The sequence below is a fragment of the Quercus lobata genome, chromosome 8 (assembly GCF_001633185.2).
Source record: "Quercus lobata isolate SW786 chromosome 8, ValleyOak3.0 Primary Assembly, whole genome shotgun sequence".
In the NCBI taxonomy this organism is placed as follows: Eukaryota; Viridiplantae; Streptophyta; class Magnoliopsida; order Fagales; family Fagaceae; genus Quercus; species Quercus lobata.
Genome location: NC_044911.1, coordinates 28,169,401 through 28,241,489, shown reverse-complemented (window position 1 = coordinate 28,241,489; position 72,089 = coordinate 28,169,401). Strand labels below are relative to the sequence as shown.

The 72,089-nt window shown below is 37.7% G+C and overlaps 4 protein-coding genes and 1 pseudogene across 4 annotated transcripts; 3 read left to right on the top strand and 2 right to left on the bottom strand.

Moving 5' to 3' along the window:
- Positions 1-22,352: 22,352 nt before the first annotated feature.
- LOC115957867 lies at positions 22,353-22,584 on the bottom strand (annotated as a pseudogene).
- Positions 22,585-32,994: 10,410 nt separating this feature from the next.
- LOC115956692 lies at positions 32,995-33,591 on the top strand. The gene has a single exon (XM_031075001.1). It carries the CDS (start codon positions 32,995-32,997, stop codon positions 33,589-33,591), a length of 597 nt encoding a protein of 198 aa, XP_030930861.1.
- A 2,439-nt stretch (positions 33,592-36,030) lies between these two features.
- Positions 36,031-37,644, top strand: LOC115956691. Its single transcript, XM_031075000.1, has 2 exons — positions 36,031-36,406; positions 37,046-37,644. Exons 1-2 carry the CDS (start codon positions 36,031-36,033, stop codon positions 37,642-37,644), a joined length of 975 nt encoding a protein of 324 aa, XP_030930860.1.
- Positions 37,645-43,796: 6,152 nt separating this feature from the next.
- Positions 43,797-45,279, top strand: LOC115956690 (protein THYLAKOID ASSEMBLY 8, chloroplastic-like). The gene is made up of 2 exons (XM_031074999.1): positions 43,797-43,805; positions 44,839-45,279. Exons 1-2 carry the CDS (start codon positions 43,797-43,799, stop codon positions 45,277-45,279), a joined length of 450 nt encoding a protein of 149 aa, XP_030930859.1.
- Positions 45,280-47,911: 2,632 nt separating this feature from the next.
- Positions 47,912-53,911, bottom strand: LOC115955151 (transcriptional regulator STERILE APETALA). Its single transcript, XM_031073205.1, has 2 exons — positions 53,681-53,911; positions 47,912-49,138 (listed from the first exon to the last, which is right to left on the bottom strand). Exons 1-2 carry the CDS (start codon positions 53,909-53,911, stop codon positions 47,942-47,944), a joined length of 1,428 nt encoding a protein of 475 aa, XP_030929065.1. The 3' UTR covers positions 47,912-47,941.
- Between the last annotated feature and the right edge of the window lie 18,178 nt (positions 53,912-72,089).

Sequence of the window (72,089 nt, the reverse complement as noted above, 5' to 3'; positions counted from 1 at the left end):
CTAGTAGCGGAATCCGGGAAGCTAGAAAAGAAAAAGGTTCGGCGCAACCTCGTTGGAGCAAGAAGCTTGGAGAGCTTAGATGCACTGGGTAGATTAGGTTTGGAGGGTCTATTGCTGTCCATGTATCCCAACTGTATTTTCTAGTGGATTGTTTACCGCTTGGAGGGCGGCGGAGAGGTTTTACACCGAGGGCTTCGGTTTCCTCTTCGATAACACATCGCGTGTTGTCTTTGTGTTTGCATCTTCCTTCCTCTCTATCTTTGCCTTTTTATTATCTGCTGTGGATTGTGTTTAGTTTTGGCTTAGATAGTTTTTACCAATTTCATATTATAGCATATGTTAAGTTTCCGCACACTAGTTGTTTGACATATTGCTTGAATTGGTTAAGTTGTAATTTGGGGGTCTAAACGTTGAAAGGTGTTTATACACGTTTTTGAACTTTCAATTTGGTATCAGAGCGGGTACACTGTTATTGGTTTCATTACCATTGTGTGATCCTTGACTCCCTTTTGAGATGGATCGGTCTCAATCCCTAAATGCACCTTCATATTTTGATGGTAGTAATTATGCTTTTTGGAAGGTTCGCATGAGAGCTTTTCTGTGTTCTATTGATGAATCTGTTTGGGATACTGTTGAGATTGGTTGGACCAGACCTGAGGCAGCCAAATCCACATGGGATAAGGCAGCACTTGCTGCATCTAATGCTAACAGTAAAGCACTCAATGCTATTTTCTGTGGTGTGTCTCCAGATGAATTTCACAGGATTTCTCATATTACCGTTGCCAAAGAAGTATGGGAGATTTTGGAAACCACCTATGAAGGCACGAAGAAAGTGAAAGACACCAAGTTACAAATGCTGACCACTCGGTTTGAGGAGCTCAAAATGAGTGAGGATGAGTCTTTTGACTCTTTCTATGGGAAGCTAAATGAGGTGGTTGTCAGTAAGTTCAACTTGGGGGAGAAAACGGAGGATTCAAAAATTGTAAGGAAGATCCTTCGATCATTGCCGGAAAGTTTTCGTGCTAAAGTGACAGCAATTGAAGAGAGCAAGGACCTTGATGACATCAAAGTATAGGAGCTGGTTGGTTCTCTGCAGACTTATGAGATGTCGCTGCCCAATCAACGGAAGAGTAAATCTCTTGCTCTAAAGACCATTAATGAGAAGGTGGAAGATCAAGACTCATCGGGAGAAGATGTGGTTGACAAAGATGTTGCATACCTTGTCAAAAATTTCAGAAAGTTCTTGAAATTCAAAAATAATGGCAAATTTGATGATAAAAGAAAATTCCAAAGTTCTGGAAGGAAGAAAAGGGAATTCAAAAAGAAAGATGGAAAAGAATCCCAACCCACACAAGGTGTCACTTGTTTCAAATGTAACGGGCATGGACACTTTAAGAAGGAATGTCCGAATTATTTGAAATCGAAAGGTAAAGTGTATGCCACGACTTTGAGTGACTCAGATTCGTCTGACTCAGAATCTAAAGAGAGCTGTGATGGAGAGGGGAACTATTCGGCTTTTATGACTATTGCTCATGTTGAGTCTTCAGATGAGTTGAATCTGCTTGTACGAGACCTTGGAGAACATAGTGATGATGAATCACTAGGAATCGTTGAAGAATCAGATGCTGAAGAAGATGAAAGCACAACAAATCTTCAAGAAAATTATAACTCACTCTTGGAGAAGTCGGGGTAAGTACACAAGGGTGGCCAAGGCTGCTGTGAGAAAAATGAAGAAGGCTGAAGAGGACTACAAAAATCTCCTAATCCGATATAGGGAGGCCAAATGTGAGATAGAAACACTGAATGGTGAGTTGTCCGAATCTTACACAAAAGTGAGATTTCTTGAGAATGAGGTTGTGCAAACAAATGCTAAAATAGAGAGGGTCACCACCAAGAAGCTAGATGATGTTATCTCATCTCAAAAGAGCTTTTCAGACAAATCCGGATTGGGATATACCGGAGGAAGTAGTTCATCTGGAAATGTCACTAAAGAGGTGAAGTTTGTAAAGGCCAAAGATCCAGTTGTAACTAACCTTACTGGTGAGAAGCTCGAGATGGAGGAGAAGAAGAATGTGGTGAACCAACGGATGCTAAATCCCCGTAATCAATCTGTGGGTAGGTCTGAATCTCGTGCCAAGTCACGCCCACAACCACAAAAAGGTCCTAGAGCGACTTATGTGTGTCATTATTGCGGACTTCAAGGGCATACTCGACCAAATTGCCAAAAGCTGAGAGCAAAGAATAGTGCAACTCCTCAAAGGTCAGGAGGACCTAGAAATGATAGAAGAATTTGGGCAGGTGATCAATCTAGAGATCAGAATGGTGATCCCGGAATGATGAACGTGATGAAGATGATTGGTGCATTCACCAACTGCTTGGAAAGCTTCTCACGAAAGTTTGAAAACCCTAACTCCTGTACCCAATCCTATAAGGAAATCACCCAAACGCAAGTGACGTGTGGGTGAAAAAGGGTACTCATGCATAAGCATTACAACATGTCCATGCATTAATACTTCTTATGCTTTGTGACAATGTTTGTTTGTTTTGCTTGCTGTTTTTGCTGTTGGTTGTTTGCTTGTCTACTTGTGCATATTGTTAATTTTGTCTTATCAATCTTTTTGTTTCTTGTGTCAAAAATCCAAAAAATCACATAAAAAAATTAGAAAATCAAAAAGCTTATTTGACTTTGTTGAGTTTTTGTCTCAAAACTTGTTTTGGCTTGTACCTTTGTGCTGATGGCTTTGTGCATTTTCGAGCATTGTTTGTTTTCTTGCACTCATATCACTGTGGGAAAAATCTTGAAATCTATGTGATTGTTGTAAATAGATCTTCAAACTTGTCATGAATGATTAGTGAATGGTTATGTTGATCTTGAGACATGCATAGACTTGTGTCTATATATCTTCCCACTATTTATTTTTGTTTTGCTAAAAAGAGCTCACCAAATGTAAATCTCCAAATGAAAAGAGATATTGAGCTGCAAAAGCCTGTCGCACATTCTAGTATTCGACTAGGAAAAAGGGTAAGCGACTTTATATTAAAGAAAATGTTTATTCAAAAAGCCAAAGGCTTGTTCATTAAAGTGAAATGTCAAATATCACTCTCACAATGAGAGGTAATTGCCTCAAAAGATCAAAAAGATCAAATGTTATGATTAAAAGTGGAGTCAAATGTAAAGCTCCAAGTTAAGTTATCAAGTTTTGTGAGAGGTCATATATACATATTGCTATAATTGAGATGGGTTACATGATCTAGTGCTAATTGTGTGTCTTGGTTGAATTGATCATTGAAGTTTCACATTAGACTAAGGACTATCTCATTGTTGATATCCACACACAACACACAAGTTTATGTTCAATAAATGCCATATTCATTTGTGTGATTGTACTTGATGAAATGTGTTTTCACATGCTCAATCTTTGTTAAATCAAGCACAAAAAGATTTTTGAGTGTTTTAGGTGTTTTTGGAAAGTATTTTGTTTGAAAAATCTGAAAAATTCAAAAATCCAGTTTTGCCCTGTTTTGGCGGCTCAGTCGCGGGTATGTCAAGTCGCGTGCCTCAGTTGCGTCTTCGCGGGTAATTTTTGGCGACTTGTTCGCGAGTGGAAGGTCCAGTCGCGAGGGTTACTCAGAGATTTTCGCGGCTCAGCTCGCGACTCACTCGCGGGTAGACCTTCCAGTCGCGAAAAACACTTAGAAAAATTTTTCAAATTTTTGTCCTTGAGTGTTTTGGCGGCTTGAACTGGCGACTGTGTGGCGACTTAATCAAGTCGCGAAAAACGCGTGTTTGGCAGAAATAGGAGCAGTTTTTAAATCTTTTTCAGTTTTCCCTCGAACATTTGTGACTGTTCATCTTCTCTCTAAACTATCTCCCTCCCAAACACTCCGTGAATCCATTTTCAAATCTCATTGGTGCTTCATTTCCTGTCCAAATCATCAAGAAAAGGTATGGGTTTTGATTTCTCAATCTCATTTTACCTATTTCATGGATATTTCTTTTACCGTTTGGATTGATATTGTGTTCGTAACTTTTCTCTATTTGTGTGATGGGTATGGCCTGTTATGTTTGCTATTGTTCTCATCTATTTTCATGTTGAGTGGTCACAATGTGTTTTTCATTGTTCTGATATTTGCCTGTTGTTGAGTCTGAAAATCTTTTCTTATGTGGGTTTGGTGTTTATTTGACTTGCTCATTTCACTTGCTTGAGTATTGATGTTGGATTTCGGTATTGGTTACTGAGTTTTTATGATAACATAATGTGTGTCTCTCAACCATGTGCTCTAGTTTGGATGATTTGTTACTTCATGTTGAAATATTTTCCCATGTTCATATCTCTTGTGGAGTGTTTTATGATATCTGCTCTAAATGTTCGAATGCTGTATCTGTTTGCATATCATGGTCATGATAACCTGTCTCATTGACAGTTTTGTTAGTTGTTTTGTCTATCTATGCCTTTGTGCACTATCACCATTTTGCTGCACCTGTCTTTTTGTGCTCCTTTGTATTGTTGGAAGTTTGGTTGGGTCTGCACTATCTTCAGTTTGTATTTATGTATTGAATTTTTTTTTGCACTGAATCTTGTTGACATTTATCTTGTGTGGTACTGTTGTTTGGTTCTTTGCTGTGGGCTTGTTCTCTTGCAGATGTCTCGTCGATCTTCCAGGGGTAAAGACATTGTTGCTGACGAACCAGTAACACCAGTTGCTAAAAGGACTCGACTATCATCTCAAGCATCTCAAGACCCCAATGAGGATAGGTTCAGACTTGCGCTTAACTCACATGCCTACTCAAACATTTTTGACAAGTCAACTACTATAGTGGAACGGGTGGTAGAGTTTAATACCTTAGGGACCACTTTTATACCTCGAATCTTTGAGAAACAAGATTGGGCAAACTTGTTCGGGAACTTTGATGATCCAATGGATGAGCTGGTCAAAGAATGCTTCTCCAATGCAACTGATCTTGGAGTTCAACTCATTTTCTGGGTCAGAGGAATAGAGTTTAGCGTTTCCCCAGACTCCATAACAGATCTTCTCGGCATCACTAGACCTCAGAATGTGAATCTAACTCCTTACGATGAACGAACTCCAGAAGTTGGAGAAATTCTACAAATCCTAGGATCCGATTATGAAGTATCCAGTGCAGGAACATCCATCAGCACCGCAAAATTTGCACCAGAGCTGACCACACTGAAGTTGATCATGTTCACCAATCTCTACCCACTGTCCAACACTACATTCATCAATCTTGGGAGAGCTTTATTCCTTTGTGACCTTATTACAGGAGCCCCCATTGATATATGTGCTCACATCTACTACACCTTGAGGAAGACCGCGTGTCGAACTGCAGCTCGAGGAATTATTCCATTTTGCAGTCTCATCATGAAGCTCATTCTTCGTGAAGGCATTATTCCTCCTGCAGATGGAAAAATGTTGACTCGTCAACGTCCTATTTCCTTATTCACTCTTCAAGCTAGCAAAAGTCACTCCTCTAAATCACCAAGGAGTGCTCACATCTCTCCGGTTACTCCATCTGCCCCTGAATCAGAGACATCTACACATACCACATCTACTTCACATGCTGTTCCTCAAGCTTCACCGGCTAGTATTCCGCAAGCACAGACTGCTCCTCATACTGATAGGGTCGGCAGTGTACTTGAGCATATTCAGAAACGCATTGATGAGCTTGTGGTACTTCTCTACTCCACAAACAACCATGTCCAAATGCGTCTCGAGACTATGAAAAATTAGCTAGATGCTGTTCAACAAAAGCTGAACGAGAGCCTTTAGCTATTCGTGCCAAAAAGGGGGAGAGCATTCAGTAAGGGGGGGAAAGTTTCAAAGGGAAGTGTGCATAGTGATAGGGGGAGTACACACAAACTTTTGTCATACTTTTGTTTTTTAGTCTTATCCTCTAAACTTATAGGTTTAGGTTTATGTTTGTTGAACTATTTAATGTTTATATGGGTTTGATACACTGTGTTTTTGGTGTATAGTTGTTTCTAACTCTTAACCTATATTCTTGGTTTAAACTTTAATATATTTTGATGAGGTTATTCAGGATGTTTTGTGTTTGTACCCATGTGCTTTTGTAAGCTTTTAAGGTTAATGTTTTATGCATAGTTTGTAGGTTTTATGGTTTGTACCTTGCTTATTGCAGCCTTTATGCTATGTTGAAATCAGTACTTTAATCTAAATGTCTTGCATTTTGGTTTATGTACTGTCACTCTTGTGCCCTTGTAGGATTGTTCCTAGATGCATATACCTTGTGTATTATGCATTGGTTGAATGTTGAACATACAAGTATCTTGCTTTGTGCTTGTTAACTTGTATGTCCTTGTGTTCATTCCAAGTGTGAATGAGCACTGTGATCACTACCTTGTGGTGTTCACTTGGTTGATCAAGCCATGGTTTGTTTCTTTACTCCATCTTTGCTTGATCACATATTGCCTGTTTCATATGCATTTATAATTTTCTGCTTACAATGATCATGGTGTATTGTTGTGTTTCAGGAGTATTATGTCCATATGATTCAAGTGCTTCACAGCTTCTAGAGTTAGGTGTGAGTGAGTTTTGTTCAACTGTTCCCAACTCACATTTTTAGTCTAGAGTCTGTTTTAGGGTTTTGTCACAGAATAGCCAAAGGGGGAGATTGTAAGGTTGAATTTAGTCAACCATCTAATTGGCTTTATTCCGTGCCAAATTTGCTTGTAATTCAGCATTTAGTAACCCTGTATTTAGGTGGGTTTGATGTAAGGGTAGTGAGTGAGAGAGAGTGAAGATTGCTTAAGAGTGTGCAAGAAAATAGAGACTCGCGGTTGGGACTCGCAGGTGACTCGCGGCTGCAAGCCGCCAGAAGCAGCACACGTGCCAAGCATGCTGGAAGGTGAACAGTCATGCAAGCTGGACCACTACAGGACAAAACAGAACAACTGGCCATACGGTTATCTCGCGACTGGATCTCGCGACTTAGTCAAGCCGTGAGGTCAAGCCACGAGCCACCCCTGTTTTGTTAAACCTGACGTTTCACATTCCTCTCCCACTCTAGTATAAATACCCCTTTTACCCACGATTGTGAGAGAGCTTCCAGAGAGAATTTTGAGAGAGAAACCCTAAAGAAAAACAAGATTGATTCACCCACAATCTATACCTTAGAGTCTCTTCAAATTCCTCAACTCTCTTCCTCTCCACTGTCAAATCCTTAAGAGGCATTATACTAAACCTGGTTCTCACCATCATCATCACTGTGAGACAGCTGTTTGGATTTCTGGGAAGCAGTTAGGAAGGAACCAATCTTCATTGGTTGATGCTACGGTCTGGTAGCGGAATTCGGGAAGTTAGAAAAGAAAAAGGTTCGGCGCAACCTCGTTGGAGCAAGAAGCTTGGAGGGCTTAGGTGCACTGGGTAGATTAGGCTTGGAGGGTCTATTGCTGTCCATGTATCCCAACTGTATTTTCTAGTGGATTGTTTACCGCTTGGAGGGCGGCAGAGAGGTTTTACGCCGAGGGCTTCGGTTTTCCTCTTCGATAACACATCGCGTGTTGTCTTTGTGTTTGCATCTTCCTTCCTCTCTATCTTTGCCTTTTTATTATCTGCTGTGGATTATGTTTTGTTTTGGTTTAGATAGTTTTTAACCAATTTCATATTATAGCATATGTTAAGTTTCCGCACACTAGTTGTTTGACATATTGCTTGAATTGGTTAAGTTGTAATTTGGGGGTCTAAACGTTCAAAGGTGTTTATACACGTTTTAGAACTTTCACTTACATATTTAGTGAGTAGAAACGTATAATAATTAGTATAGGTTTCTAGATATTAAGTTGAGAACTTGACACTAAATGACTTGTAGCTGTAGGGATCTTAGTGGTCCATTATAAACGGGCAATTGCATAGGACATAAAATGGGGATCTGTCAAGGATGACCTTGTAGAAAGTGTTACTTTGTTGAAAAGACCAAGGTTGATTAAATAGTTCTGAGAACAGAATACCTAAACATTGAGTTGCTGCAATTTATATTTACTATGTCACTGCATTGGTCATAAGCCATAGAGTTGAATTTAAATGTCCTTGAGGGAAGATCACATATTGTGTGTTGCATGGTTAAAATTAATTGGAAACCTAATATGCAAGTCATAATAATTGTAATTGATATTTTCCCTGTTAAAATCACTCTTAAAAGACATCATAAACCAAAAAGAACTATCACATTTAAATATTGCTCAAATGTTGAACATCTAGGTGTCAATCAAGTTTCTAGCACATTAATTAGTCATTTGTTTGTTTTTTTTTACTTCAATTACAGATAATAGAAAAAGAAAAAGTGTTTTTATGTAAGATTATGGCAAGTTCTTATTTTATTTATTTAAGCTTTAATTTGATTGCTTTTGGGTTGCATGTTAAGTGAGGGCAAGAAGTGATGTTGACAATCTTGTTGGGATCAAAATATGTCTTACTGTGTCCATGCTTTTATTTTATATTAATTGTGGTTTACTTGTCAAATGATTACTAACAATCTATTTGCTGCCATGTCAGATATGCAGGCACTAAATAGAGTGCAGCCTAGACCCAACGATTAGACCCAGTTAACCTGACAGCCAGATCATTGGTCAACTCCGCTTTGGAGGCGCACTACTGACAAAGTATTTAGTTGTATTATTAATACATGTCCGTTTTATAATTACCTTATGTGCACTACCTAACACAATGCTCATCCGTGTGCAGGAGGTGCCTGGTATCATAAAGGTTCAACGTCATAAATGTGTATTGCCGCAAGGTAGGCTAGACCCACGTATCATGCAATACATAGATGCAGCAGGTTTGATCGGGTTATTCAAGGTTCCTAATATGGAGGTTGACCATGCCTTGATCACGGCCTTGGTCGAGCAATGGTGTTCGGAGATGCACACGTTCCACTTACCCCATGGAGAAATGGGTATCACCTTGCAAGATATAGAGGTGATGCTGGAGATTCTGGTGGATGGGTTGCCTGTCACTAGGAGGACAGACCTGAAATGGAATGAGGTGTGTCGAGACTTGTTGGGCCATGAACCTCCGCCCGTGATACCAAACTCGAACAAGTCTACCCTTGCTGGGGCGAGGATAAAATACAAGTGGCTTGATGCACAATTTGCCGCTCCCCCAGCTGCAGACGCTGGTGACGAAGTAGTGTAGCAACATGCCTGCTACCATCTACTTGTACGGATGGGGGCCCTGTTGTTCATGGACAAGTCGGTGGACCGAGTCTTACTGTTTACTCTGCCGTTCTTCAACCCAATCAGCAATGTGAGACAGTACAGCTGGGGTAGTGAAGCATTGGCCTGGCTCTACAGGCAACTTTGTAATGCATCGACGAAGGATGCGATGCAGATTGGAAGAGCACTCTTGTTGGTGCAACTATGGGCCTATTCAAGGTTCCCACGAATATGCCCTATTACGAGGCCGCCTTTACCGCCAGTGCACTCAGGGCCCCTTGCCATTAGGTACGTTCATTGAGTTCTAGTTATTCAAGCTAAGTGTCTCTTAGGAATAATTATTTATGTGTAATAGTATATTAGATTTTATTTGTCTCTTTGTTATAATTAAAAATATGTCAAACTTACAAACAAAAGAAACTTATCAATACTTAGTATATGGATGTAAAATATAAAGCAAAGTTTGTTAAATGTAAAGTTCAGTAACGAGCATTTGTTAAAACCCCATGTTTGCTAGGTGGAGCGGGCCAAAGATCACCGCAAAGCATGCCACACACGTCCTTGCTACGTACCAGACATCGCTGGCTACATTACGAGCAGAGTAGGTATTCGGTTAATTTATGTCCTCAATTTGAGTTTTTTATTTTCATTTCCCTCAATTGCATGACCATGTTTTTTTATTTTTATTTTTGTTTGAATTCTTGGATTGTTATAGGAATGAGTTGATTTAAGAATATTGGTTCTTTTCTAGGTTGGTTACGCTTTTATTGAAGCCTTCTGGTTTATTTAGGATCTATGTTTGGTAGTGATGCTTCGTTAGATTAATTTGAATCATGGTGCTGATTGTCATCAAGTTTTGTACTGGTGAATGCTGCCTTTAAATTCTACTCCTGCACCCTAAATTACCTATTAACAAAAGAACAAAAAAAAAAAAAAAAAAAAAACAGAGGTAAGGAATTGACTATGGTGATTCAAGGCTCTTATCCCCAATTAAGGAGTTGTATTAATGCAGAATACTGCTATAGTGTTATGTTAAGAAGCTTAATAGTTAAGGTTATTATTAACTAGTCGCTAACCCGAGCTATGCACGGAAAGCTATTAACGGTCCGTTTGGATACAACTGAAAACTGAAAACACTGTAGTAAATTTTTTTTACAATGTGTGAATAGTACTGTGGAACCCATTTTTTTTATGAAAAAGTTGCTGAATAGTGAAGTTTGTGGGTCCCGTTAATAGTGCACACATGCACTGTTCACGAGAGAAAAGTCAACAATCACGGCTTGAAAAAAAAAAAGAATAAAAGGAAAAGAAAAACACAATACATGGATGTGGGAAGCGCAAAACACGCTTCCCAAATGCACACTAAATATGACTTAGAAGATTATTCTAATCACACACACAATCTTCTCTTTTTATTCCCCAATTTTCATACACTGCCAACTCTGTCTTAGGCTTGAACTCAATAAAATTTCATTTAGTTTTGTGTTGCGTAGGATTAAATGTGTTTTGTTTCCTATGTTAGGGCTCCTTTGTTACTGTTAATGTGTATTTCTAAGTTCTAACAATTACATTGTTGTATTTCTTATATATCTCTCTAACTTTATCCATAACATGTACCACAAACTATATGATACATGAGAAAGAAATATAATTCATTGACTAAACATCCATTCAGCAAAAAAGAAAGACCAAACAAACACCTAATTAACCATGGCAGAAGCTGGTAAGGCATTTACGACAGAATGTGACTTGTGAATCATAAACTAAGACTTTACAAACATAGTCCTAGTACAATACAATGGGCATTCATATTTGCTACCAACTACTAATTAATTATTACAGTATGTCAATGAGTATTTCAACACTAACTACAGTAGCAACACTTGATTGATGCAGCCATAATGCTGCACTACCTCATCATTCTTTGCAATTTAGAACATGCAAATTATGAGGGGAACACACTATGAAGGTCAGAATTAAAAGCCTACAAGTATATTAAAAACAATTAGACCTATTAGTGGTAATTTGAACTCTAGCAGAATTACCTACTACTAATTTTAGGAAATTGAATCCTGGAAGACATTTTCTAAACCTACCTGTGTTGATTGATCATTGTACTTTGGTTTCTTGATGTTTTTGCCTTTTTTTGTACATTCCCTATGTACTAGGTGGAGTGTTAACGAAGTTTTTATGTTACTTATCAAAAAAAAAAAAAAACAAATAAGTTTATAAAAAAAATAAAATAAAGTAGGGAGCATAAAAAAAAAAAGAAAAGAAAAATAACAAAAACAAAAACAAAAACAAAAGCAATTTTGAAATTAGAAGGAAAAGTTTCATGTACCTAGCATATGTTCATGTTGTCTTTCCCACATTGTCTCCTGCGTTTTCACATCCTTGAACTCACTCTAAGTTGAAACCCCTAAGCATTCCTAACCAAAAATAATATATTTTTTTACAAAATATTCAGTAAAATTGTTAACAAACATGAAATACAACCACCAATCCAAAAGAAGGTTCAAGTTTTGTACTCTTCTTGGCAGTAAAATACATAATTACATGGTTAGATTCAGTATAAGAGATGTTGTCACAACAAATTTCATACCAAAAGCTCATTCTCGCATCATGTTTCAACTCATTCAAAGTTCAGTGCTAACTTAAACCAATTACAACAAAACTTAAATCTCACCATAAAACCATAACATAACCAACCAAAAAAAAAAACTGAAAACCCTAGTCTCTGATGGTGTCGCTTAGCTTTGAATGTTATGCATATGAAAATGGGGCTAAAATTGGAATGTGGATCTCGGTCAACCTAGATCTTTTACTGTACATTGTGCAATTTAATATCTGAACTGTACATTGTTTTTTGTACAGTGGCATTAACATGACCAACACCATGATGCACATGGGGCTGAATCCTAGTCATTGTCTTAATTTCTTGTTGACTTAATTTTGTTAATATTTTGAACACAATGTTGCTGTTATTTTACTTTCTGCTCAATAATCCTTGAAGATTTTGTGTACAAATAGAAGCAAGAAATTCCATGCTTTCCATATTACATATCACAAACATAATCTTAAATTAGTATGATGTCTCACTATCACAAACATAATCCACTTATGTAGATTGTATGGGAGCCGTACATGCATACGTTGGGCTCCTTGCCTGCGTATTGCACCCCTGGGCAGCATATTTGGAGGGCCAAGGTGCCATTGATCTACTTTTGGATAGTGGAGGGGCATCATCCCGAGCGGGTCTTCCGTCAATTTGGGATGAAGCAACCAGTTTCACTTGTCGTGGATACGTCGATTGACCTTCACAAAATATCCCTCCAAGGTAAATGGGAGAAGGACTGGGAGGCAGAACATGCTGTCCATATTCAGTAATGGGCCAATCGAGGGCATGAAGTTCGTGATGCCCCTTTCCTGGACGGTGATGATACGTACCTCTTTCAGTACATGAAGTGGTATGATCGCAGCACAAGGCGGTACATAACACCAGAGTCTGCGTACTGGGAACTCATGGTGAGGCAACAATTCCTTCCCCTTTGTTGAAACCGTTGTTCAATAAAATATCTTCTGCATGTTTATCATGCATGCAAAACTCCACAATTCTTGAAGTCATTACATGTATATGAGTTTATCTTTCATTATATTTTTAAGTCAAAACATATTGTGATTCAAGTTCTTCATAAATAAGTGAATTTGTCTTTATCAAATTTGTTTGCATGAGGAATGGTTAATTGGCAATGACAAGAAAGACCACACCTTTGTCCATATAATTACATTAAAATTTTAAAAAGGGTGGGTTGGGTTTTATTCTTTTATTTTTATTTTTTGTTTTTTTTGTTTTTGGTTGGCTTGTAATTTCAAATGGACAGTGCAACTCTTTTTAGTAGTGATAATTAGACATTTCATGATAGTTTATAGTCACACTAGATAGCCTTATCTCCAGGACTGAAAGCTAATTACATATTTTATGATAGATTTTACCTGCATAGTGCATTACTGTATTATGGTTGTTCTCAATTTAATGACTAAAATTTCTCAAGAAACACTGTAAAGTCCCAGTCAACTTGGAGGTTTTGGTTTTGGTATTTTCATAATTTTTTGGTGCTGTAGAATTTGTCGGAAATAAATATAGTTTTCAATGTTCTTTTTGATGTTGTTTTGGTATAAAAGCATAACAAACTTTTCACTACTAGGCCTAATTGTTTTGTTATGCACATTTGAGTGAAAGTTGTCATTTATACTCTTTTATTTGTAAACTAATGAAAAATCTTATTTTTCCCTCACCTTTACTTTGGAGCCAGACTCAAAGGTGCTACTTTTATGTTCTAAATTTAAGATCATATGCTTTTGTTAATATGGTTTACAAAGCATTACCTTAGGTGGATAGGTAGGTTGTTCTGTATGTTGATATACCTGGTCCTTGGACCTAGTACAATAGTTCAATTGTTTTTAGTCTGCCATGGATTAAACCTACTGCAATAGTATATTTTCCATGAATCTGTTAATTGCAAAAGGAGTAACTGAAAAATATTCTTTTTAAGACTTGATAATTTATGCAAATGCTTTGGAAAACATCAGAGAAAACTAGTTGAATGACCACTCTAGTGCACTATTACCTTATATATTTCTCCCTGACTTGCCAAGCATGGCCCAATATTTTTAATCAATTGCCACATGTGTAAGTTTCTTCATAGGGTACTCTTCACCTGCAGCATTGCCTCATGGCTTAAATTAACGACATAGTCTCGAAAATTACCATTTATGACGCCCTTGTTTTGCAGGTTTGGACGATGCTTAGGTCTCTACAGAGCTGCGACAAAGGTTCTAACATGCACAATGACCTTAAGCTGACACTAGAATATGTTGATGAGCTAGGCCAACTTAAATTGGCAAATGCGCTCGCAAAAGCAGTCGACATTGGTCCACAAGCCCCAAGTCATGGCGAGCAAAGTGGTGGGTCTCGAGGGGGTGGACGTCGTGGAGATGGTCGAGCTAGATCCTATTTACGAGGAAGGGGATGACTTGGGTGCAGAAGAGTCATGGCTTGGCATTGATTGGGTACTGTCTGAAGACGACGGCAGGACACTGCGATGCACGTCTGATGCTGGTATTGGGTCATCCCACACCGTTGGTCATGAGGACACTGTTCTAGCCTAGACTACGGCCCGTGGTGCTAGCATGGACTATGAAGACCCTCCCCATATGTCGCCCCCAGTTTTCAGTGGATCTGCCCATGATGGTGGATGCATATTTGTCCCTACACCAGGCATGCCCACCCCACCTCTAGTGCATGTGGAGCCCACCATGTCAACTTCATCTCCAACCCCCTACGAGGAGCTGTACAGATTGAGTAGATACCGGCTGAGGACATTGAGCCAGTGGTGGGTTTGCGGAGATCGCGACGCCCTCCTGCACATGCTCCTGATTGCGGGATCGGTGATGGTATGTACTTCGTCTACACTTTCCATCTACAGTTTGCTACTTATACGGTGCATTTGATTGAATATGTTAATTTAATTATGCTGTTGTGTCTGATGAAACAGGTAAGATTAGACCTGTGAGGGCATATGGGCGGAAACGAAAAGATCATTAAATGCCTTAGTGTGTACTTATACTTCCTGTCGATAGGTGACTGGATATTTCTGTTTCACTTTTCTTTTAAAGCAGTAGTGATTTTTTTAGTGCTCATATATGGTGGAAAAAATGGTATTACCCATAAAAAATATTTTCAATTTTTTCACAATTTATTAGAGTAAGCAATTATAATTGGTACAATATCAGTTTCTTTTGATTCCATACTTCGTATATCAGATGTTGAAGTTAGAGAGACCAAAATGATGGGAAATTATCCTACTATTATCTTCGCAATATGCATTATGTTTTTATTTGAACTCGATAGCAAGCATGTTTGACACATTTCTTGTGGAAACAAACTCTGATACTCATTATCTTCTTCTTGATGCAGGACAAAATTAAGGAATTTGCGTACATGTACCTTTTGATGTAGGTGATGATTTGAGGGCAAATCCTTTTCAAGAGGAGGGGAATGATGGAGATCAAGGCACCGCTTCGAAGGATCTCGTTCAAGTACCAATTGGGCCGGTTACGAGAGCACGAGCAAAGAAGTTCAAGGATGTACTCAACAGACTCATCCAAGAGTTATGGGCTCAAGCAAATTCGTGGAGGCCCATTGAGCATGATCCACATGGGCAAAAAAAATCATCACCTTGATTCAACTTTTAGAAGGATCCGGTCAAGGCTAAGAATTGGCATGAAATATTTTGGGTCTATGTAAAAAACGTTATTCTAGGTTTAGGTGATTTATTTCCTTGTTTTTAGGTGCATTTAATGCTTTTTAGGTCAAACTTTATTCCTAATATGGTTAGGTATCAATTAGGAGTTATTTTAGAATATATTTTCTTGTCTGTCAAGTTTTAAGGAGCCTTTAAATAGTCATCTAAGTCTGTAAACGTTTTTCATATATTATTGATAAAACTTGTGAGGTTTATTCTCTTTGGTTCTTTGAAGAACTACTCGAACTTATCGGGAATTCCCGTGGCGTTCATCTCGACTTATCAAACGGAGTTTCCACCACCGTTTGTGGCGTCTTCCTTATACCGAGGTTCTTGTTTGTCATAAACAATGGGTTGAGGTCTCCCATTTGAATCTGTCCATAGAACGATCTTGGGTTCCCTTTCGTTGTTGGGTCTCGTTATTCTTGACGGGGTTCACATCAAAGGGTTAGGAGAATTTGTAGGTTTTGATTTATCATTGTTGAGGAGAAGGTTGTGGGGTTATGTTAGGAATTAAAAGATAGTTTGATGAGTTTCTTGATGGCTATTTGGTAGAAGAAAGTTAGGGTTTTGATAGGTAATAGGAAAATACCACTATAGGGAGCAATGAGTGTAGCTACGGTGGATAGCTCAGCACTGTTGAACCCTGACCACAAGTACCCATCCATACTCACGTGAATACACAAAGCATCCCTGGAAAGTTTATGCATCAATTTTGGGAGTGAACTGTCCACCATTGCTACACTGATGTTTGCAGTGCTGCATGTGCTACTTAATAGCTTCGTACTGTTAAACCCTGTCCAGTCATATCACCTACACGCACGTCAATACATAGTATGCATCATTTTGCAATGCACCACTTTCAAGGATGCAGAGCATCCCTGAAAAGTTTATGATACATTTAACGGAGCTCGACATTGTCTCTTCAAGTCATGTCAGATGAAGCATAAGAATGCTGAATAGTCTTCACGTGAATAAATACACAACCTTTTTTGCAGTACACATCACCAACCCGCTGTTGTAGCACAAGCTATAGCCATATCAAACAGCTACCTCAACGAACCACGTGCACCAATAGGTGCCACTGTATACCCAAGTCATGTTCACAATTTTGCATGTGCTCCTTAACACCTCACTGAACAATACACTGTCGAGTCATATCATCTTTATTCACTGAATACTTACCCTTACATATAGTCACATCCACGTGAATACTTGCCCTTGCAAAACTCCAATATAAAGTCCTATTTACATCTACCTTTGCAAAACATCTACACATACCGATCAGAAGTCACATTTTCCAATGTCAATGTGCAATTGGATGCTACCTCATTTTCCAGATAACTATATGAGGGAGAGAGATTCCGACGAGAGGGAATACTATGTCAAATTGCGACGAGAGTGGGACTTTCGCATGAATGAGTCCAACGCTCTACACGATGATCTCGTGCGAATCGGAGCGCCTCTTGTCGATCGTGTCTCGCTCACACTATCACGGTGAAACATGCACCAATATGAGCGTGCAGTGACAACAATAAAAAAAGAGAACAATCTAATAATACTCCGTAGGTCTAGGTATCGCATGCTACAGTTGGCGGAAGAGCTAGCCGTCGCAATGAATAGGCAACTCACTCCGGCGGAACGTAACAATGTCCTCAACTACAAGGACTACCTGTCAAAGTGAATGCCTATATGGTATGTGTGTTATGTCTAGGGTTAAGTTAAAAATGTTAGTAGCGTTAGTGTTCAATATGCAATGCATGCATATTGGTGACATCGTGTAAGTTATTTTAAGTTTTCTATGTTATGTTGTAGGTCCTTATTGAAAAACATCATGTGTAGGAATATTTAACTTTTATGTGTTATGTAGGAATAAACTAGATTACGAATAACGTGCATGCTCATAAGGTTTACATAGTACAAATGCAATAACAGTGACACATATACATTTAAAACATAGTTAAGCAAAATAATTCAACAACAAAGTCTAATTACACCATGACATGATTACTCTTCATCTGACATCTCCATGTTTGACTAATAAATGGAGTTGGCAAAAAGTGATTGCATGAATTGTGTGTGCTCATACCACCCTCCCTCACTGACTCTCGAATCTCGACTTGGGTCTAATATCGATTAAGACGTATCTTCATTCGATTATTTTCTTCTCTTATGCTGTTCAATGTTTTACGAAGTTTGTCGATCGTGTCTCTAGGCATCTGTGATGCGAGTCACCGAGGAACTGGAAACTTAAAACCAACCAACTCATCATAAAAATTTGCTGTTCACAAAATAACCAAGCCCACTCCTGTCTTATGGTATTGTGAACGTAAGCACTATTTTGCAGATTCGGATTGATTGGATAGCTGAACTCATCTTCCAGTACCCAGCAATGACCTATAGCAGTGAACACATCATGAGGCCGCTAGAGTTGTGGGTTTCCAGAACCAGACATTGACGCTGAATACAATAACAGCAAATGATCAAGTTAACAGTGTGCATCAACTATTGGTAAATAATGTAATGTTGCATAAAATGGTACACGACAAAGACATTCATAAATTTGTGTACTATTACATACTAAAAATGAAATACTAACACTAACATTTGACCATATACATTAGACGTTGTTGTTAATGTCTACACGTTGTGTGCAATACAAAATGTTGTTGTTAATGTCTGACCAATGATGATTATGTACACTGCCTATATGATTATGACCAATGATGATTATGTGCAATACAAAATGTTGCTATAGTAAAGATTTCATTCTCTTGTGACCAATGTTTACTACAACAAACAACCAAAATCACACCAATGTACTTACTTCACACTCATTCAACCAAAAAAATAAAAATTCAGTACAATATCAAATGAAAATACCATTTCCATAAAATTCTGGTGTGAGTTTTTTACTTGAGGTGATACAAATTTTAGTTCAGTCCGGAAGCAGCTGTGGATCTATGGAGTAGAGTGGAATTCAGTTCAGATAGAAAGCAAGACTCTGTGAATGGGAGGAGAAGAAATATACGAGAATACCTCAATTTTACGAACTTTGAGTATGCTTTATAACTCGACATTCAATTAATCGAGTTATATTAAAAGACTCGAGCTCGTACGCCTGACACCAAGACAGTATGAAACAGCTTTAACAAGAGCATAACTCAAGATCTGTATAGTCAATTATATAACTCGTTTTCCTTATAATCGAGTTATGTAGGGATTAAAGAAAGCAAATGCCATGCTGGACAACCAGCGTGGCATAAAGCTGAAGCTAACTCGATAATAGTGAGATCGAGTTCTTCACATAACTTGATTTTACTATTATCGAGTTACAAAAAAGGGACATTTCCCTAATTAGTTTGAGAAAAAGGGCAAAACACTGCTTATTTTGCCCAAAAAGGGCATTATATTTAAGCATATAGTGTCCAATATCCCCTAAAAATTTTAAAAATTAGTTTCGTCAAATCACTTCTTGTGTGTACTTCCCTGCTATGAGAGACTTAAAAAAAAAAAAAAAAAAACCTGACTTAAAGCAATAAAATCTTACTTGACAATTGACAATTTCAAATAGCAAATCTGTTATTTCTAGGAACCACAATGAATCACACCAAACTAAAACTTGCAAGACAATTTAAATTTTACAATCAAAATGTTTAAAAGAAAATAATGGCTAACTAACTAATGATATTCTCTTTATTCTGCTTATTCTTGTAAGATTCAATTGTATAGAGTGAGCCTCTTTCCCTTTCCCTTGTGTGTGTGTGTGTTTGTTTCTCAAAAAAAAGAATGGGTAATTGTCCCACATTGCTTAAGATTGAGTGTTGTGTGTAGTATAACTTGCCCCACCCTCCCTTAAAAGTTACCATGGCTTTTGAGTGGAGTCGTGATGTGCCTTTGTGTTAGAATCTCTTTCCCTCTCCCTTGTGTGTGTGTGTGTGTGTGTGTTTGTTTCTCAAAAAAAAAAAAAAAAAAGAATGGGTAATTGTCCCACATTGCTTAAGGGAGTGTGTTGTGTGTAGTATAACTTACCCCACCTTCTCTTAAAAGTTACCATGGCTTTTGAGTGGAGTTGTGGTATGCTTTTGTGTTAGAACCCATTTCCCTCTCCCTTGTGTGTGTGTGTGTTTCTCAAAAAAAAAAAAAAAAATTGTAGAGTAGTATTGATGCCACAACTAGTTGATGACGTAGGGGGTAAGTTGAGAATGTTGTTGTTGGTATTGACTGAGAGAAAACTCATGGATTTACAACTAAGAATAAATTGTGGCAAGGCAAAATGTTCAATTCCAAGATTTCAGGTTGAATTCTTTGTATGCCTGAATTTACTGTATGGGACAACCATGTGTCAACTCTATTTGCCTTGTCTGCAAGGAGTAGTTCAAAACACCAATGGAGAATAAATGTGTGTAACTTAGCACTATGCCAATTGCGGTGAGACATGAACCCATTGTGAATCTGACTTTAAACAATTAAAACTTACATGACAATATCAAATAGCAAGTCAGGAAAATATTAGAAAAATAATAATGCATAATTAATAGTACACGGGAATTTCAAATTCTAAAGCCAAAACAATACATAACCCTTAAAAGGGACATTGAATCCAACTTTTTAATCGTAAAAGAAAAAAGAAAAGCATCCCAAATCCACAATTCCAAAAAAGCTAAAATGATACACATAAAATCTAAAAACAAAACAACAACCCTCAACCCACAATATATAATCAATACAAAATTTCACCTTCACATATAAAAAGCATTATTAATAGTAGATGGGAAGCTCAAATTCTAAAACTAAACCAATTCATAACCCTTCACTAAAATTCATGGCAATATGTACAAAGAAAATGACATACAATAACTTAATAATACATTTAGTTTATTCTTCTATAAAAAAAATAAATAAAAATAAAAAACTTAACAATACAATGAAATACATTAAAATTCATAGGGTAATCTATTACGTCCATGTGTTTATCTTGCTTGTAAAAGTATGTTAAACTAAAGAGAAAAATAACATTAAGCATCAATGGCCTACAATAGTGAATTTTGGTCCCTTTGAATAGGATCCCAAATTACATCAAATATGTAAATAAAGTAAATTCATAATGAGATTGCATCATATATGGAATATAATATAATCAAAGCGGAAAGCCCTCTAATAACAAAATGTTCCAATATCGGTAGGGGCTCCTTTGCTAAGGAAGTCGTCAACCATCTTAAAGTTGGTCTATCTTCTACAACCAAACAAATATTTTCTTTTGCTAGCTTGTAAATCTATTGCAACCTTAAGTATTGAGACCAACTGACAGCAGAACACAAAATAAAATAGCAGAACCCACTTCTCAATCTTTAAGATTGCAATCTGAAGATGGTTCTTCTCCCAAACCCAAACCATGGATTATGAGACATGAAGGCACCATACTTAACTCTAAGCACTAAGTTTTTGACTTGAGTATAAAAATATACACAATTGTGCTGAAGTCAGTATTTTGATGCAGGGATTGTGATGTGCTTCTGTTTAGGCTGGATCGAATTTGGGAATGCATATTAATCACATGCTATGTTTAATACAACACATAACTCCTAGCTCTAACAACTTCCTAAAATCTAGCTTGTGCATGTGCCAATGGCTGATAATGAAAGCAGTCATGTAATCACTCAATGTAAGGGGACAATGGTTAGTTCATAATTTTTTGACCTTTACTTCAAAAAAAAATATTGCATTTTGCTATGTTATTTAATTGATAATATATGCATCAGAATCTGGTCAATCCAGAAGCATTTGATAATGAAATAAGTGGGTCAAGATTTGGACAGAAAGTCATTCCAATGCTCTTTGGTCTTATATAAAAGTATTACTGGATTGTACCAAATTTAGAAATGACTAATTCTTTAGCTAGGCAAAAAATAGCTCACTTTCAATGGATTTTCCTTGTGAAAAACGTGTAAAATAATAAATGGAAAGCAAAGCAATACATAAATTTTGACATGATTTGGCAAACTCTATGTCTACATCTGGCAACAACAGACAAAAATATCCACTATCAATGACAATTACAACCAGTCATAAACTCTCATAACCCTCACAAATATAAATTAACCCAAATCCCTAATACACCTAAAGGTGCTTTCATAATAGCATATTAGACAAAGCATATTCTCTAACTCTCTTGCTAGATAAAACTTTGTCTTCTAATTAACTCTTACGCACACAACAACAGGCTACACCACAACTCTATTTATAAGGCCTATTGCTCCTCATTATTCTTTAAGCTCCTCCTTATTATTCTTCTAGCTAATATAGAATTCCAAAACCAACTTAAAAACCTCCAAACTTATTCTTTCATGGGCTGGACTTAACAACTTCCTAAAATCTAGCTTGTGCATGTGCCTCTAACTAATTTTCCCTCCAATAATCACATGGGACATATGAAATACAGCCCTGAAGCTTGGCTGGCCATGTGCCATGTCACTCCCTCGTGTCATGTCAACATCTTCCGTGTATTGCATTAGACTCTTCCATCTTCCATGTATTGCATTAGACTCTTGCATCAATCTTATACTCTACATGTAATGTATTAGTTTCACAGTGCATGACATGCTAGAATTTCACTTCCTAAAATACTACATAACAGCAGCTTGCATGGATCTAGTTTCACAGTCTTATTCCTATCTAGTCAAAAACAGTAAATAAAGATCTGGGAAGGGAAGGGCCTCTTATGAATTCCATACAAAGGAAATGGAAAACATGAAAGGCCGCCCTATAAAACGGTAAATAAACATGTTCGCAAACACATTGTTTTTGAAAGTATGCTAAAGAAGCAATGACAATAAAACAACAAAAAACACCACAGTTAGAATCCAATCTTGGTACAAGGCCAGTGCCTGCGCTTTGCATTGTACCTGAAACAAAAAACAAACATAACCAATAGGAACAGTAAGAGTTAAATAGAGAATCAGAGTCGAAGAAGCGGGAAATAAAGAGAACCTGATGGTATTGTCAATCCTCATGCGAATCTAGTGAGGGATAGGCCTATTCTGCCTCATCTTCCTAGCCAGCTTTTTCTTAATCATTAATGTCTTCTGGGACGGCTAAGCATACAATAACAATAATAATAATTACTACACAATAATCATTCAGACCCATATCATAAAAGTTACTCAAAATCAATTAGCATTTAACAGTTGCAATTTGGTATTTTTGAAACCTTTTTTTGTTCCTCTGCCCCAAATAAAGTATTTTGTTGTAGCATCTTCTTTTGTTTCCTAACTTCAGATTTGAACTTACATTGCAGGTTGCTACTAACACTTTAGAAAGTGTTGCACCACTTACACATGCTGTTGGAAATGGACCCCCTTAGCCCGTTTGGATGGAGGGGAAAAGGAGGGAAAGTGGAGTGGAATCCACTTCCCATGTTCTCCAAATATGGGTTGGATGCCTCAGCACCTCCTACTTCAACCTATACATGGTTTGGATGCCTCTTCCACTCAAATTCACACTATTGTCACCCACTCTACTAATTGAGTCTGCAAAAAGCTTAACTATAATGGGGACAATCTCAATGGCATTTATGAACTCTACATGATACTGACATCCATTGTGGAGGAACGAAACCTATCGTAAACAAAGATGACCCACAATCCAAACATGTGTGATCATAGCTAGAAAAAATAAGTACCAAAATAGTTCTCATCATAGTCAAACTTTCTTTAAAATGTTGATTTTCAACTAGAAATCTTATAAATTATATGTTAGCAATACTATTAACCACTCTTCAATTGGCATATCTGATCCACATATAAGGAAAAATGTACAATAGAGAAAACATTGAAATTAGAGACAATGTATTAAATTGGACAGACAATGTTAACATTGCTATAACAATTTGGTAGGGTTCAGTCAATGTTCTTGGTCTGCTTCATTTAAACATCTACAATAATAATAATCTCAAAGAAAATGCATCAATTAACCATTTTTTTAACCACAGTAAAACAAATATGTACAATATGCAAATCTCAACAATAATAGAGGATTTAAAAGTTCTCTTTGACCAAATAGAATAACATCCCAAAACAATAACTAAATATATCCTTTTGCGTCACTCTTGTAGACAACATCCATCCCATATAGCATCTTGCCAAAGACAACATGGCATTCCATCAAAAGGAAAAAAAGAAAAAAAGACAACATGGCATTCCATCCAAGCTTTTAAAGGAAACAAAAAGCAAGCATGTAAGAAAAGAAAAAAAATCCGGGTTAAAAGAAATGTGCACTAAACAGATGGTGCAAATTACCATTGTTCAAATACATTTTAAAAATAATATAAAAAAATCCTCCACATGTTGAGTTCAGCACATGGACACTCAAATTCATGTAATGAGTCTACCCACACCTAAATATGAAAAAAAGATCTTGATCTACCTTAATCAATAAAATCTTCAAATTAGCACTTGAATCAAACCATTCACTTACAAATCAACAACTTTGAGTACAACACTACTTATTTAATAGGAAAAACAACCTGAGCCTATATGCAAAAATTAGTGAAATTAAGATGGATGCACAGAGTTCCAAAATAACTCTACAAAACAAAGTATTCAATAGTATGAAAGATAGAGACTAACAATTAAATAGATACAACAAAGAGAGAATTTTGAGTTCCTAGGCCTCTTAAGATTTTACTGTTCTCTCTTTATACCATAAAATTGAACCCCAATACACGCATACATAAGAAGGTCAGCCAAAATTCCAAGGTTCGGTAAATTTTCCTATATGAATTTTAAAATATGAGAACAGCATTAATAATATGAACAAAAATGGAAGTCAAGTTTTTTTTTTTTTTTTTTTTCTTATAAATTTAAGTTAAGTCATTTACTTGGAAATTCTTCACAGCCACTCATTTTTGATTCATGGATTCATTGAGGAGCATCACAACAATTGGACCCATCTTCTACCAAAGTATCATTTGTACTTACATTCAACCTAGTTTCTCCAAAGGAATGGCCCATGTCAACATTGATATCTGATAATCAAATGTGAATTGAAAGTTTTATTTTCAATTTTTTTTGAAAAGAACGTTTAAAGAACTAAGAAGTACAGAGTGGCAGAAAGAGAAGCAAACCTCTTGATGCATAAAAGTTCATACTTGTAACAGGTGAATGCAACAAAGAGCTGTCATGAGTTAATGCAGTTCTATCCCTCCTCTTTTTTTTTTCTTTTTTTTTTTTCAGCAATGACCATTCCCCTGTATTTTCTAGCCTGGGTAAGTTTATTTTGTAAACTATTTTTTCTTTCATGCCATTTTCAAACATTAGCGTTCGTCTTTTTAGGTGTACTTCTCTTGCCTTTTTTTTTTTTTTTTTTTTCATATCATTGTAAAGGAAAGAAATAAGTTTTAGCATTTATTTTTAGAATCAAAGAGTCCATATTTGATAATCTTTAAAACTATTTTAGTTCTACTTTTTTTTTTTTTTTTAATTAGGCATCAACAAAGGACAGAGTTATAAACTAAACAATAGCTACAAAGGAAAATTAAGCTTTCCTCACCTTTCAATTTAATTCAGTAGTTCTTCTTGAATTGTAGCCAAAAGTATTATATGTCAGGGATGACTAATCTGAATTAACATGTGGGGAAAAATATGTCATTATAAATACAGAATTCCTGATAAGAGTCAATATAAATAAGGTGCTAGAAATTGAGATCCTATAAAACATGTGATTGTGTGCCATTTAATTAATTATAATTATCTAAAATTCAGAAAACATGGCAGGTTTATATAAATGAAACATTACAAATTTTGAATCAATACCAAACTCAAATTTAACAACATAAAGTAATATTTTATGCTCTATTTTGGGTATAATGATTTTGCTCTTGGTTTTTGGTCAATTTTTGCATTATCTAAAGCAATATAGTACCTTAGTTTACAGTAATAAAATATACTGTTAGGATTCTCTCTTTTTGTTCCTTTTTTTTTTTTTACTATGCTTTCTAATCAGTTTGCCTAATCTGTTGCAATAAGCACATTCTTTGATGCTCCAACTCATTCAGAAAGCAATTAGCTTCTACATCTATAGATGCTCCAAAAGGCTACATTGTAGTTTATATTGGAGAGAGCGAAATGAGGCGCTTTGTAATTCCTATATCTTTCTTGAACCATCCTTCATTTCTAGAATTGCTAAGTAAGGCTGAGGAAGAATTCAGGTATGATCATCCAATAGGTGGTCTCACAATTCCTTCCAGTGAAGACATCTTCATTGATCTCACTTCTCACTTACATGACTTGTGATATGGTGCCTCTAAGATGAAATAGTAGTGACAATTTTGTATATCTATGTAAATTCTTTCTTTCTTTAGGCAGAAGAAGAGATGGGGATTGTCCATCCGCTAAAGATGTTACAATTAGAAATACTGTAGCCCTTCTCACATTCTTCAAAGAAATGTAAAATTGAGTCATCTTTTTGTTGGAAGGGGTTCTTTTTCGTTTTATGATATTTCTTGTCCTTTTAATTTGATTTAACATGCCAAGGATTTCTATGGGTAATAGTGATTTGTGCAATTATTCTCTTTAGACTCTATGATATATCTACTCCCTGTAATTAAATTTAACTTGGCATATGTTTCTATGGATAATAGTGATCTATGCAACTTTTCTCATCTCAAAATCATCCTCAATGATTTATTGGAACATTTGTTTTTTTTACGTACTTAAGAATGTCCTTCCATTGTTCAAAGATGTGCTAGTTTATGGTTTGCGCAGCATGTGAATCCAAAAAATGACATCTCTTAACCATTAGAGCAGAGATTGCAAACTATTTTTCTTGTTGCATCAAATGATGCACCCTTACTTCCTACTTTTAAAGTCCTACAATAGAATGTAAGATCCAATTCATGTCTAGTGGAATTTCAAGTGCATTGTATCATGCGTGTGATGTGTAACAGGTGTGCTCTATCTTTTACTGCTCTATAGGTGCATGATCTATGCAAAACATCTTCTTTAGCTCCACTATTCGTAAGATTTTAGTTTCAAGTATAACACTTTTACTACTACTTTGGTATCAGTTTATGGATTTTTGGTTTTCTTTCTTGGCTATGGTGAGCACTTTTGTATACCTAACTATTCTTAGTGAAACTGCAAAGAGGACAATCCATATAATCGCAACCATTCTTTTTGATTGCTCAAAAAAAAAAAAAAAAAAAAAAACATAGCAATTTTAAATTGTAGCAAGAAAGATGAAAGAAATACTACAAATGAAGCCTAAGAAAACATTGAAAATATGGGTTGAATTGTAAAAAGTAATGTAACAGTTCAGTGAAAATTTAAATCTGAAAAATGAAGGTTTGGACCACGACGAATCAAACCTTGATTCTGCATTTGTTAGTGGTTCACGTACAGCCCAAAATTCAGATAGCTACAAAATCTATCGTTGTAACTATAACAATAAATAAATAAATAAAAGTTATTGTGTTAATACAGATTAGGACTAAAATATCATACTTGAGTTGGACTAAATAAACTAATTAACTTAAAATTTAAGGAAGCATATAACACAAATAAACCAAATTCCGTTCTAGATTAGGATTTAGGAGAATTAGGACTTCTCTTAAATCTGTACTCAATAGTCATTCAAAAATTTAAAAAAAAAAAAATCACCTTTATTATATAATATATATATATATATATATAAATAATGTATCCAATTGCACCAATTCAGTCTAGCCTCTAGGCCCTCATCTGCAATACGTATCTCTTTGACTCTCTTTCTCTTTGTTTGTGACCGTGTGTATTATTTATTTAATTCAAATTCAAATAATAATAAGCACAAGCTAGAAGTTCCAAGAAAATCATGTGTACTTTCCGAATACACTGTTGAAGAGGGTAGAGAACGAACAAAGTAGAGAAACATAACCCTAAACCAAAATCACCATTGAGGCTGTGATTGAATGGAGTTGGAGATGGGTGGTGCTAGACCAAAAACGTAACCCTAAACCAAAATCAAGTCTTTCAAAAGCCTAAATCATATTTAAAATCGAGAGGAAAAACACACACACACACACACACACACTTTGATAGAGAATCCAAAAGCCCAAAACAAAAACGAATCAAATCTAAACCTATCCAACAAAAAAACTCAATCAAAAGTAACATTTCATACTCAAATCTAAAAAATGAAAAAAAAAAAAAACAATGTACTGGTGCCAGTACTTCCGGCAGTCTAAGTTTGGCGAAGGACCTTAAACTGTAGTAAGCATAAATCATAATTATCACAAGATTTTGGTTTTTTTTCTTTTAAAAATTTATAAAAAAAATAAATCAAAAATCAAAGAAAGCACTCGTCCTGTAACAGAGTACCGCCAATTAAGGGAAGCAAGATTTTTGGTGGTCAGAGTCCGACAGTGGTGCTAGCCTAAAATGTTTCTCTATCTTGCTAAAATCTACCTCCTTCTCTATTCTCTATTTCATCTCCATGTCCCAAGCCTCATCGCCTCTTTCTCTATTTCTCTCCGTGTCCCAGGCTTCTTTGTATTTTAACTGGTTATTTTTTTTTTCGAGATAATTACAGATTACCCACCTGTGATTTAGCCCAAATTTAACTTATCCACTCGTGGTTTCATTTTTGACACTTTACCCACCTGAGATTACTTTTGTTTAGTCTCTGCTACCCACCTCTGTTAAAAAAGAGGGGTAAATAAGTCTTTTTACACCCATTTTATGTCTCTCTCCTCCCAAAACAAGGAAAAAAAATACTAAACAAAAGAAAAACAAGATTAAAATATGGTATTGGTTTCTCACAATTCACAAACATGAAAAACATATACAAACATGAAGAACATACACCCAAAAAACTAATACAAATCAAATCAAGCAAATGGAACCCAACTGGTTACATGTGAGCAATATTGTGATTCTTGAACCACAACAATAACCCAGAAATCACTCCTCCCAATATAACTTTAATCCAGATTGCTTAGTAAAGTCCCTACTCGCTACTGAGTAGAAACTCAAGAACATTGAGCCATGTTGCAATTACTCCAACCTTAATTTCATTATTTATTGACCAAAGAACAAAACATGTTATAACTTTCCAATTTCCAACAACAACAATGTCATCAACAAACAAAATAACAACAAAATTTGAAAAGAAAGAGAGGGAAAGATCTACATTACTTTAATTCATAAAGACAGAAAACACGAAATCTTAAACACGTGTGGGTTGTGTATTTTTAAAATAAATTAATGATTCTTACTTCGTATTAGCTTCAAATAACACTTCCTTCTCTGACCAGTCAAGGTTGTGCTTTCAAAAACCCATTTGGGTGCGCGTGTTAAGTTCTAAAAAAAACCCATTTAGTAAGCATGTGGAACTTCTCAAAACAAAAGCAAAAAACAAAAAAAAAAAAAAAAGTAGTAACAAAACACACATTTGTATACTCACAAAACATGAAAATAAGCAAAGTGAAAATTTCAAAGCTAAACAACAACCCAGAACCCACGGAATCACAAGATCCACCACAATGCAACCCACCAAAAGCAAGATCTCAAACCTCCAGTAACCAAACTCCAGATCACATGTTGACCTGTTTCCCAAACTTCGATGGAGTCTTGCATGGCCAACAATTTGATCATGGAGCTAATCGGTCACGGCACTTTCGGAGCCGCCAGTCTCGTCCACCGATCTCCATGGCCAATGATTTCACTCTTAAACCCTCTTTGCTTTCTCTAATCTACATCGAGCCCATGACCTCAAGCTTTGCCCCCTTTCCCCCTCACTCTTCATTCTAAACCAAATCCATACCCATGGTGGAACATTTGTTTTGTGTTTATTGTGAACTGTGAGCTCTCTCTCTCCAAACTTAAAATGCTGAAAATTTGTACGCGTGGATGTGAATGTGTTTTGGGAGAGAGAGGAGTCTTTGATCTGTTTTGAATTTTGTTTTTTGATAAAAAATGTGTTAGAGTAAAGTCTGAAAGGGAGGTGGGTTACAGAGTAGTAATGGAGGGAAGCACATGTGGGAAAAGTGTCAAAAATGTAAGTTGAATTCGGGCTAAACTACATGTGGGTAATCTGTAATTATCCCTTTTCTTTTTTATATCAAGAGGCTATCAAACGGTGCGTTAAGACATTGAAGTAGTATAATTTATCGCTTTTTAACTGTGGATGTGGTAGATTTTTAGATGAGCTTTTTTTCTTACGTATTGTTATTTTTTTTTAGTTGCAAAACTTTTTTTATTTTATTTTAACTGGGTTTTTTTTTTTAATATACACAAAGACTATCAAACTGTGTTAAGCTTGTAAAACAATATAGTTTATCGTTTTTTAACTTTAATTTATATGTGGCTAAATTTTAGACTATCAGTTTTCCTACATGGTAGCACCTCCATAATTGCAAGAAAAGGCTTCCGCAATTATATATAGTATATGATAGTCTTGCAAGCTCTACTAACTTGATTTCTCCTTTCCTTCTAGACAATAATTCAAGTTTATTTTGATCTACTAACTTTTGTGGGCTAAAAACTTCATTTTTCAAATCCTTGAATTGCTTTCCTTTTTCTTTTTTTTGTGTCTCTTTTCTGCTAGTGGAACAAGAGCTAAGGATAATGCAATTTAGAGAGCAAGATGGTTGAGCACACTTGCCAAGAGGTGATATTTTAGCAATAGTGGAAGCAAGAAGAACAAGGGAAAGGCTAAGGTCTAACGGTTGCAAGAAGAAAATTAAGCTTTTGGTTTAATTTTTTGTTTAGTGACACCCATCATTTTAAGGATAGTGATAGGGCAATGTACCTTTTTCTGTATATTGCTAGAAAAGTGTAATTGTTGTTTCATAAGGTGTTATTTTTTATGAAACAATTTACTATTGGTAAACACTTGATATTTCAACTCATGGTAGTTGAAGAGAACAATTTACTATTTGTAAACCTTTTGGTTTAATATTTCATTGCTTAATGCATGTCCAAGCATCCAAGTGATCAAATAAAGTGATTTTGTCAGTGTTAACTAAGGAGAATGATTTGATCCCCAATTTATATTTTTTATTGTGACTTAATGCAAGCCACATATTGGCCTCTTCTTGGTAGGAGAGATTTTTACTATTTTCTCAATAATTTTCTTTAGCTTTCTCTGGAAATTTTCTTTAAATTTTCACATTAGCACTTCAAGCTAGAAGTTTTCATAGCAACTCATACATTGGTAGAATGCCATTAATTTCATTTAAGTTGAACATTACATAGTTGTGAACATTTTTATATTATATTACATCTCATCTAAATAGGTAGGTACATTACATCATAATCCCCCCTTTTTTTTATCACTCCTACATAAATAGTCACTACAAGTAAATATGACTTCCATTATTAACACTTGGACCCAAACAAAAGGCTATCACAATCCCACTTAGGGATTGTCTTATGCATTGCAGCTTCATTCTTTAGCCTTCGGTTAGAGTCCAATAGTCCATTAATAACACTTTTGCTCTTTGTTTTGAATTCAATATAATGCCACTCAAAGTAGTTACATACATTACGATCCTACACAACAAAAAAGAAAAAAAAAACAATAAACAAACTTATTAGACTATGCACTTAGAAACCAAAAACATGTAAGTGAAGCCAAAATCAAACAAATGAACACCCCAAACTTAGTACTTGCACCACAACAATCAAAAAAGAAAAACTTTGTGTCACATGTCATGAAAATTATTTGCACTATTCTTAGCTTGTCAGGTCAACACGTAAACCGCATAATTTTCCTTTACAAAACTAAGAAGTTGCTATGAACAGGACCCCATTAATGTAAATTGGAGTCCTACCAAGAAGATTTTTATTCGTCTTTTTGCCATTCATTCCTTAAACATTAATTGGGTTTATAATATAATTTATCATATATGCTCTGTAACATCCTAGTTATTCATTATTTACTAACATTTTGATCTCAACCTCTTTCCATTAAGATCCATGCTATCCTGTCAAAATATGACTTCCTATGGCTAATACATCTTTAACTATGATTTATAAATATGAACTTAAAAGTAAAAACTACATGGACATTTAACAGATATGACATTGGAATATATTACCTTGCAAAACCATATTTCATAATGATGATTGGAAAAAGCCTTACTTAAAAGTAATGTTGCATGACAACAACATAAGTTTACATGTTTTATTAAAAGGAAATGAATCAAGATTCATTAGATCAGTTTGCACAGCATATGTAACTGATATGGATAAAAAATAGTGCTCATTCATATAAGGCATAAGCTAATGGTTTCAGATAAAACCGTCAGGCATAAGCTAACGGTTATATATAAAACCGTCAACTTCTGTTGGTAGAAGTCAATGAACGGAGTTTTGATAGGGGCACTGTAGGGAGTTCGCAAGACGCACCTGAAGGCTGACACCATCAATAAGCTGATGCCAATAAGACTGAAGGAAATGGGATAAGCCGACTGCCCTGATACAGGTTTGCTTGCTGCCCACGATTGCATATGTAAGGAAATGTCTTGCTCTCCACGTTTGGTGCCACATAAAAGGATTCCTATAAGGAAAGGATTCCGCCAAATACGCCTAAAGAGACTCCTATAAGGAAAAGACTTCTGCAGCAAGAAAGAGATGTCAACCATCTACTACTATAAAAGCCCCAATACCCTCACTAGCCAAGGTACGCATAATTGACCCGTTCTAGCACTCTAGAGTTGTGAGAAATTCTAACTTGACCTTTGGAGGGTATTTGGCCGGTACCATACCGGTGCTCTCTACAAGGTCTTCTCTTTTTGTGTTGTGCAGGTGTTGTTTCGAGTACATAAGAACCGTGTAGCTTACTGGAGGTTTTTTTGGCATCATCAATGGGCGCCGTTTGTGGGAATCGGCTTTGTAGTAGATTTGTAAGTCATAGCAAACGCTTCCCGGACAAAGAGTTGCATGGTACTTACTCGATCAATGGCAACCACCAACAACGTTCAAGAAGACGAGCTGTGATCGACTGCTCTCGATAGACAAGTGCAAACTTTAACCGTGGCCGTGGAACGCCTCACTAAGCAAAACCAGATTTTGGAAGAACAACTATGCCAGAAGGTAGGACACGATGCTCAGAAAGAGGACTAAGAAGGTACTAGTGCCGAGCGACGAGACCGAGAGGGACCGGAGGGTAGTAACGCCCCAAGCAAACCGGAGCGACAAAATGTAAACCTCCCATCCCTCACGGATATGACTCCACCACCTGTTGCCGCAGAGATACAGGCGATAAAAAAACAAATGGAAGTTATGATGAACGCCCTTAAGTGATGAGTGTCCAGCGATCTTAACGATCTTGTTAATCGAAATGACTCACCGTTCACCACCTCTGTCAATTCCTTCCCCCTATCGCATAAGTTTCGCATGCCACAGATAAATAGTTACGACAGAGTCAAGGACCCTCTAGATCACCTAGAGACCTTCAAGACCTTGATGCACCTTCAAGGAGTAGCAAATGAGATCATGTGTAGGGTCTTCCCAACGATGTTGAAGAGTGCAACAAGAATTTGGTTCAACTGGTTGATGCCCAACTCCATCAGCACTTTCAAGGAGCTAAGCACTCAGTTTACTGCACACTTCATTGGGGGACATAGGTATAAGAAGTCTATGACTTGCTTGATGAGCATCAGACAGCGAGTGGATGAGACACTGAGATCCTACATATCCCGCTTCAATAAGGAAGCACTCTCAATTGATGAAGTCGATGACAAGATACTTGTAGCGGCATTCACGAATGGGCTACGAAAGGGAAAGTTTTTGTTCTCCCTATACAAGAATGACCTGAAGACTATGTCAGAAGTACTTTACAGGGCCACCAAGTACATGAATGCTGAAAATGCGTTGTTGGCTCGAGAGGAAAAGCCCAAGAAAAGGGAAAGACAGGAAGATACGCGACAAGACCAAGGGTGGAAGAAGGCAAGAATAGGAGATCGAAGGGATGAAAGGCGCTCTAGGCCCCCAGGAGTAAGGTTCACAAGCTTCACCCCATTAACCACCCCAATAGACCAAGTTCTGCTGCAAATCAAGGACGAGGAGGCCCTGATCTACCTCGGAAAGCTGAAAGAAAATCCTAACAAGTGATCGAGGGACAAATATTGCCGCTTCCACCATGAGCACGGTCATGACACGGCCGATTGCTATGACTTAAAGTAACAGATCGAGGCCCTTATCAAGCAAGGGAAATTGCAGAAGTTCATTAGAAAGGAGAGAACGGATCCACCTCCTCAAGAGCAGCCCTGCCAATGGGACAATGAGTGCCCTAGACCCCTCATAGGAGACATAAGGATGATCATAGGGGGAACAGCGACTACTGAGTCGTCAAAAAAGGCCTGCAAGACTTAGCTCAAGATGGTCCAGAACGTCCAGCTGATGGGCTCCGTGCCAAAGATAGTGCGAATAGAAGACCCCGTCATCGAATTCTCGGAAGAAAATGCGCGATGACTTCACCACCCACATGACGACGCGCTTGTTGTCAGCATTCGAGTAGAGGACTACAACATGCACTGGGTGCTGGTCGACAATGGCAGCTCGACAGATATCCTATACTACCCGGCGTTCCAGCAAATGGGGATTGACAGAGAACGATTGATTCCAACAAATGCCCTGCTTGTTGGTTTTGGAGGAACAAGGGTGTTCCCCCTGGGCGCAGTCACATTATCTGTAATGGTAGGCGACTACCCTCAACAGATCACCAAGGACGTAACATTCATAGTGGTCAAATGCTCGTCCGCCTACAATGCTATCATCGGACGACCCACCCTCAACTCGTGGAAGGCTGTAACCTCAACCTACCACCTAATGATTAAGTTTCCTACCGACTATGGAGTGGGAGAGCTATGCAGAAATCAGGTGGCTGCACGCGAATGCTATGTAGCCATGATGGAAATGGATGACTACCTCCAAGCTATAAACATAGAAGAACACTGGATGGCGACGAAGCCCATAGAGAAGCTTGAAGAGATACTTCTTAATGACTCCAAGCTCGACCGAACAATCAAAATTGGAACCCTCGCTAATCCTGCGCTCCGTCAAGCGCTCATAACCTTTCTTAGAAGTAATCGGGATGTATTCGCTTGGAGCCACGAAGACATGCCAGGGATAGACCCTTCAGTCATGGTACATAGGTTGAATGTGTAGCCCTTCTTCCCACCCATTCGACAAAAGAAGAGGTTGTTCAGCCTGGAGCGAGATCGGGCCATAGCGGAAGAGGTCCGCAAACTACAGGAGGCAAGTTTCATTAGGGAGGTTTACTACACCAATTGGCTGGTGAATGTGGTGATGGTTAAGAAAGCTAGCGGGAAGTGGTGGATGTGTGTGGACTTCACCAACCTTAAGAAAGCATGCCCCAAAGATAACTATCCCCTCCCATAGGTTGACGTTCTAGTAGACTCTACAGCTCAGCACCAGCTGTTAAGCTTTATGGACGCTTTCTTGAGTTACAACCGAATCCAAATGCACGAAGCTAATCGAGAGAAAACTTCGTTCGTGACTAGCCAATGCCTTTTCTATTATAAAGTGATGCCATTTGACCTGAAAAATGCGGGCACAACGTACCAAAGGCTTATGAACAAAATGTTCGCACAACAAATTGGGAGGAATGTCCAAGTCTACGTGGACGACATGCTGGTGAAAAGCTGAAGGGAGGAAGATCACTTGGAAGACCTCAGGGAAACATTCGACACCCTTTGTTCTTACAACATAAAGCTCAATCCAAGAAAGTGCGTCTTCGAAGTGATGGCAGGAAAATTCCTAGGATTCATGGTGTCTCAAAGGGGCATCAAGGCCAACCTGGACAAGATTCAGGCCATAATGGAGATGACACCCCCAAGAAATGTAAAAGAAGTACAAAGCCTCAACGGAAAAATAACAGCACTGAATAAGTTCGTGTCAAGGGCAATGGACAAGTGTTTGCCCTTCTTCCGCATGCTGAAGAAATCATTCGAGTGGACTGCTGAGTGTCAGCAGGCATTTGAGGAGTTAAAAGCTTATCTCTCTTCCCCGCTGCTGCTAAGTCCATCGTAGCCAGGAGAAGAGCTTTTCCTCTATCTGGCCGTCTCCCCTGCTGCCGTAAGAGCTGCCTTGGTCAGAAAAGAAGAAAGAGTGCAAAAGCCCTTGTATTATGCTAGCCGAGCGCTTCGCAAGGCCGAAGAAAGATACCTACCCATGGAGAAACTCGCATTTGCATTAGTTAAGGCAGCTCGCAAACTCAAGCCATACTTTCAAGCCCATACGGTGATCGTCCTAACTGACAAGCCCCTACGGTGGGCGATGAGCAACCTTGAAGTTGCAGGTCGATTGGTGTTATGGGCCATAGAATTGAGCGAGTTTGACATCCAGTACCGCCCGTGGACCACCATCAAAGGACAAATCGTAGCGGACTACATAGCAGAATTCACCTATGACGAAGACAAGAGGGAGGAGTTTCCTTAGTGGAGCATACATACAGACGAATCGTCCAACGGGTAGGCTAAGGGGGCTGGCATCGTACTACTGTCACCCGAAGGAAACACGGTTGAATGTATGGTCCATCTCAACTTCCCCACCACCGGCAATGAAGTGGAATATGAAGCATTAGTAGTAGGCCTCGACCTCGCCAAAGCAGCGGGAGCCGCAAGTGTGGTCATTTACTACGACTTTCAGGTCGTTACTAACCAAGTGAATGGAGACTATGAGTGCAAGGGTGAAAGGATGAAGAGGTATCTAGATCAAGTAAGGAGAAGAGTAGACGACCTAAAGGCCAAAATCATCCAAATCCCCAGAGGAGAAAATGAGCAAGCCAACCGTCTTGCCAAAGCCGCTTCAGCAGAACATATGATCACCCTCAGTAATGTACTCTCTTTTGTTCAACTTTCTGCACTAATAGTTTCCGACGACGAACAGGAGATAGGCTCTGAAAGTAACTAGACCACATCATTAGTTTCATACTTAAAGAATGGCGTCTTGCCAAGCAGGAAGGAGGTCGCGAGAAAGCCGAAGGTCTAGGCAGTGAGATTTGTCTTCATAAAAGATGTCCTGTATAAAAGAGGCTTCTCCCGTCCGTATCTGAGATGCTTAGGTACGGAAGAGGCAGACTACGACATGAGGGAGGTACACGAGGAGATTTGCGAAAACCATTTAGGGTCAAGATCATTAGTGCACAAGCTTGTGCGAGCAGGGTATTATTGGCCCACCATGTAGAAGGACGCCGAGGCTTATGTCAAGACCTACGACAAATGCCAAAGGTTCAGCAATATTATTAGACAACCAATTGAAGAGTTGACCTCGATGACAGCCCCATGGCTGTTTGCTCAATGGGGATTAAATATTATGGGACCATTCCCTACAGCAGAACGACAGCTAAAGTTCCTGGTAGTGGGCATTGACTACTTTACAAAGTGAGTGGAAGCTGAAGCCTTGGCCACCATTATGGAGAAGAACATGCGGAGTTTCGTTTGGAGATGCATCGTATGCAAGTTTGGCATCCCTAGAGTCTTAGTCTCGGATAACGGGAAGCAATTCAACAATGACTCCTTCCGGGACTTTTGCTCGTAGTTAGGGATAAGAAACCACTATTCCTCCCCCGCCCACCCTCAGGCTAACGGACAAGTCGAAGTCACGAACCGATCTTTGCTCAAGGTTATCAAGACTCGGCTCGAGGGGGTAAAGGGTATATGGCCTGAAGAGTTGCCAAGCATACTATGGGCATACAAGACACAAGTAAGGACACCCACAGGAAAAACACCATTCCAACTAACATACTGGAGTGAAGCAGTCATACTAGCCAAGGTTGGACTCACAAGCTACAGGGTGCATAACCACGACGAGAACAAGAACGACAAGGCCATGCGTCTACAACTTGACCTAGTAGATGAAGTCAGGGTGGCAGCAGAACAAAGGCTAGCACGATACCAGGACCGCATGGCTAAGCACTACAACTCCCGGGTCCGACACAGAGACTTCCAGGTTGGAGATCTTGTTCTAAGGAAAGTCATAGGTGTTGCAAGAGACCCCACCCATGGGAAGCTCGGCCCGAATTGGGAAGGACCTTATCGGATCACGTCATGGCAGAGGAAAGGCGCTTACCACATGGAGACGTTAGACGGATGGAAGCTACCACATCCGTGGAACACTGAGCACTTACAGAAGTACTACTAATAGAGAAGACAACATGGAGAACAATGCCCCCCTTTTTATTTACAGTTCACCGTAGTGAATTTTAGTTATACTTCTCAGTTTTATCATTTACTTTAGTTTTTGCAACAATGCCTTTTTTCCTTTTAAGCCCAAAGGGCAGGATTTTTTCTTTTTAGAACTACTTTTTTCTACGAATGCATGGCAATAAGAGGAGTTTATTCAAAAATGGCTGAAGTTTCTATTTACAAATTTATAGCTTACAAAAAGTGAACAACCCTAAGTCCACAAAAAGTGACGACTTTAAGTTCACAAAGGTGGACGACTAAGTTCACCAAAGTGGACGATTTGAAGTTCACAAAAGCCGATGGTCTCATCAAATTGATGAGATTATGAAAAATGACAAGGTCATTAAGTCCATAACATGGACGAAGCTATATAAAGCCGACGGGCTTATAAAAAATGACAAGGTCATTAAGTCCATAACATGGATGAAGCTATAAAGCCGATGGTCTCATCAAATGGATGAGATTATAAAAAATGACAAGGTCGTTAAGTCCATAATAAAGACAAAGCTATAAAGTCGACGGGCTTATAAAAAATGACAAGGTCATTAAGTCCATAACATGGACGAAGCTATAAAGCCGACGGGCTTATAAAAAATAACGAGTACGTCAAGACCATAACATGGACAAAGATATAAAGTTGATGGGCCTATAAAAAATGACATGTTCATCAAGTCCATAAAGTGGACGAGGTCATAAGGTTAGCAACACAATCAAATGCCCAGAGGTAAAGCTCATGAAATCGACGAGCTTATCAAACTCAAGGGATAAGATACACAAGCTCAAAAAGAACATAAGTTGATTGCCCATAAGATGGACGAGCCTGTGTTGACGGATTTTTTTTTTTTTTTTTTTTTAAATAAACAAGTCCGTCCTTAAAGTTAACGGGTTTCCCAGGATAAACGGGACTGCAGGTCGACGAATTCATTCTAGGCATCCAACACACAACGCATCAACAAGTAAAAGGCAAAAAACGACCGAAGTAACATGCTATATAACAAGATAAACTGTTTACAAATAAAAGCCCAAAAGCAAAGGGGCACTTAAACATTGTTTGCAAAATAAATGAAATACACATAAAGCAAAATCAGGTAGCAGGAGCGTTAACAAGGTTCTCATCATCTCTCTAAGATTGAGGGTTTTCAACATCCACAGGCATAACTAAAGGGTTGGAAGCAGAAACATGAAGAGGATTGGCAGCAGGTTGGGCCAGAATGACGGCGCCATCATCCTTGGGAGGAAGATTGGATCCTGGGGAGTCATCACCTTCATCAACAACGACGTCACCAATAGGCGTCATCGGTTCAGGTTCATCCATTGTGATCCCAGATAGGTCCAAGTCTGGAAAAGACGATGCGACCTGTTTGAGGCAATCGTCAAACCCAATTTCATATTATTCAGCACAGGAGTCAATGAATGATTGCGACGCCTTGAATTCCATAATGGCGTCAACCCTAGCCTTCTCCACTGGCTGTCGCAAAGATGACAGCTCTTTCTGCAGCAGCTCCTTCTAACGACCTGCCTCCTCCAACTTCCCCTTTGTCTCCTTCAGCTCACTGTTTAGAGTGTGGGGGTCATCCTTATATTGCTCCTGCTCCTTCAATAAGTTTGTATTATGCTTCCTAACCCGACTGACGACCCCCTCCTTGGTAACACAACGGTCTTGAATGGCGTTAACAAACACCAAGGCCTGAAAATGATACAGGCATCAGTCAATGAACCAGAAAGAGACGGAACCAACTTAACCTGAGGAAGCAAGCATACCCTAGCAAGATCGAAAAGAGCTGACGCTCCTAAGTCCTCCGTCCCTAATTGATCGCAAGGCCCTATGTCTGTCGGCTTTATAAAGGATTTCACTTCCTTGACGGCATAGTCCTTATGGGTCAGAAGGCAACAAGGACCCTCGATGACAGGACCGGAGGAAGTCATCACTCCCTTGCCCGCACCCTGGCTTGACTTGAGGGGTGACTTCTTAGGAGGCACATCCTTTGGAGTGACGGCAACCTTCTTGGATGGACGGTAGTCCTTCCCATCAGGCTTCCTTTTTGAGACCTTAGAGACGGTCTTGAGGGCTGACGAGGATACCCCCTTTGTTTCCTTCGCCTTCCTTTCCTCCTCCTTTTTGTGGGCTGCGATAGCCCTCACCCTTTGTTTAGCAGTTTTCATCTCTGCACAAAATAACTAACATTAGTAAGGCAAATAGAATGAGTAAACTGACGGAGGTGATAAAGAATCTACTTACGTCGCCGAGAAAATTTGTCCAACCTACGAGCTTCAGCCGACGACTCTAGACCCCCGCAATACAAGTGAATAGTGTCAAGGATAATCAAGTCCCTACAATTTCGTTGCTCAAATAGGATTTCAAGAACCTGACGGATGAATGCCTCCTACTCGTCAGTTATAAGTGGACAGGCGCAGGCTGGGAAAGAGAGACAAAACGACGACATTAGAACACAATAAATGGAGCAATAAATAGCTAAAAGATGACGATGTTAAAAGCAAAACAAAAGTTGTTGGTGTTAAAAACGGCTTTAACTATTGCCCAAGTATTATCAAAACCATGAGGCATGGTAACCCACTCTTTTGAGCGGCATACCCAATCAGACCCCTCAATGAAAAAGTATCTACTTTTCCAACTCCTGTTGGAATCTGGCATGTTAGATACAAGTCTTAAGTCCTTCTCCCGGACAGAAAAATGATAAGTTCCTTTAGATGAAACGATCTGACGAGGTTTGTAGCAGTAGAAGAACTCGTCTAAGGAAAGCTGACGGTTTCCACCGCTCAGACGACCCCACAAAACCTCCGCTCCAATAAAAGTCCTCCAAGCATTAGGGCAATCTGGCTGATGGATAGCCCCATGAAGTCAACCAGTTGACGGTGCAAAGCCGTCAGTGGTAACCTTAATCCAGAAGTAAACACGGTGTCATACATACTGACATCTGTGGTCATCCCTATATAGCACTTTTCCTTTTTCCTAGGGAGACAGATTGAAATGTGGTCTGGGATTTGGAAACGGGTACGTAATTCCTTGAAAACCCTGTCACTCATTTTCGGCAAAAATTTGTTGACAGCCCAATTCTCGAGAAGGATGAAGGGACGATTTCCTTTGGGACTTACTGAAGCCTCTTCATAGGACTCCTTGTCACCCTCATCCTCGTCCTCATCTCCGTCACTCTCTCCCTCCCCTTCATCCTTACCTACTACTTCCTCCTCAACTTAATCTTCTACATCATTGCCAGGAGACTGGGCTGATGTTTCCCTTTCTGACGACCCAGAAAAGCCGTCGAACTTTTGACCTGAACCAAAAACTTCGTCGTAGCCCGCTCCATTGCGAACTGACGACTATTCACTCGACACGTCACTTGACATCTGACTACCTACAAATGACGGATCCATTCTAATTACCTAAATTGATGTCCTCACTAAAAATTGTTTAGATAGAGCAAAAATGCAAAGAAAGAAGAAAAAAGAACTTACAGGTAAATGAACCTTGGAGGAAGGAATAGCTTTAAAAGTGATGGCGTTAGCAACAAATGACAAATCAACAAAGCTGACAAAGGCGAAGGTGACGATCTCTCTCTCCCAAGGATCAGCAAGGTTGAAATAGAGGAATGAGGAGAAGGATGCGCGTTACATATAGGAGGAAAAATGTGCGAGAGACGAAGCGATGCCCTCGTCCAAAAACGAAGCCAACGAGAGTGCACCACGTGTCCAAAGCATTAAATGACTGGCGGCTCGAGGAATTACCCATAAATGATTTTCCCGCTCTCTTGGACCAAAATATAGTTAACCAATAAAAACTTAACTCCACAACCTGTCAGTTTAAAACGATGAGGATATGGAGTAGGGGGCAGCTGATATGGATAAAAAATAGTGCTTTTTTATATAAGGCATAAGCTAATGGTTTCAGATAAAACCGTCAAGCATAAGCTGACGGTTATATATAAAACCGTCAGCTTCCATTGGTAAAAGTCAACGAACGGAGTTTTGATAGGGGCACTGTAGGGAGTTCGCAAGACGCACCTAAAGGCTGACACTATCAATAAGCTGACTCCAATAAGACTGAAGGAATTGGGATAAGTTGACGGCCCTGATACAGGTTTGCTTGCTGCCCACGATTGCATATGTAAGGAAACGTCTTGCCCTCCACGTTTGGTGCCACATAAAAGGATTTCTATAAGGAAAGGATTCTGCCAAATACGCCCAAAGAGACTCATATAAGGAAAAGACTTCTGCAACAAGAAAGAGATGTCAACCCTCTGCTACTATAAAAGCCCAAATACCCTCACTAGCCAAGATACGCATAATTGACCTGCTCTAGCACTCTAGAGTAGTGAGAAGTTCTAACTTGACCTTCGGAGGGTATTTGGCCGGCACCACACCGATGCTCTCTGCAAGGTCTTCTCTTTTTGTGTTATGCAGGTGTTGTTTCGAGTATGTGAGAATTGTGTAGCTTATTGGTGGTTTTTTTGGCATCATCAGTAACTATTTGCGAATGATGCAATTATACATCCTGTAGCTTAGTTCTCTTTATACTTAACATTCAAAACTACATCAGTATTGTTTACATACATTATTGGTAATAAATTGGTTAGTAAGAGTTAGTGGTAGAGTTAGTTTTAGTGTGAATCTTAGAGAGATGCACAGAGTTGGTCATGCTCTGTTTTTTGGTATATAACCTATAGTCTAGTATTTGAGAATGAATGAATTACACGTTCTAACCAATCCTTCCTTCCAGATTTTCTTTCTTTGAATTTTAACATGTTTAATCAAACAACCAAATCCAATTACAGCACTAATCATATATCCCTCTCAGACATTTCATCAAACAACTGAATAACATTCTCAAAAGTACTGTAAAACCAATTTTGATCATATGGGCATTTTACGACAACCAACTCTACCCAATCCATCACAGGTTTCATACATTTGGTAACCTTGAAAATTAAACCATACTATGAAACTCGAGCAATGACTTGCACATGGATGATTGAAAAAAAAAAAAAAAAAAAACCCAGCAGGCAAGATGATGGCGGAAACAGTGGTGGTTGGCAATTGTGCTTTGGCTTGGTCGCCTCCTCCCTCTCTCTCTCTCTCTCTCTCTCAACTACGCCATAGGTAGGTCCCTTTCAGTCTCTCTCCCTCTCACACAGTTTAGTCCTTGGATATTTGGTGATTTAAAGTTCAAGTGAGATGCACCGTGTATATTGTTTGTGTTTTAACAGAAGACTAACATATGTGTTGATTTGACAAATGTGTAAAGTTTGTGAAGTAAATTGGCCAAAATAAAAGTTTATGAGGGTGTCATGGTCACTCCCTTAAAGTTCAGAGTCATATGAGCATTTTTTCCAAATTGTTTTATAGAAAATACTTTTTGGAAAATAACTCATTTTTTAGAAAACTTTTAAAACTAAAACAAACGTAAAATTGAAGTTACAAAGACTTTGAATTCTAGGTCAATATACAATTTGTAATTTAGCTTGCATTAATTTTCTTACCAAAGAAAAAAAAAGATTAAACTTGTTGCACACAAATTGTTTTAGTTTTGCACACAAATGGTGACTTGTGGAAATTTCAATTGCTTTTTTAAGTGCATAAAAACTGTGTAAAATAGTTCATGCAATAAACACTACTTTAAAAAAAACAAATAAATAATTATAAGTATAGGCCATGTCTACAATCATTCTACTCTACAAGTCTACTCTAATTATTAATTATCTAGCTCTACTCTGCACCCAAAATTCGGTGCAATTCACCCCTCACCACACAATTTTTTTTATTATACTATTTTAACTTCTTTTTTTAATTCAATGGTTGAGATTGAAAATTGATTTTTCAGCTCTCAATCTCAACCTTTAGCAACTATTGCATAAGGTGTAATATCTAAAATCTCTATCCCCAAAATCACAAAGATGTATAGTCATGTGTCTTGATGGTGCGGCCATTGCAACTCTCAATCTCAACCTTTAGTAGCTATTGTATAAAGTGTAATACCTAAAATCTTAATCCCCAAAATCACAAAAATGTATAGTCATGTGACTTGATGGTGCGGCCATTGTCGTGTGTCTCTCAACTTGCAAAGTTGCAACAAGAGTATTAAACTCTCCTAATATGGAGAAGGTATCTTATGCACCAAGTGCAGGAGACCTTTGTCTCATTGACAGGTGGACCTTATACCTATGGGGCCCACTTTATCAATGAGACCCGGCATATACAAAACTTTTGCCCTAAAATTGTAGAGAAACTAATCGACGCGCTCTACTTCCCATGTGTAAAAGGCCCTTATCAATATCAAATACGAGCTCTTCTTCTGTTACACTACTATTGATCGTCCCATATGTGAAAGGCTTGGCCTGGTGCACCCGCGTGGCCCACTCACCGTCCCATCATCCACCACATTGCTCAAATGAGCCCTTCCTGTATGGGCTGGCCCATTTATGATGGCCACATGTATACCCTCATCCATATTTTCTATATATATATTAGTATTTTCATGCGTTGCACGGTTTTTACTATAAACTTATAGAATAATCTATTTAGAAACAAGTCAACTAATTGAGTCAAAATCATATAATTGCATACAAAATATTGTTCTTAAAGGCATCAAGCAATCAAATAACATATTGAGGGCTGTATTTTTTTTCTTGAGGTAGATTCTATATTACTTAGTTATAGTGATCTTGTGAAGTAAAATCTTGTTGATATTCATAATATGCTATCTTCTAGTTTTTTTTTTGGGTAAATTCCAGAAAACTACCCTGAGGTTTGGGGAAATACCGCTCAGGTCCAACACATTTCAAAATTGACCAATTAGGTCCCTAAAAGACATATTAGTCCCTAATACCCTTAACACCGTTAAACCCTCCGTCATTTTTCTTTCCCTCACTCAGAATTATGAGTCTCTTCTCTCTAGTTCCTGTCCCTCTTTCAATCTCAGCCAAAGCCATAACAAAAAAACCCAAATCTTACCACAAAACTCAAAGCCAAAAAGATATAGAAACCCTTTGAAGAAAAGAAGAAAACTCATTTGACACAATTCAAAGATTAATCATTTGCACACTCAAAAGCCAAAAATAAGATGTAAAAACAAAAACCCAGATCCAAAAACAGCTCCAAAACAAGAAACAACACAAAGATCCACTGATTATTGAAGCTGGGGTCACACGGTGGGATTTGGGGTAAGATTTGGATAGCCATCAACACCATCCAAACCATCAAGCGAGCTCACAAGTCCTCCTCCACCACACTCGATTACTCCCCCATCCTCTCTCGCCTTCTCAAATCCGACCTCCTCACTACCCTACGTGAGCTCCTACGCCAAGACCACTGTGCCCTCGCTCTCCACGCCTTCTCTGCCGTCCAATCTGAATACAAAAATCCGGACTTGTCTCTCTACGCCGACGTGGCCCCCGCTCTCGCCAGGAACAGAATGGTGGAAGATCTCAACCATCTGATCTGTGACTTAGAGACAGATTGTGGTGGTGGTGGGATCCAGTGTGACGACAAGGGGCTCATCGGGTTGATCAAGGCGGTGATTGGTGCTGATAGGAGGGAATCGACGGTCAGGATTTACGAGAGTGTAGAGACGATATAGTTTTGTGGTAAGATTTGGGTTTTTTTGTTATGGCTTTGGCTGGGATTGAAAGAGGGAGAGGAACCAGAGAGAAGAGACTAGAGAGAATTCTGAGTGAGGGAAAGAAAAATGACGGAGGGTTTAACGGTGTTAAGGGTATTAGGGACTAATATGTCTTTTAGGAACCTAATTGGTCAATTTTGAAATGTGTTGGACCTGAGTGGTATTTCCCCAAACCTCAGGGTAGTTTTCTGGAATTTACCCCTTTTTTTTTTTTTTTTTATGAATATTATTCAAATGTCATGTAGGTGCTACTATATAGGTTGTATGAATATTAGTATTTGTAAAAACCGATACAAAAATTAATTACAGTAAAATTCCAGTAAATAGAACCAAATTCTTACCGATAAAAAAGAAGCATATGCTTTATTAAAATAAAAATAATTACCTACTCATAGTGTGGGTTATAATAAACTAATTGTCATGATGAATAATTTGGCACGAACTGGTTAGATCTCTTTCGCACGCATATAATCATATAAATAACAACAAAAATAAAAATAAGAAATAGTAGCATAAAAATTTTACTACAAAAGAAAATTAATTGAATCTAATAATAGGAAAGAAAAATGAGTATACAAATAAATAAATAACTCAGTACCAAGGGTATTGTTTAATCAAGTGCTTCGAAACCTCCAGGGATGTGTATGCCTCATGAACTCCCTAAGCAAATAATATAAAAAAACATGAAAAAAAAAAAAAAAAAAAAAAAAAAAGAAAAGAGAGAAGAAAGAGGGAATTCATTTTTTTGAAGAGAAGAGAGGTTGAATTTGAGAGAAGAAACTATAACAAATAACCCTAAGAAATGATAGATACTTGGATGTTCAAAATATTAATAATAAGAAAAAAAAACAGAGAGAAGTCATAAACCTCGTCTTATTATTTATAGTGAATTAGAGTCATAATATAATAAAAATAGCATCCATAATCATTCCTATATTTAGAACAAGAACCTCACCTGTAGTAGTCTAAAGTTCTCCTATGTGGCATATTCTTCAGTAAGAAAATAGAGTTGTTTTCATCTAGTCTTACACTTCATCAAACTATTGCATTTGACAAAATATTAATTCATGGACAAAATTTAACTACAAATTTGGTCATAGCTAATTGTTACATTTCCATTCAATATTATTGTTATTATTATTTTTTATTGAATGCAAATTTTGACAAATCCAATATTAGATTTTTTTTTTTTTCCTCATATCTTCCATGCAAAATTTCTAAAAGAATAATAACTGTATCATTAGTCAAATATTTAAATTTCAAATTTTTATAATATAAAATTATATATAAAAAATAATTTTATAAATCAAATAGTAAATAACATTTAATTGACACAAAATTTATTATATATATAAAGAACACGGAGAACATTTAATCTAATAGAAATATTTTAAAAATATATAGTTACATTAACTTTTTTCCTAGGAGTTGGAGCCATTAATTACAACATATAACTAAACTTTGTCATTCATTTATAATTTATATTGTCAAAAAAATAAAAAGTTTTATAAGAATCTTAAATTGTGTTGTCATTAAGGAAGAGTCAAATGGGCCAATACATTTATTTCCACTTATCGTGGTAAACTAAATATTTACACGAAAGGCAATTTTATTGTTATTTTTGAAAAAAGCATAGGAGAAAAAATTAATTTGAAAGTCGGTATTTTTGCTTGAATTTAGTTACTTTAATAATAATTAAAATAAAATCAAGCTAGAGGATAATGTATTTAAGAAAACATGCAACCAATATCAAAAACATTTGCCCATGCGTATTCCGAGTAATAGTATCCATAAAACTTTACTTTTTTTTTCTTTTCAATGACGTGAGATATAATTAAAAGAAATTTATGAAAAAGAAAAAGAAAAAAGAGCAGCATGCAACAAAGAGCCTCGTACGAACCACAGAAGCACGGAGTGGCTAACCTACTAAAATAACTTGGCATTTTGTCAATAAATTATAAAAAAGAATATTCAAACATAAATAATAAGCCATACAAATTAGAAAGTGCAAAGAAAGAAAGAGAATTACATCGGAGCATTAAATTAAACAAGAAGAGAGAGTTGAAAGTAGGAAAAATTAAAGAAGGTAGAAGGCCTTTTTGGTGGTCTAGGGTCGAATACCACCATTTGAACCTTTAATCTTAAAGTAAGTCCCCAAAACAGCGTATCCCACTTTTTCTCTCTCCCTCGTATGTAAAAATGCAAATAAGTCTTTTACTTACCTTACCCCCGTCACTATCAATAGCAATCACCATTACTTCCAAAGTACAATTTTCTCTCATATGTCAGTTTGCACAAAGTACAAACTCCTGTTCTCACTCTTCAGCAAAACCAAAAAAAGACTCCTTTTCTCAGACCATGCTAACCTCACCCAGATCTTTAATTGTCATTTGTCACCTTCAAAATCAATAATCATAATCTAGTCTAGTCTAATCTAGTCTAGATTTTTACTACTTTCTACTTCTTTTTCTTTTTTTCTTTTTTTTTTTTAATAGGCCCATGCCACCATATGCCTATATATAGAGTCATATCCTACTCTACAACTACCCCACTACTACTATACTCTTAACTAGCTTTAGCTTATTAGCTTTGCTAGTAGTAGGTAGTAGCTATAGCCGATCTACTGATCTGCCCCAAAATCCCACAAGTGTATTATCCTGTCACTTGTTGCTGCTGCTGCTGCCACATATCTCTCATTTGCAACGACAGCATTAACCTCTCCAATTCTCTCCCTAAAATGGTACAGACGCCTACCATGCTCAACGTCCCACACCGTTATCACACCCCCTGCGCACATTAGCGCGTACCCCAAGTTCATACACCCCATCACACGCCTTTGTGAACCAGATCTTCCACCCCCACCAATGTTAAACCTACACACTTCCTCTAGTGTACCTACCCGGCACACACTAGCGTGACCATGGTTATCCACCCTAATGTACCTCGCATCATTGCTAACATCAACCGAGGTTACAATGAATCCTCTATTACTCTCTTCCTCACCCAAAATCACATCTGGGTTCCTCAAGTCGAATACAATGAGCCTTGAACTGGTGCATGCCACTGCCACTGCCACTGCCACAGCCAATTGATGATCTTCGTCTTCCTCTTCACTTATAATTGCCGTCACAGCTCTTACTCGCCCAACGAACTCAGTCACCTCATTGATTAACAAGCGCCAGCCCATTAATGATTCTGGGTTAGTCAATGACCCATTCACATACACAAGCTCTTCTGTCACACTGTCCCATATGTGGTAGGCCCGGTTGGGTGCGCCTGCGTAAAGCCCCACCCACCATCTCCCACTCCCACACCCCGTAAAGTCCACCAATGCCCCATCGTTCACCACATCCCCCTCATGTGCCATTCTAATTACACCCCCACCCCCATTTATTATTGCCACGTATATATCCCCATCCAACGTGGCAAATGCCAGCGTGGCATCGTTGATGACTATGCCTGACACTGCCCTCGCAAATTGTCCTAGCCGGTTGCGCTCGTGGGGCCTCAATGTGACCATGTGGGTGTACGTCGCAAGGTCAAACACCCTCACTGCCCCGTCAGCAAAACCACATGCCAAGTGCCGGTCTGATATAGTCATGCAACGACACGTGTAGCCATCCTGATTGTCCACGTCATCAAATGCTAGGATACCATGTGCTGACCTTCCTCTGAGAAAGTTTTGGGCCGTCCGATGCCAATATACGAACTCATCACGCCATGTGTCATGAAGGAGCTGGGTCCGACCCCATATACGACGACTAAGACGGTGCCACAAGGCATCCCAACGAGAAACAGCCCGCCACGTCGAACAAACCTGCATCCACCATAAAATAATTGAAACAGCTAGCTAGCTAGTGTCACGTTCACATAGATATATACATATATGTATTGTATGTATAACTCATGCATTGCATGCACGTAGTAAACATGCATACCACACAGGTATATAGCCTGTTGGTGATTGTCAATTAATTAACCCCGTGCTTAAAATTAGACTCAATACTCAAATGGTTTTTTGCTTTTTCGTATAAAAATTTAAGCATATGTCCACCTACATGTAACACAATTATAGTTCTTTTAAAAAGGGAATTTAATGCGAAACCCAGTTTGTGCAATCAGACTGACTAATTAATTTGTCATATTTGGAGATGGAGCCTTTCAAACTCGCTTCAGAGACACGTACAAGCTGGTTCACTCAGCCCACGAGAATGCTATGCATCACACGGTTTGGGAATCGGTAACAGTTTCGCACAGCATAGAAACAGTCATTTGGACCGTATAAAATAAAGTAGGATTTTACTGGCATAGTTAATATCCCCTTGTTTTACCCAAGAGGGAAAAAAATATATATATATTATCACCAAACTTTTGTTTCTTTTTCTTCTTGAGACAAGTGAAGACATCTAAAAACCAAACACATGCCAATAGAATGGTCTCCTAGGAAGGACAAAAAGTTTCTATGCAAAAGCTTCTTGTTTGACCATGCTATTGAATTTTCTTTTTCTTTTTTCTTATTTTTAATATAACCTTTTAACTAACGGACAAGGATGTTGTGTTTTGAAGGAACAATTTCAAAGATATATGGAAGGAAAAGCTTTAAAATTGTATAGATTCAGTGTTTTTTTTTTTTTTTTTTTTAAGGGCTACATTCAGGAGACATGTCATAGACTCATAGGTCTGTAATGACAACATGTGATTGGGTTGAGAAACCTGACTAACGGGCATTATAGATAGATGAGCCAAAACCCAAAACCCCACACGAAGAAAGTCCATGCCATGCGCACATAGCTTTAATAGAGAGAGAGAGAGAGCGAGAGACTTTGGAGGAGGAGCCACACAGGGAGCTGATAAAGCAGCGAAGCAGGAGAGGCTAGGGACTAGAGAGCAGCTGCAGTACTGGTCGTAGAGCTAGGCGTAACAGCTACATCTAAATAAAGAAGGGTTTTGTATAGTATACTATCCTTTTCAGCATAGAATCAGTTTTGTCTCTATACATAGCATAGACTTGGTAGTCTTCTTATAAGACCCCTCATCATGCCACATCCCTACTATAAGGGAGAGACTGCGACAGCTCCTCCCCCTTTTATAATTACTCAATCCAATCTTTAACAAGACAAGGTACACCAAGTACAACCACACTTATATAATATATATGATGTACACAATTTATTTTTTATTTTTATAATTTTTGACGTAAACATAATAGGACTAATTTAAAAATGATGATATACTAATTGCAGTTTATCGGTAAAATTATTATAAAAATTTACTGTCACTAGGCATATATATATATATATATATATAAAAATAAAGAGAGAGAGTGGACAAGAATAAAGAGACAGAGATAGGCCAATGACCACTGGCAGAATCACTGAAGCACGGAGCAACAATGGTCAGCTTCCACTGCAATTTTATATTATTTGATTCTTTGAGTAACCGTGGAGACGAAGATAGTTTGCTGCAGCAATAAATTAAAGCCTCACACAAAAAATACACAGGCAATCAAAGGAGGTGGACTATACCATATAGAGTTATAGTTATTTAGTCATACCCCACATCCACAGACCTTAACAAGCATAGTAAGATTGGAGAGATCTACTGGTAGTTGAAGAAGACTTTAATTGGGGACCAACAAAGGACAAAGACCCTATTATAGGCATTAGCTGTGGTCCATACATTATATACCATTCATAAAGGTCATACAAATGTGATATAAACATAGGATCACAAAGCGTGCTTTCCCACAAATTTTTCTTTCATTTCCAAGAAAGGTCTAGCCGAAGGCCTGTCTCGTTAATATCAGGGAATCTTTATCCCGTCTCCAACCCTTGCCTTCTCTTTTTCCTTCCGAGTCTTTGACCCTCTCCAGACCTACTTCTACATACTACATTATTGTCACAATTTTGCTCACATTGTTCATTTGTATTTCTTGACTAATTTGATCCATATTGTTTATATCCAAACGGCGGAATCAGAAATTTTTGCTGCTTTATGGGCCAACTTTTAATATCACTACATATATATCTTAATATGTGCTTCGTGTTTACTTAAAAGAGTGTAAATGAAAACTATATATCAAAATGAGTAAATTAACACCGTACATATGAAGATTATTGCTTCATTTTTTCTTGACCTTTCTTAAATTCTACATTCTTCTTTTGATAAATAACTTCTTAACATTACAACCTTAATTAGATTTCATTCTTTCATATAGGCTTGTAGAAATCTTATATCATAGTAAGATTATAAGATTATCTTACTGGTTTATTATGTCCACCCCAGATTATATCATAGTTTATATCCCTAGGCCTCTAAAGAAGAGAATAGGAATAATTATTGTTATCTTCACGAAGTCTACCTCATAAATCATTGTTAAACTCCATCTTCTGATGTGATAATAAGAACGGACATGGACTCGTAATTATTTTGCCGAAGCTCATTCAGGTAGAGAGTAAAACAGTAACACCATTTCCACAATATTCTTTCAAGAAAGGGTATAGAAGAGATTTCAAAAATTATTTGTCAGACAAACTTATAAAAATAGCACTTTAAAAAGAATATACTCACATTCTTTCCCTCTCAAAAAAAGAAAAACGAAGAAAAAGAAAAAAAAAAAAAAGAAGAAGAAGAAGTGAACAGACCATTTATTACAACTGAAAAACAAGAACACAAAAGTTATCCAAAGACAAAAAAAAAAAAGAACAAATAAATAAAAATACAAAATAGAAGTCTATGAACTAGGCAATTTGGTTAATTTGTGATGAGAAACCATATCTCTTTGAGATGCCAAGGAGAGACACCAACTTGTAAGCCGGCATAGGGCTCCACGTGCTTTTTGGCATCGAGCACATGGTTTGGCTTTTGACTGATGCCACTGCACTCAATTTTTATGTTTCACTTTAAAATACTTTCCTTTGTCTCTATCTATCTTTACTTAGCCTATATATAAATATATATATATATATATATATAAGTCTAAAACGAAAATCTAACTAATAACAATTAATTTCCAACATAACTTTTATAATCACACAACTAACCAGAATTGAGTAATTATTCTTGATTATTACTTTTCAGGCCACATATACATTGGAAGAAAGTATTGACTATTCTTACTTTTCTCTTCAAAAAATAATCTCTTCAAAAAATAAAAATAAAAATAAAAATATATATTGACTATTTTGTTTAGGGTCGCAACTTATCTAGAAGGTAACTGTAGGCTGCAGCGTAATTAACGACAGAAAAGGAAAAAAAAGGGGTAAAATCAGAGAGATTACTGTTTGGAATTGAAGCATTGAGCTATGCAGCCTACGTAATTTAAGAGTGGACCATAAATTTTTTTTTTTCATTGTTGGCCAAAATGTGGACCATAATCATATCTAATATAAAAATGGTACAATTCCTACAAAAGAGCAATGCTGAGTTGCTGACAGAAATGTAAGATTTATTTATTTATTTACAGGAGCAAGGCGAACAAGACATAAACAACAATTGGGGTCTCCTTAAATCATGCTATATGTGATTTCCCAGCACCGCTAGCTAACTTAAAAAAGTAGGTTTCAAAGGACTCTTTATAAACATTTTTGTATTATAGAAAGGCATCCCATAAATTTTTCTGGATAGGTAAGAAAGTTCAGTCAAAAGTAGGAGAATTTCTAAAGCATAAATGATATTCATGCCAACAAAGGGAAAAAGGAAAGTCCATGCCAAAAGGGCTCTTTTCATAAGATATGGTATGGGGGGGTCCAAAAAATAGACATTTCCAAAGTAGAAAAAAGGGTGGGAACTAATTTTGTCAAGAAGAAACCAGACCTTCTGAAAGGGACACGAATTTTGTTATAAAATGACCCATAAAAAAAAAAAAAAAACAAAAACAAAAACAAAAACCAGTTGCTTTCGTAAAACAGTTTCTTCTTGGATGCTTATAGGCATTAGAGACCATCTCAGCATTCACCTCCTCCTGTTCAACTAAATCTTGTTAAAAGAAAATAATTAAATAAATTCTGAACTATGATATATCATTCCAAACATGTAGTTTTCGCCAGGGACTTTGACTAGACCAAATAAGTTGCCTATTTGGGAACAAAACCAACGGTTTTTTTTTTCCAATGTAGTAATTCTATTTCCTAATGCTATACCAAGGAGATTACAAAAATTATACAACCAACCATTTACAATTGTAACAATTTTGGTATCACAAACAACATCTAAGTCAAGAATTCTCAATCATCACTCGTCAATCTCTTCACATACAACCATAATAACAAAGACAACTTACATTTCTCAAGGAAAACAAGAAAAAAAGAAAAGAAAAGTGAAGCATAATAAAAATAATAAATAGAAATCATGAAAATACCTGAAATACATTGGCGAGAGCAGGAGCCGCAGCAAGACGTCCAATAGAGTGAGAAGCGTCAATGGCGACTTGGGCAGCTAGAGCTTCAACAAAATGCTCCGGCCAAACCTCGTTAACAGCACGTTGGCGAGAAGTTGAAGGCCCTTCAAAATTACCCCCTCTTCTTGCACTAGTGCTGCCACCACCATTGCCATTGCCATCTTCGGAAGAAGAAGAAGAAGAGGAAGACATTAACAAGAAGTGAAGCTATAAAGTTAGAAGAAGGAACAGAAGGGAACAAGGACAAAAAGTTAAGATAAAGACACAGACTGAGGGTCCCAAATGGGATGTTTAGGATTCTAGGATATATACGACCACATGTATATTTATTTACATATACATGCACCGTAAAAGCCACTTCTATTATTTTTGTCCATTTATTTTATTATTTAATTTAATTTTATTATACTTTTTAATATTATTAATAAATTTTATGGTATTATTTTAATTAATTTTTACTTTTCTTCAATTATACTTTTAACAAATTTTTTTTTTTCAATTTTTATAAAAATAAGTGAATCTCAAAAGACTCTTAACATTATACTTTCTACCCGTACTTATTACATTCGCTTTTATTAGTAAGCGGCGAAGTGCATACATTTACATACACATTTATAGGTTCAGTTTGATAAGGTGTTTTAGATAACAGTTTTCATTGTTTAAATAATATTACATTTATCTTCATATACTTTTTCATTTTGATATATTTTTAAAAAATACAAATAATATTACTAGAACAACATTACCAAGCAGCTCATAATCTTTTTTTTTTTTTTTTTCAAGAAAGTAGCTTGCAATTCCTTATTTGAGACGTTTGCAGTGCTGCTACCATGCTATCAAGTAAGTATTTTTTTAGATTTATTTTTAATTAATGGTGAAAATACGTATTAGAATCAGTTTTGTTTGATGCTCTTCACTCTTTCATTTTTAATGTCTAAGGACCAATGTTCCAAACATATATTGTTAACTAGCATGCATATTACACATGAAAAGAAAAAAAAAAAAAAAAAAATCATTCTAGCATAGGCACTTTAGTAATTTTTCTAACTATTTTGTTCTTATGAGCCTAGCTTTACTTGAAGTATAGATGAAGTTAAGTATAGAGAGTATAATGTATGTAGGCCGAAGTTTATTAATCTTGGTTGCCACAAGCATTGTAGCTTAATTTAGGGGTGACAATTTGTGTTTGCATGTCGGGTTTGTGTCGTGTCAACTCATGAATATCTGATTATATGAGTCAACACTAACCTGACATGTTTATTAAACGGGTAGGTCATGTCGACTTGTTTATCAAATTTTCTAAATAAAAAAAAATTATGAAAAAAATATATTTTTAATATAAAATTCAAAATTAATAAGTAACTGCATCACAAATAATTATACAAAACTAAAGTATATCTCAATATCATAAATAATCAGTCACAACATGTCAAAAAATAAATAAATAAATAAACCACAACAACTAATAAGTTTTGTAAGGGTGGGCTTTGGCGTTTAAGTCCAAAAGATAAATGCCAACGAGCCCAATATAATAAATTTGTAGAGAATGGGCTAAAAAGCTAGGCTTTAATGAAGTGGGCAATGTCCTAAAAGAGCTAAAGATGGTAAAAGAGTAAGGAAAAACAATGAATGAACAAATGTGGTGCACAGAAATTCTTTATCGGCTATGTCCAAGGAGAGTAGTTCTTGAATATATTTCTATTAAATTTGATTACAGTTGCTATTCTTAATGTTATAGTATTTTCTCTACAGATTCCCCCCCTCCTTGGAGGGTCTCTCATATTATATATATATATATATATATATCTTTTCAGGCGATCTTGGCCCTCCATTTATTGATTGTCCAGTCTATCACTTTAGTGCTTATCTCATCAAACACCTTCCCAAACCCTTTATGAGTTGTGACGGTCAAGGTAACACTGTTCAGGGGGTCTTCTCTACATAAATGTAGGCAGGAGATTTGGTTGGATGCATTGAATGTGAGGGTAGCCACCATCCCTCTAGTCATGTCAGGGCTAACCCCCTTTCTGAAACATTTTCTCAACAGCAGGACCTCCTTTAGCAATGAGTCACTGACGTGGCCTTACTGTCCAAGCGTGTAACCTTTTCGACATGATAATGGGCTCCTCGGCCATGGATATGACACGTGGCAAAAATAACTTATCTGAATTCTTGTACTCCACAAGTTTATATGCCTAAGATTTGAAAGATATATTAGTAAAATGTCATTTAATTAAATCTGTTAAACGGATCAAATGGGTTCCATAGGTTGAATAGTAACTCAACCCGTTTATTAAACGGGTTAGTCGTATCAATCCGAATATAATACGAACTCATTAAACGTCAACCCATAATCTACTAATTTCATTTCGTGTCATGTCGTGTCGGGTTGATGGGTCGTATCCAATTTTGCCACCTTTAGCTCAATTAGCACCTCTTGGTATTTCCTATGAAGATGTCAAATGTTCAAATTCCTACGCTCTCATTATGACTATTGAATTATAATAAATAAATAAATTTATTGGTTAATTTATTGCCAATCCTTTTGCTTGCTATTGGTGTTTTTTTTTTTTTTTTTTTTTCAATAATCATTCTTAAACTTGCCTTTTCTCTTTCCCATGAATGATATGCGTGTTAGCAATGACATCAATGAGAATGTTGTTGATTAAGATGAAATCCCCTTTGAGAAAAAACATTCAACAAGGTAATAAAGAAATTGGTTTGAGTGGTTGAAAATTCATCATTATATATGCTTATGTTGTTAATTTGGAACGTTGTTGAAATTTATAATTTTGAAGTTTGACATTTATTCATGTATTATTGTCTCTCGTAACTGATTTGTGTCAAATTCCTTTTTTTTTTTTTTCTTCTTCCCATTGATTTGTTAACATATATCATTTTTAAGTGATTTTTCACTAGTTTTCCCCCCAAAATTAGAATCTTATGTTCCTCAGTTCCTTGATTTGATCATATAAACTTATCTACGAGACCTTCTCACTAATCTTGTGTATGATCTTGAACATGACAGTCATGATGATAACAGTTATTTTAGAATAGAAATATTTAAGAAAAAACATTATTATATATTTAAGAAATGATGATATATCTGATTTTAATATATTATCATATTCTTTTTTATTTCTGTCAACTTAATAAAAAAGAAGAAGATAAGTATACTATTTGATAGAGTATATAAGCTACTTCTGTATAGGGTAAAATACAGTTAAGGCTCTTAAGATTTGAGCTAATGTTAGCCATGTCCAAAACTTTTCAAAATTGACAAACTTGGTTCTTAATCACCATGAGAGATGGGAGAAAAATGAGTAGTAGTTTAGGGTTCAATTTGGGTTTAGGGACCGTGTTGGTTAGTTTTGAGAAGTTTTAGAGTTATTTAGTATTAGCCCAAATCTTAGAAGTGTTAACTATATTTTACCCAATATATTAAAGTTTGTTAACCTATTTATAAACTTAATTTTATACTTTTTAATATAATTTTGGGGAATATACACAAAATCCCCTATGATTTTTAATTAAAACACGGACACTTTAGCGTTTTGACTGTAACACATATACTTTGTAATATTGCTTTATGCATAAATCGTTAAACACCTTTGAAAACAAACAATATGTTGCCCATGTAATATGACATGTGTACATAATATTTTCACATAAAATAGTATCACAAAGTGGTTTTATGTTGCACTAAAAAAATCCTAGGGGAATTTATTTTTAGAAAAATTAAATTAAAATTCCCCATTGTCAGGACTTACCCTGGACCCTCATGTGAAGACCAACAGACCAATACCCATGAGCTACAACTGACTCTCTTCCTAGGGAAGTCAAGTGTTAGAAAATTAACCGTTTACACAAAAATAATACAACACGTTGGTTAAGTATCATATTCAAAACTTATTCTATGTTTCAGGGGGTATCAAAAGGAGTTTTGTATATTTTCCCTTTAAATTTTATTATTATGTCATAATGAATTTTGTAAATATTTATTACATTTTCAATTAAGTTGGTTATAAAATATATTTAAAAAGACACAAATAACTTTCTTACAGTGCTAAATGTTTCATTAAAGTTTTATAAGTTTTTCTAAGATAGAGAATTTGGATTAGTTTCAATTGAACGGAAGTAGTTTTAAATTGGAGTGATACTTTACACAAAATTAGAATGAATTAGTCTAATGCTAAATTGAATTTTACTTAAAATATTTATGTACCGTGTACAGATATAGATTACAATTTTGAATTTTTTGTTATAATTTTTTATAAAAAGGATGTTACGTGACTAATTGGTAATTTGCACTTTCAAATTGGATTATAAATTGGTGATAAATCAAATGAAATGAAGGATTTGTGTATGGACATGTGAAGTGGGCTCTTCTTGATATAATTTCCCGCCCTGCAAGTGCACATTGTAAAAACGGGTCGGGGGGTTTTTTTTTCTTTTGGTAGAATAGTTTGAGAGTTTCAGGCTTTAAAAGAAGGATTGCAGCAATGGTAAGTCTGCTGGACAATTTGTCTCAGTTTTTTCAGGTATTTTTGTTTTCAACATGTCTCTCGTGTTGTCTGCTCTTTGCTTTCTCTGTATCTATTATCAGGTAAGCCATATATATATATATATATATATATATATATTTATATCTATCTTGCTCGGAGCTGGGGGTTTCAATATTTATTTTATTTTATTTGAGTTAGGGGGTTTCAAGATTATTTTAATAGTAGATAAAGCACCTATATTTGCATTTCTAGGCACTAGTATGTGTGCGCATACATGAGGTATGCATACACGTACTCGAGTATGCGTACGCAGGCATCAAGTACGTGCACGCATACACGCCCAAAATACAGTTTCAGAAAAGCAAAATGGCAATTTAACAAATGCTAGCATACTTCTCAAACAAAACTAAACTATCCTAAACTAACAACAAAGATATCAAAGATAAACAAAACAAAATTTGTTCCTAAACTTGCATTGGATCTAACAACAAACAAGAATGACACTTAACATGTCAAAACATGTTCAACAACATATCCAATCATTCAATTGTCCAATTAAAACATGATAAGACACAACAAAACGAAACATATTTCTAAGCATTCATAACATACAAATCAAATTAAGACAAAAGAACACAAGTTATAAAACCCTAAATTAAGGAAAAGTCATGGAAAGAGATTCAACTTGCTTATAGAACACAACTTGGTTGATATTTAACCAGCCCTTCAGTGCCTACACAACAAGATTGAATAATAATCAAGAGAATCAAAGTATTTAATAGTTCATAGGTAATCACAACTCAAAATAAAAAGATGCTTTTGAAAAGATTGTTTGAAAAAGTTTTAAAAAAAAATTAGAAAATAGTTTTCGCCCTAATGAGTAATAGAGAAAGGTTTTGAAAAGCCAAAAACGTGCTCAATGATGTGTGTGCATAAAGTTCAAAGTTATAAAAGGTTTTGGAAGATTTTAGGTGAAAAATCAACTCTCTCTTGCTAGCCCTTGAGTTTGGAAGCATAAGGTTGTATTTATATATTTGAACTAGGGTTTTCAGGCTCATTTTGAGGGTTTTGGACGTTCTATAGGGTATAGGGGCCGGACCCCATCAAAGAGGGAGGTTTTGGGCCCTAAAAAATGAAGTTCTGGGCTTCTGGAACTCAGCTTGCATACGTAGGTTTGGGTCTGTGCATGCATGCGTCCCTAGAAACCCTAATTCTAACAGCTCTGATGGCCTAACTTTAAATAGTCATAACTCACTCAATTTAAGTCCAAATTAGGCAAAATTTGAGTTCAAAATTGAAGCCCCATGATGTCTAATTTCTAATGAAACAAATCTCACTCAAATATTCTTTGTAGATCAAAAGTTATGGTCAAATAAATGAGCAAAGGTCATTTTTTAGCATCATTTTCAAAGCGATTTAAGCATTTTTGAGTTGTGATTACTTCCAAACTATCAAAATAACTTCAGTTACCTTTTGTAGACATGTCAAGCTCATCATTGGGACTGAGGACTAAAGTTTATTAACCGGGTAAAAAATGAGGTGTCTACAAGGGTCTTTGATCCATGTTGCTTTGAACCGAAAATGGTCTATTAGCAAATGTATCCATTGGTTGGGTGCCAAGAAGGAGGGGATTGTGATCAGATTTAATTGCTTCGAGGTGATTTATGATTGCTTTTGGAAAGGCCAGTCTCCATGAGGTGTTGGCAATTCCTCTGCCAAGCCTTTTCTCAATGGCAGCGCTTACCCATTTACCTTTGGCCCACAAAAATTTATTTCCAGAGAAACCTAGATCGATGGCTCCAAACTCAAACATTAAGTCTTTAAATTAGTTCGTAGAAGAGGAGCTTCCTTTATTTCCTCCAAACCTTGCTTCCTCATTAATGGTAAGATTAAAGTCTTCTAAGCATAACCATGGACATTGTTGGGATTCAAGGACAGCTATGAGGTCTTCCCAAGCCTTATTCCTCTTGGCTACGTAAGGAGGACCTTAAAATCCTGCTAGAGTCTACTCACATATATCATCAAACACCTTGACAGCAATCATGTGTTTATTGAATTCTAACTTCTGGACTAGGCAACCTATGTTCCACATCATACAAAAACCACCTGCTTTGCCTTCTGCATCAAACACAACTCTATCAGAAAATTTTAAGGACTCCATACATACTTCATTCTACTATTAGAGGCTTTTATTTCACATAGAAAAATGATGTTAGGCTTTGAGCCTTTAAGGCTGGAATTGTAGAGGTGTTGTATATACCTCGACAGTTCCAACTTAGGATCCTTATGTAAAGGTTGGGGGCATGATAAGGCCTGCCTCCTTGGCCAATTGAGTAGGTGGAGATACAATCTCTTAGAATTCTTGTGTCCTAGCTCTATAAGCCCTTGCTTTGAGAGATTCACCATGAAATTTTAGGGAATGTTCGGTTCAATGTTGTCTATTTGGGATAGAATGAAAAATTCTAGTCTAGACTGAAGGATCAAAGTTATTGTAATTGGGTTGAAATAGACTAGTTTAGGGCAAACTTTCCTCTATGATCAGGTGTAGCTTGGTTGCCCTTTTTCAAGACTAGGTCACCTTCTTCAAAGACTTTGGGTCTAACTTTCTTGTTGAATGCTCGCTTGATGCAGCGTTGGTACAACTGTCCATGGCACATTTAAGTCATGCACTTCTCATCTATCAAGTTCAGTTATTCATATTAGGAACGGGCCCATTCAGCTTCTAACACTTCTTTCTATGATAAGATTCTGAGAGATGGGATCTCTACCTTTGTGGGGAGGACGACATCCATGCCATAGACCAAGGAATATGGGGTTGCACCTGTGGAAGTACGAACAGAAGTGCGATAGGCGCACAAGTCAAATGGCAAGAAATCATGCCAATCTTTATACTTGTCTGTCATCTTCACTAAGATCTTATTTATGTTTTTGTTGGCGGCTTTTACTGTACCATTCATTTGAGGATGGTAAGGAACTGAATTCTGGTGTTCAATCTTGAACTGTTGGCATAGTTTCTCGATCATTTTTCCATTTAGGTTTTTCCCATTATTGGTAATGAGCTCTCCTGGTATGCCGTAGCGGCAAATGATATTCTGTTTCAAGAATCGGGCCACTATAACTTAGGTGACGCTTTTGTAGGAAGGGGCTTCCACCCACTTGGTGTAGTAATCAATAGCCACTAAGATATACTCATGCCCATTGAAGGCTTTCAGAATCGTGGGTTCGATGACGTCCATTCCCTAGGCTGAAAAAGGCCATGGCTTTGCAAGAGACTACAAAGGCTGAGGAGGAAAATTCTTTCTATTCTGATAGACTTGGCAATGGTGGCACGTCCTTACATGCTTGATGCAGTCAATTTCCATGGTGAGCCAAGAGTAGCTGGCTCTCACGATTTTTCGGGTCAATAAGGGTCTACTGGCATGGGCTCCAAGCAAGCCTTCATACATCTCTTCCATCAAATGGTCAACCTCGAGGGCATCTATGAATTGAAGCAAGGTTGTCTCGTGGTTCCTCTTGTACAGGACTTCCCCACTAAAAAAGAATTGGCACACAATGCGCCTGATGAACTTCTTCCCATTGTTTGTGGCCTAGTGGGTATTCACTATCTTTGATATAAGCTTTGATATCATGGTACCATGGCTTCCTATTGACTTCAGCTTCGACGTTCATGCAGTAGGCCGGCATGCTACAGACCTCTATGAGCAATTGTCACATATCATTTCCTTTTGCCAACTTAACCATGCTAGCTAAGGTGGCTAAAGCAGTTGCAAATTGGTTATGTACTCGTGGCAAATAAGCAAAAGTAATGTTTCAGAACTTCGGGATTAAATAGCTGACACATTTCTAATACAGAATCAACTTGGTGTCTCAAGCTTGCCACTTTCCCTCTATTTAGGAGATGATCAATAGGGAATCTTTTAAGACACTTAGATATGCATCGAACTCTAAGGCAACTTGCAGTCCTACTATGCACACCTCGTACTCTGTGACATTATTAGTGCAACTAAAATTCAGCTTGATTGAAACAGGGATTTGTTGGCCTTTCGGGGATACTAGAACCGCTCCCACTCCATTTCCAGTGCTATTGGCAGCTCCATCGAAATAAAGCTTCCAACGCCATGGTTCTACATTGCTTGGTTCTAGCCCTATTGCCCAAACATCCTTATCTGGGAAAAGGGATTCTAAGAAATCTAGATCGTTCAACGGCTGTTCTGCTAGGTAATCTGCTATGGCCTAGCCCTTGATGGCCTTTCGCGTCACAAACATAATATTGAATTCGGTGAGTAACATCTGCCAACGGGATATCTTCCCTATGAGGGCAGGCTTTTCAAAGATGTACTTGATAGGATCCATGCAACAAATCAATTGTGTGGTGCTGTAACTTACACGAGGCCCTTGCTAGGGCGTAACATGTCTTCTCAATGGTGATGTAGTTAATCTCACAACTGGTGAACTTCTTACTCAGGTAGTAAATCACCTTCTCTTTTTGATTAGGTTCATTTAGCTGGCCTAACATGCAACCCATGGATGCTTCTTGCATTGCTAGATAGAGAATCAACGAATGTCCTGGCGTTAGGGGAATCAAAATAGGGGGGTTCAACAAATACTGCTTAATCTTGTCAAAGGCTGCTTGACATTCATTTGTCCATTCTATCTTCGTATCCTTCTTCAAGAGCTTGAACAAGGGATCGCATGTAGTGGTTAACTGCACTATGAAGTGGGCTATGTAATTGATCCTTCTTAAGAAGCTTCAATCTTGTTTCTCAGTTTTTAGTGTAGGCATGTCCCTGACGGCTTGGACTTTTGCTAGGTCCACTTTAATTCCTCTCTGGCTAACTATGAAGCTAAGAAATTTCCTTTAACTAGCTCTAAAGATGCACTTGTTAGGGCTAAGCCTTAACCTGTACTTGACGAGGCGCTTGAATAACTTTCTCAAATCTATCAAATGATCTCTAGGAGTGCGTGACTTGGCGATCATATCGTCCACGTAGACCTCGATCTCCTTGTGCATTATATAATGGAATAAGGTTACCATGGCTCGTTGGTAGGTTGCCCCAGCATTCTCCAAGCCGAATGGCATGACATCATAGGTGTAAGTTCCCTAATGAGTGGTGAATGCTATTTTGGCTTTGTCTTCTTCAGCCATCTTGATTTGATTATAATATGAGAATCCATCCATAAAGGAGAAGAACATGTTGGTTGCGGTGTTATCAATCAGGGTATCGATATGTGACAAGGGAAATTATCCTTTGGGCTGGCCCGATTCAAATCTCTATAATCGACACACATGCATACTTTCCCTTTTTTTTTTTTTTTTTTTGGTATAGGAACAATGTTTGCAACCCAGTTAGAGTAGGCTATGGTGGTAAGAAAATTGGCTTTCAACTGCTTTTCTACTTCTTCTTTGATTTCAAGATAATCTCTAATTTCATCCTTCAAAGAGCTTGCCGCACTGAGGGGAATTCAAGTCTAACTGGAATCCTGTGGACAATGTCTTGGTATCTAGTCTTGGTATGTCTTGATAAGACCAAGCAAAGATTTCCTTGAATTCCTTCAGCAGAGCTAGAGCTTGTCTTTCATTTCCTTGGGAAAGTTTACCCCGATCTTGACAGGTTTTTCCGTCTTGCCTTCGTCAGCTAGGTTTATCACCTCTGTCTCTTCTATATTGGGCTTGGACCTTTTGCTCTCTTTGTTAAGAGCTTCTAGGATGTCTTGAGGTAAGTTCAAGACCTCTTCCATTCCTTCAACATCATGATCCAACTCTATTGTCTCATTCACATCATCTACACCTTCATTATAGCAAAAGGACGATGTACCCACTTGAGAATCAGAACAGATCCTATAGAGCGGAACATATACAGAGAAACATAAGAAAATTTGCACACACACATATTCATAGGAAAGCAAATAAAGAGAGATGCAAGAATTTCCTGAATAATATGCTGAATATTTCATTAATGGATTATGGGTAGGGGGAAAACAAAGTTCATGCCTGATAATGATAAAAGGGAAATGCTTTTTTTGTTTTTGTTTTTGTTTTTTTTGTTTTTTTTGTTTTTTTTTTTTTTTTTTTTGTTTCTAGGAAAAAAAATTGGGGAAATGAACAGGGAATACAAACTAAATATGCTATTCCAACCCTCTCGAGTGATCAGGAGGCCCAATCACTCGATGGTGGAATGCTTCTTACTCAGCTAGTGCAACCACAAAGCAAGACTCGATGGTCCAAAGGCCTACCGTCTTGCCTAGCATCCCTGGTCGGATAGTAGAAGTCGGATTATTTTCAGGAGATATGATAGCGTTCATGGAGAACTCTTCGGGATAGACCCGAATAATTCAAGCAAGATCAGGCTCTTTATCTTCCAATTCCTTGAAAGGTTTCGGAAAAGTGGTTTTGATATGGGGATTAGACATCCCTAAAGTGTCGCACTTCCTTCTCTTGCCTCTGGAAGCTTGAAAGAGTTCTTTATGAGTGGGTTCATACCCCAAACTGAATCTTCCTTTGTTATCTGAGATTTCAATGAGAGTAGGCCTTGGCCTAATTTGTAACCAAAATGAGCATTTCCTTCGCGGCCATTAAAACTACTGCAAGCTAGCCGAATTCAGGCTCTGAAGCATTATGGATCATGGAAACTAGCTTGAAGCTATGGAAAGATTCTTCAAGGAAGGCGTTGGCATCAATGTAGGGGATAGACGTCTTCTGGAAGACAGTCATGGGCTCTTCAGCCATAATGGTGATCAACTGATTCTTGGAGATGAACTTGAGTCTCTAATAGAGGGTAGATGTGACTGCACCTACTGTATGCAACCAGCGTCTCCCTAAAAGCATGTTGTATGGAAAGTCAACCTTAATCTCTTGGAAGTTGTCCATGAAGGATCTTGGGCCAATCTTAACCATTAGCTCAATTTCGCCTTGCACTTTGTGACGCATGCCATCAAAGGCTCTGATAATCATAGTGCTAGGCTTGATACGAGACATATCCACCTTCAGGCACTCAAGAGTGTCCAATAGGCAGACATTCAAAGCTAATCCATTATCAATTAACACCCTTATGACAATCATGTCTTCACACTTGATTACAATATGCATGGCCAAGGTATGATCTTTACCTTCTGGAGGCAACTCATCATCAGAAAAGAAGACTTGGTTGGTGGCAAACACCAATGATACCATACCTTCGAAGGAGGAGTTTGTAATACCAGTAGGAACATGTGTTTCCTTCAACACATTTAGTAGATCTTCACGATGGACCTTGGAAGATAGCAACAGGGCTAAGATAAAAATCTGAGCTGAAGATCTGTTCAACTGCTGAATCACATTATAATTGGCATTTTGGATGGTTTTCAAGAATTCCTCAATTTCTTCAGTGGTGACCCAATTCCTGACTGGCTCGATAGTGCTCTTGCCAATCTCTTTCCACATTTTTTCTAGTTTCTCAGGAGTATAACATCAACCACTCCTAGTGAGTCTGGCTAGGCCTGAAGAGATATTAGAGCAAACCTCTTCCTTTCCAGTTTAGGTGGAAATTTAAGTTACATCGTACTTCCATGGCACACGATGGCTATCCTTGTAAAGGAGTGCTTTGGCATACGGATGACCATGCCTTCTTGAGTTTGTAGATTTGGTGCCAGGGAGAACATCTTTAGACTGATGATGACTGGGCTAGGCAAAGTAGCTTCTAAAGCTTTTGGGCCAAGAGCCCTAGAGATTCCTTGGTTAAACCTTGGTAAGACTAAAGGATCGAAATCTTGAATGGCGGGGATGACAAAGGTTCCCTTCTGGATAAATCCTGGAGATGGCTTTGTGACTGCAGGCAATACCAAGACTAGAGGAGTAAAGCCTTTAATGGCTGGCATGGTTTGTCCGTTCTTTGGAGCTGGCACCCTTGAATCCATAAGTGATTATGTAATCTCTTCGATAATAACTGAAGTTGGATGTGCTGGAGGAATCTTACATAAGCTCTCTTGCAAGTATTCGTCCCAATCCTTCCTTGATCCTACCATCATAGTGCTGTTATTAGTTCCCGCTTGGGTACTCGAAGGGCATAGGCTAGCTGCCATGCAATCGCTCATTTGTATAGATTCTCTTTCAATTTAGATGATACCACGATCGGCTAGACTCTGAACTTGTGCTTGGAGCACTCTACAATTGAATAAGGCATGCCGATCCCCATTGTCACAGAATGAGTAGGCTCCCCAATTGAAACTTAAAGCTCTTATGTTCTCGAGAACAATATGACTTTCTTGGGCTAGGGCCCACAGCATGGCTTTCCAAGGGAATGAAAGGGATGAGAAATCTAGGATTCTCTCCTCCACTATAGAGATAGCATTTATATTCCTTTCTTGATGAGAAGGCAAGGGATTAGTGATGACGTTCAACCTGACCATGTTATCAAACTTTACTAACTTGTTATTGATGAGATCCTAGATTCGGTGTCTCAAATGTGTACACTCCTCTAGGGTATGTCCCTTGGCTTCAAAATGGTTTTCACATTTCTTGGATGGGTTAAACCTGGGCAGAGGAGGATCGTCTTTAGGTCTCGCGAATATTGGAGTCACTGGCTTCTTCTCCAATAGATAAGCATGAATTTCTGCCATGGGCATGGGTAACGGAGAGATTTTATGTGGTTCCACCTTGGGATATCGGGGTGGATCAAACTTTCCCCTTTGATTAAATGCTCGGTAAGGCGCCTAGGCTGGCTGAACTTGTTGCTGGCAAGACCAGGCATTTGGGGCTGTATAAGTAGAAATAACAACCCTTGGTCCTTTAGGCGTTTTGTCAATCATATGAACATCGGCTTCCTTCCCTTTACGGCTGGTTGCCTTTTTCACCTGTTGTTCTATCATAGAATTCAAAGCCTTAGGATTGACTATTTTTTTGCTCTTAATACCCTTATCAATATGCTCCCCAATAGAAATTAGGCTTACGAAATGAGTGACTTGGGCACTGATCATCTTCTTATAGTAAAGAGGCTTGAGGTTATCAATGAACCATTTGATTATTTCGTCTTCCATCATAAGAGGAAGCACTTGGGTGGCTAGCTCATGCCACCTTTGGGCATACTCATGGAAATATTCCCCACTCTTCTTTTCTGTCCTCTAAAGAACTCGGGAACTATCTTAATATTGAACTGGTAGTATTCTAAAAATGCATTGGCCATCTCTCTCCAGTTGGAGGTCTTTTCTAATCTCATATACCATTTGGCTGTAGGGCCAGTCAAGCTATTAGGAAAAATCTGGTAGAGCAAAGGATGATTGTCTCCATAGGGTGCCATCTTCCTATAGAACATGCGTAGATGGGCGTAAGGATCTCCAGTGCCATCATACTTGACAAACTCGGGTGCCTTGAACTTGGGAGGCATAATGACATGAGGGAAATTGGCCAGACTATTTAAATTGACACTTCCTCGGGTGCTAAAGCCTTCTATGATACATATTTTCTCAATTAAGGTCTCCACTTGACCTTTGACCTGACCATAACTAGACTTTGAGGTCTTATCCTTAGGAGGGTCCACTTCTTGGTTATTCTCTTGTGGGGGTGAATGGTGGTGTAGTTTGGCCTTGATTTGGATGTGGTGGTGGCCGGTTCTCATTTTTAGAATAGGGCGCAGAGCTCTCTAGGGTGGGACCAAAAGATTCTTGGTTCCCTCATACAACCAATTGTTGCATTCTACACTTCATTTCTGCCATGTGTTCTTTCATCTGCATGAACTCAGCAACACTTACTTCAGAAGCAAAAGGGTCACTACTAGACATCACTCTAGCACGAGACCTAGTGATAATGGGATCACGACGTAATGATAACTTGGACTGTTTCCTTTGAGCAATCTTTTCTCTTTAGGATCCTAGAAAGGAAAAGAATGGAATGGGGTACATATGAAAATTTGACAATGTGGAAACACAAAACAAACCCAAAGTTAGTTTATGTTCCTGCTTATGTAAAATACACCTGTCATTTTTGAAATATCAACTTGACCCCTTGATCGGGTATTTATCATGGTGAGTTTCTATAGTGATGCAGAATTAATGCATAAGCTTGGCAAGTAACTGGAACTTTCATATCATGCTTGAAATTGTGGGATAAACCCTTCTCTTTTGATTACATGGAAAGCAATGCTTTTACAAAGTTTTGACTTTTTACAATGCCTCAAGATTGTGGGTTGTAGATAATGGCTCCAAGAGTGGACCTTTACAATACAGGGAAATTCAAATTTACAATGAAAAGCTTCATTCTTCATAGCTTGGTCTTCTCGAGGAAGAACTTGGATTCTTGGCAATGTCTTCATTGGCACAGAGTTCTAACTACTTGCCACAAATTTTATCTGTACATATTTACATGACGGAGCCATTAGTATATGCATGCATGTCCTTGTAGAGTTGGAAACCCTTTGGGACTGTGTATGATCTAATGCGTGAGCAACGGGGTTGCTTTTCCTTGGGGGTTAATCATGGATGTTGTGTAAGCAAGATGGATAGAACCTAGAGTAGAGCATGACTCTTTGATGCAAGCAAAAAGGGCAAACCTACAAACAAAAGTTGGACACTTTCCCCTTGACTCATTTTGAAAACAATCATATGAAGGATATCCTACCTTAGGCTAGGATGTTCACTTGGAGTTGGCTCTTAAAGTCCTCATGGGTTTAAGATAGTCTAGGCCAACTATATGAGACATGGCTTAACTGGTAAGTTGGTCCTATTCTTATGGGGGACCTCAATCATCTAATCCTTACCTTCAAAGAAGTTATGGGATAGAATGGATCAAGGGGGCCTTTTCAGCATAATCTTGTCCACCCATGGACCCATGAAAAGCCTACAATTTGGCATCCAGTAACTATCTAAGGTGTACGCATCCAACATTAGCCTTCAACGCCAAGTTCGGGTTTAACCTAACACGAGGGGTGATGTCATGCATTTTGAAATGAAAGGGGAAAAACTTTCCAAGCACAACAGATATAAGCATAGATAATGGTGTAGCAGAAATTAAATCTTACTACCCTAGGAAAAGCCTACAATTAGGCATCCAGTAACTATCTAAGGTGTACACATCCAGTATTAGCCTTCAACGCCAAGTTCAAGTTCGACCCAATATGAGGGGTGATGTCATGCATTTTTAGAAAATATTTTTAATTTTTGAAAAAAGTTTACTAGGATATAGCAAAAGCAATTTCCAAAATGAAAGCCCCGATGGCTAATGCCAATTTCAATGTTTTTGAAAGCCAATGTCCAAAGATTAGGATCTTATCAAAAGTTCTAAAAACTAAACTCTCTAAGTGTCCCCAACGGAGTCGCTAGTCTGTCGATGCCTTGTGGCTGCTCGACCACCCATTACTGCGATGCTCGTGCACTTCTGTATCTCGGTGTGAGAATATGGAGGTGTGTCGTACCTCGGGTGTGTGACTGGAATATGAGTCGATTTTAAAGAAATTACAAAGAGTAAGTGAAGTCACCACCAATCATTGGGCTTTTCTAGGTGTGATTGGTCAGCTAACTTTATTTGGTTTTATTACTAATCCTAGGCTAAGAAAAATGTCGTTTTTCCTAATCTAATGTGGATGAGTAAAAAAATTCTTGATTCTTGAGTTCAGAAGTCTAGTTACATGTGGGGAAGGTGTTAGGCACCCCACAATGCCTATCTGTAGACAATCCTTTATTTTGGTAAAATCATAATTTAAGGACATTGGCAGTTGAAAAAAAGTTATTAGCATTAGCTTTCGAGGCTTTAAATGTAATGGGCTTTGAGGTTTGGTTTTGGAATGGGTGTGGTCAAGATCGATGCTTTCCAAGTGTGTTTGGAATTGTTAGAGACATATTTAATGTAATTGGCTAATCTTTTGACAAAACACAATTTACTTATAATTGGGTAGATCTAGGATGGGTTTAGTACTTCAAGAAACAAGTGTTTAAGTTTAGTATTGAAGCCATGCAAGTCTGACCAAAAAACAAGTGAAGGAAGTGTTGTTCATTAAAGCTCGATAGTACAGAAAGACTTCTATTGAAATCTAATGTTGAAGCTCAACAGAAGTTCAACACAAGTTGTATCTGTCAAGAATTACGAAATCAAGTTTTCTAGATCTGATTACACGAATATCCTTGAGTATTTGTGTAGGGTTTTTTTTCTCACAACCCTAGACATATATATGGATTATTTTAAGGGCCATCACAAGGTGAGGCAAGGCGTTGCAAAAGAACAATCCATGCATATTGTGACCAGAAGTAGAAATTGCTCTAATACATCATATTCTTTATAGAAGTTACTCTGTCTTTACGCCAAGGGTTTTGTGACCAAGGAGTTTCCTGATCTTCACTATTGATGAACTGAAGAACTTTGCAGCCAACAATCTTCCTCAAGTTGGTGTGTTAGTCATGTACTAGGATCTGTGCATCATTGGTTAGTCATGTATTGGGATTCGTGCATTGAATGAAGAGTTTGTCGTTACAATACAAATCCAATTGGGTATTGAGGCAAGAGTTCAACTGTAGGTTAGTATTGGGTACTAAGATTCCTTTTACTTGTAACCGTTTGTGATTGATAATAGTGGATTCTCGGGAGTGGTGACCTTAAATTTACCTAGTGGGGTTTTGCCTCGGTGATTTTCCCCATTCGTAAGCAAATCACCCGTGTCAAATTTATTTTCCACTGCATTTAGTTATTTGATAATTTGTTTGTGCTACCACGCTATTGCATGTTAAATTGACTTGATTAATTAACTTGGATAATTAATTAATTAATTTGTCAAAGGGGTTAATACATTTTTAGCCTATCAAGAATTGTTGCCAAATTTCCACAGCAAAAATTCGGCAGCATTTCGCCTTATTTTTTAGGCAGAAATTTGGCAGTGCTTCGCCTTGATGTGTCATAGTACATTAAACGCTATTCTCACTAAGCTTTGGACGTGTGAATACGACAATGGGGATGCCCCATTTTCACGGAGAAAATCTAGTAGAGTTTTGGGGTTGAGGCATTATGGCACACCAGCAGGGTTTCTCATCTGTGTGTACGGCGTGTATTGACATGCTCGTATTGTGACGAGCTGAAGCCCTTCAAAGCATCAAGCATGTTGATGCGTGTCGCATACACGAGGAAACCAATGTCACTTGGTGACATGGATTGAGACAATCACATCGCGATGATCATGCACACAATATAGCATGAATATGCACCTACGACAATTGCCTTGAGCGTATACCCACATTACAAGGTCAAGAGCTCTCATGACTAGAGAGGGTCACTCACGTAGCCATAAGAGTCCATCATACAAAGTGCACAATCACCCATATATAAACAGATATAGATATACATACAACATGTATAATCTAACCACATAGAGCGAGAAAGTAAATCAAACATTGCCAACGTTCCAAGGGTATGGCCCAACAAGGTACATGAATGTAAAACAGACATATCTATACCCAGGGAACATTGCCCAAGCAAGGAGTAGGAAAATAAAAGGGGGTACACGGAGGGGGACCTTAATACATGCTCTAAAGAAGAGGCTTAGAGAGAGAGAGAGAAAGAGAAGACCGCTCTAGAGGGGCTAGGCCTCCTAATCTACTAAACACTGCCTTTTGTGGGCTTGCATTCTCTTGCTTGCATCCTTGCCCTTTGTGCTTGCGCCTAAGAGGTCGCACCCTTGCTTCAAGTGTCCTCGCTCCATGTGTGTACATGCAAAGACAAAAGAAACAAGTCAGTAGACAAGCAAAGAAACAAATGGAAGGAAAGGCATGCTAAAGACAAGCTAGGAAAAATGTCAAACGGCGGCAAACAAACATGTTATCAAACAAAAGGGGGTGTCCTGGGAGGGCAAATGTAGGTTTGGATAGAGTGTCCATAGTTCATCGGATTGGAGTATGGACGACACATAGACTCA

Coding starts and splice junctions, on each gene's coding strand:
- LOC115956692 (XM_031075001.1), top strand. CDS start 32,995: ATGTTGAAGAGTGCAACAAGAATTTGGTTCAACTGGTTGATGCCCAAC.
- LOC115956691 (XM_031075000.1), top strand. CDS start 36,031: ATGGTCCATCTCAACTTCCCCACCACCGGCAATGAAGTGGAATATGAA. Junction 36,407..37,045: donor ACAGGAGATAGGCTCTGAAA/GTAACTAGACCA, acceptor GCTCGTAGTTAG/GGATAAGAAACCACTATTCC.
- LOC115955151 (XM_031073205.1), bottom strand. CDS start 53,911: ATGTCTTCCTCTTCTTCTTCTTCTTCCGAAGATGGCAATGGCAATGGT. Junction 49,139..53,680: donor CTCTCGCCAATGTATTTCAG/GTATTTTCATGA, acceptor TGGTGGATGCAG/GTTTGTTCGACGTGGCGGGC.